The sequence below is a fragment of the Tetrao urogallus genome (assembly GCF_951394365.1).
Source record: "Tetrao urogallus genome assembly, chromosome: 3".
Lineage (NCBI taxonomy): Eukaryota > Metazoa > Chordata > Aves > Galliformes > Phasianidae > Tetrao > Tetrao urogallus.
The window spans coordinates 18,786,699-18,848,423 of NC_136815.1; the positions used below are offsets into that span (position 1 = coordinate 18,786,699).

General features: G+C 40.1%; 1 protein-coding gene across 1 annotated transcript; it reads left to right on the forward strand.

Annotated features, from left to right (window-relative positions):
- Nucleotides 1-14,443: 14,443 nt before the first annotated feature.
- Nucleotides 14,444-60,458, forward strand: LRP12 (LDL receptor related protein 12; the record flags this gene model as incomplete). Its single annotated transcript, XM_079533750.1, has 7 exons — nucleotides 14,444-14,522; nucleotides 43,063-43,119; nucleotides 49,050-49,185; nucleotides 51,068-51,270; nucleotides 56,648-57,749; nucleotides 58,356-58,488; nucleotides 59,595-60,458. 7 exons carry the CDS (start codon nucleotides 14,444-14,446, stop codon nucleotides 60,456-60,458), a joined length of 2,574 nt encoding a protein of 857 aa, XP_079389876.1.
- Between the last annotated feature and the right edge of the window lie 1,267 nt (nucleotides 60,459-61,725).

Genomic DNA, 61,725 nt, shown 5'->3' on the forward strand with positions numbered 1-61,725 from the left:
CAAGCCCTTTAAAAACAACCAATGCCAGTATATGACTTCCATACTGAAATATAAATAAACCTTATTAAGAGATAACTGTTCCTTGGGTGCCTCCTCCCACTTCTTTGCAATCAATTTCCTGTTTTTTAGGGTTGGTTTTCCCACATTATCTGCAGTTGGACTTTGTTCTGAAACCGACAGGCATGAAAGGCAGCTCCTGTGTGGAAGCAGCTATCTCGTGTTTATGCCTTTCACATACTTGCAATAAGAAAGGAACCTCAGTGAACAGTGGCAGCGAATGTTGGGACTAATGCTGGAGGAGAAGTCAGTTTTGTAATGTTCCAGAATAGGCTTGAAAAGATTCTTTTAGTAACATTTGTACCAGGCTCAAAGCTTTATCTTGTTGCTTTCTGACTTGATCGCTCAGCCGGTATTCAGAGCTGCGCCCAATTACTCTGCTGGGAGGGGAAATGGAATTTTACAATAAGGCCTCTCTTTAGGAAAATTCAGTTTATTTACAGAGAAATCCACACAGCGTCCTGCTTGTGCAGACAGCCTGTGACCACATGGCAGCCTACAGTCTACTTCCTCACATTTCCTAAGCCATCGTTCCCAGTGAACTTCCCCTTGGGAGCTCAGCCTGCTCCTTGCCCACAGCCAAATCCTCATCACCCACCGCCCTGCCCGTGTGCCCCTAGCAGCAGCTGCAGCACATCTCTGCCAGCCTCTCATTCCTGGGGATTCAGCCTTGCAGCCTTCAGCTGCAGATTTAATTAATTTAATTGCTCCTTCCCTTGCCCCTTGACAAAGGATGCTGGCCTGTTTCTGGGTGCTCTCTAGGTGTTCTGCAAATGACAGACACAGGCTTCTTCCAACACACTAGCACAAATATCTTTTTCCTAAAACTCTATAGCTTCAACAGAGAATATTTCTTTGTTTTTTTCATGTGTATGCTGTCATACTTTTAGTTCTAGCAGAAAGCATAAGTATGATCCTAACTGTTCCAATTGATGTGTTTGCTGAATTTGTGAACATTTATTTATATTCACATTATACAGTGTATCCCCTCAAAATGAACAGAGTACTCCTTTTCACAGGTGGATTAAGAAAAATATGAACAGCAAGTCTGGGAAGAAATGTGGCTGTCCCAGCTCAGAGGCAGAGCTGTGGCATGGAGCACTGCTGCTCACGTATCAGAACTCCATGGCACAAAAAGCAGGAGCGTGAGCTATCTGATTTTATGCGAAAGTCCTTTAGATTCCAATTTCTAAAAGCACAATCGGATCACTTACTGCCACAAAGTTTACAGTAGGTGTGAGTGTGAAGGTTCCTTACAGAAGGAAAGAGACCTCAGTTGAACAGAACACAGGAAAACATTGAAAGAAGAATTGAAGCAAATGTCTGACTTGGTAATAATACTGATGAACTACATTTAAAAACATTTCTTAATTATTATTTGTAGGCTGGAAGCATATAACCTATTACTGTTTATAGAAGGAAGTTTTCATATTCTGTGACAGAATTTAAATTAAAATCCTTGCTACGGTGTCATTCTGATAATATTTTAATTCTGGGACTGTTGCCATCGTGTATTTATAACACAGAAATTTTTGCAAGTGGAAGAGCTATCCGTAGTAGTCAACAGACTGAGTTATGCCTGTGATACTGCAGTTATCTATTAGTTTAATATGCTAAGTAGGATTTCACTGTGGCTGCTAGTATGGAAAATCTTGACTTTTAAAACACAGTATGTTAACAGATTGGAGGGAACAATCCTGCTTGTTCTTTTACACTGAATATTTTCATGGTTTGACGTTAGATATTCCCCTGCTAAGAAAACTGCTGTTGTTTACATAATGCTGAACTTGGGTTACCCTGCAGGGAGTTCATGACACACAAGCCAAACATTTTAATAATTGTAACAACTAAATATGATGGTATTTAATATTCTTACATTCATAATGAAGCTCTGTTGACTATTCAGTCTGTTAACTCTTTTCTAAAATGTTGTCTGTTACAGTGGAACAAAATGTACCTTCTTCCTTTGTATTAAGATCAATGAAAAACAGAATTCAAGGACAGTCTACATCAGAGCTATTATCAGCACTCTACAAATTTGCAAAATATAAGATGATGGATCTGTTATTTTAGTGCTGTATAGAACCAGCAAGGTAATCTCTAAGTTCAACATTTAAACAGTAAGTACAATAAAAGCATTGAGAGATTTTCATTTGCATGCCTTTAGAGTCTACTGAAATTAAGAAACTGGTATCCACTGAAATTCAGAAAGTAGGCATTTTATTTATTTTATTTATATTTATACATATGTATTATTATTTTCTCTATGTGTATTTACTGTATTTCATTTTATAGCATCTAATTGCTGAAATTCTATCTTCTGCATTACATCAGTGAGCAGCTACAGCAGTACTTCGGGTTTTGCTGTTGTTTTGTTGTTCATTTTTCTATTATGACAGCAGATGAATAGGTAAATTGGTTATCTAACAGCTGTTTTACATTTTCAATTTACCAGTCTTTGATGATGTCTTGTTTTGAAGGCTATTTTCCTGACTAAGACACTGTATATAACCCCTCTGTATTTCTGCAACGTGTAACTCAACTTTTTAATTTGTTGGTAATTACTCTTAAATGACTGTTTGCTGAGCTAGCTAAAGAAACGTAAGAAGTCATTTCACCTGTGGCAAAACTCAGAGTTCCTGCAGTACAATCAGTACCAGCTAAGGAGCTGAATTAAAAAATGTTCAGAGGGATATTCTCACAAGTTAAGCTACTTTGGAGAGGATGAAATATAGGTCAGATAACCTGGCAGTGTAAGACTGACAGTGTAATGCTATGAAAGTGAAATGTGATTGTAAATTCTCTTTTCTTGCAGCCTCTGGTTGCCAGTACAACCCACACCAGGATTTAAGTGCATGCACAGTCACTGTGCTGAGGAGGTGTACGGGTATGGGCTCAGACATTTTCCTTGCCAGCCATACTGGCATAATTGTATAGCTCCCTGCAGTGGCCAATTCCGGATGGTTGCCACATGGCATGTGTGCCTGATTCCAGCTACACTTCATCTCCTGCATTCACATACATTGCAGTGTTTCGGTAAAGAACCAATCAAGTTATCTGGCAGGGTATTCCCATTTCACTTCCAGAACAAAGCATGCCACTTGGCACACATGAACACCTGCCCCAGGAGAGCAGCTGAGCGACCACATGTGGTGGGAGCTGTGTCCCTAATCCCTTACAACATACCTAGAGACCATGGCAGTAGATGCAATATAAAAATATAAAAATATGTGTTGAATAAAATTGCTTCAAATACTGTCTGCTCCCCCAGGAGTTCATGGGTATTTTGTTATTGACTTCAAATTCATCTAGAATTCTGCCCATGCTATTTCAAGGTAATTGGAAAGTTTTCTTGAATGTGTATATCAAAATTGGACTAAAGTCTTTTTCTTCTTTTTCTTTTAAATGAAGGCTTTTGCTGTATTTAACTACATAATTGTACTTGTTACCACTGCAGTATCAAACTGAAGAAGGAAACTCCTGTTGCTGCTGAATACAGAACTGGTCACCTCTCCAAAGCTTTTAAGTCCTATGAGATTTTATAGCTGTATCAAAACTCACCTGATCAAAATCTGCACTAAAATATTCAAGTGTCATATGTCTCTGCATCTGTGTCCACTGACTCCTTATTTTTAGTCCTCACCAGTGTAGGTACACGTGGATTTTCTTATTTATTACCTTAATTAAGTTTATTATAGCTCAAGATATGTTTAGCAAATTGTAATTACTAGTATTTCTTTATATATAACAATAGTTTTCATCAATCCATCTTTTCATTCCCAATTCCTCAGACATGTTTCTGGCACTCCCTTAGAGTACAAAATATAATTACAAGTCATTCAGTAATTTTATTAGTTAATTCTCAGAAGACTATGGGATCCATATCTTCTAGACTTGTTCATCTTTATATATTCTGTTTCTTAATGTATTCCCTTACCTGCCAGATCGCCAGATATAGTGACATAATCTTCATTACTTAATTATAATTATTAGTCAAGGGGTTTCTACTCTACACATACAGCTTCCAAACAACATGTCTTGAACAGATAAGCAACAGGTTTAAAAAATAAACCATTTGACACTAGGAATATTTTGTGCTGGCCACAAAGAGCGGTAAGAGAATAAATAGTCATTTGTTATCTGGAGAATGCTGTGTAATGAACGACAGAATAAAGGCTGTAGGTGAATCTGTTGCTGAATTATATTCACTTTTGAATGCACTGCAATTCAAAGTACTTTTTTTTTTTTCCTTCATAGGTATATGCATGCATCATTTATATGTATATAAAAAATAAAAAATGTTTGTATGTTCCTTTTGTGGGCTGGGGGGTTTTCTTGGAGAGGAAAAAATGAAGGCCAGAGGGGAGGGGGAAAGCTTGAAGTTCCAGTGAAACCTAATTTGCAAACAATTTGCACTAGCAGCTATAAATTTCACTCCAGAGATTTCCAGGTGCTTGGTGCAAGTCTATACATGGAGCATTTCCCAGGAGATGAAGCTTGATGGCTGCATTAAAATGAATCAGAGGCCTTATCTCAATGCAGGGTATTTGCATATCTCCTCTTCATGAATCCTTACTTCACGGATGTGCCTTTTGCTTTTGTGCTGCCCTCAGTTTTTTTGTTTGTTTGTTTGTTTGTTTTTAAGAATGCAGATGAATAGACTTTCTATTAATGAGTTGCAATAAGTTGCAATGAATTTCTTGACAACCATTTCATGACTGTACTTGTCTTTTATGGACACGGTTCTTTAATTGAGTTTACCATACATTTTAAGGTATTCTTGAAATCAGAGTCCTTGGCACCATGCATTCCTGCTGTGAGACATCCACCATCCACATCTTCTCAGCTTACATGGAAAAGATGAATGCTATCTCATTCTTTACCTTGGAAACTAGACTCAATAAGATTTTGGTTGTTTTTTTGTTGTTGTTGTTGTTGTTTTTTTCCAAACACTGAGACTAACTGTGGCACACTCATAATGTTATCTCTCAATATAGCCCCCTGTCAAACAAGATCTTTGTGCCAGCTCCTGGAGAAGTCCTGTCAACAGCACTCCAATCTTGAATTATTCTTGACCTCCCTTTCCTATTTCCTTCTGTCAAAATGTAAATGCTACAGATTGTCAAAGGTCTTACAGGCAGAATGGACCATCCTGTGCAGAGCTGTCTGTACTCAGAGTGAGAATTTCACCTGGGTTTTTTTAATGGGTCACTTGTAGTTGGCAGCAAACCAGAAGCTATGTGATACGTTTCACTTCTACGTGGTGCTGGTTGAAAGAGCAGAAAATAAGTAACTGATGAGCAGAACTCTAGAGTTCACTGGAAAGTTGCCACAATATGTGGAGATTTTAATGGCCTTTCCTTTGTCAGGGACACCTTACTCCTCCGAGCAAGAGGTGCTGGGCTGGTGCCAAGCCCAGGGGAAACCAGCAAAGTCCCTGCAAGCAGCAGCAAAGCTGAAAGTTGTCTTGGTAGGTCTCTCGACATCCCAGATTGCTGGAATGAAGTTTCATGGTTCGGCTCCTATTTTCAGCAGGTTTTATCTCTTCACACAGGAGGAAATTGCTAGACCAAGACAGGGATTTGTTCCTGCTTTATGTTCACGTTCAGCCTGGGAAGCTGAAGTCTTCCAAGGTAGCAACCAAGTGAGTTTTATCTTCTTCTCAGTGTCTACAGCAGCTTCTCTAGAAAGCATTATCTGTTTAGGGGATTTAGAGATTAACAGCATGGCCAGAGTGTATACTGCCTCAGGACACACAGATTAAGTGTGAGGAAATACTGGCTTCCTCTCAGTTTTATCCTTCCAGCTCTAGATCCACAATGAATGGAGAGGGTGGCACTGGGGAATGAAATGAGGGACGGGTGTTCACTGTCAGCTAGCTGGGTTTCTGTGACATGTAGCAGCCATCAGGGACAGGATTGCAGATAATGATGAAGGCTTTATTATTGACAGAGCCTTTGTCTTTATCCTTTTGCCCTGGACATTAGTGAATAAACAAGTAAAATGTGAACACTGAAAAATAACGATGCTTTCCTGAATTTTAAGAGCCTCACATGCTAGTTCAGAAGGCAATGATCCCAGCTGCCAGAATTTCCATGAGTCCTAGGTATCTCCTGCAATGCAATTATGCAGGCTCAGTAGAAAAATATTCTGTACATTTGGAGCTAAAGGACAATATAATAAATGACTGCAGTGAGCTACATTGCTATTGCATCAGATTACATTTGAATCCACTACAAGTGGATTTTCTGGTGTTGGAAATCTGCCCTTCAGGATCTCATTGTCCTCTTGTTTGTTTGCTCACGTCCTCCTTGATACTGTAATACTAGAGGAAATCCAAGGTAGATTAGAAGCAGCTGTTTCGAAACAAACAAACAGAACCTTTTGTCTATTAGTTGTAATCATTTTTTTCCAGGGAGTAAAAGCCAGCTGTCTGTTTCCAAAGAAGCAAAACTTCAGCAAATGGTTGAACTTTTCACAAATGGAAAATTTGGAGCTAAATCCAAGCATGGTTTCAGGAAACTCTGATATTAGTAGAGCTTCGTTTCATTCAGGGAACAATGCTAATTCCTTCAGTTTGTGATACAGCCTCTAGCTCTAAAATCTCTGAATATTGCCACAAACAACATTACAGTACTCACTTGGGGTGTGTCAAAGATTTCTACAAGCCAGTCAATAATATATTGAAAACATCATTTACGATAAATAAGCAGTGTTACATAGTAGGACTAAAGCTTGAAAGGGAAAAATGAAGCACAAAACTGTCTGGCACAGTGGAAAACTACAGTATAAATCAACTCCTGCTCTCACTTAAAGTAGGCATACAGAAAGATGTAAATAGAATGCAAACACTTAGGCCTTATTTTACTCCTGTAGCTCCACTGACCAGATGTAAAATGTACTGTATGTTCTCTGAAGAGCGGGTTACAAAATCTAGATGTCATAATCTTAGCCTTCTCTTCATGTTTTCTTGTGTTTTAAATAGTCCTGAAGTGTAATTTCTGTATCTTCTCTGCAGTTTCATACTGGTCTAAATATACAAATAAAGGTATGTTTATATCATGGATTTAAATTAAAGTTAGTTTGGTCAGGGTAGACTAGTAGGATCTAAAAAATGCCTTTGCAAATGGAAACAAACTAAAAAGCAACCAACCAAACATAAAAAAACACCTGCCTTTAGTTCTACTTTACGTGTTTGTTTTGCACACACTTCATAGCTAAAACGTTCACATTCATCCTGGGGTCTTGTAGATCTTTACAGATCCCTGGCACTCTTAACATATTACCACAAGGTGTTCGACTTAGCTAAAATGGGTGAGTGTGTGATGGCATTGCCAAGTGTTATGAGTCAAGTCATACACAAAGTCTTACTGAGAGTCTCATGATTTTTAAATAACCATGTGATTTGGAGAGGAGGCCCAAGACCCAGAATGACTCCTAGACTGTTTGGAATTGGCACTATTATATTAAGGTGCCCAGATTTGAAATGATGTGTATTATAATGTAAATTATAAATTTCTGAATTAGAATATGGCACATATTTATATACATGTTTATGTGTGCCTGCTATCATTTTGGACCTTTGACATAATAATTCATGCTCAGAAGTTTAAGTGGAAACACGTAATACTCGTTCAAAGGCTTTTGCTCAAACCAGTCAATTACTGTGTCTGTAGTAAGCAACTGAGAGCATCTTGGAAGCCCTCTCCTTATCTTTGGCTAACCTGTGGTTTATTTCAGGGGCTACAGTTAGGTGATGTGACTGACAGCTCTCACTAACCCTCACCTAAGAAGTATCATCTCTTTAGGAATTAAGAATAGGCTTAGTCCTGCCAAATCAATTTCACTTGTGTTACGACCCAAGTTATGATTCTCAACATTGGTTCTTACTGAATGGAAAAGTGGAAAAGAGGAGTAACAACAAAGTAATGTAATCCCTCTCTGAATGCCTTGTTGGGTCCTTGTTGGGGAACTTCCTCCCTCTGAAACTACCAGCTATTTTGCAGAGCAGTCACAACCAGTGCTCTCTAAAACCATGCACTGTCTGCTATTCCCCAAATTGTAACTCATATCTGTGAGAAGGCATTAGGTACGGCTAAGCCAAGCAAAATCTGTTAAGAATATTAAAAGAGCAATCCAGCTACTGTGAAAGAAAAACAACATACTTCAGTTTGGGTTCTGGAGAACTGTAGAAATCACTTTTACCACATATTGGAATCAGAGTAGACTACACTCTGAAGTGCAATAAAGCAACGCAGAGCTCCTCTGCTTGAAGTTCTGCCCTCCAACTTGAAGTCCTTCACCTGGGTGTCAAGGGTGTGCACAACAAAGGGATGATCTGGAACTGTGGCTAAAGATTAACTGGACTCAACAAAAGAAGAAAAAAAATCTCTTTGAGCAAAATATTAACACATCAGATTGGCTGCATTTTCTTCCAGAACTGTCTGCCTGTAGAGCATAGTTACCAATACAAAACTGGAGTTTACTCCGCTTTTTTTTTTTTTTTTCTTGGATTGTATTAAAAGTAGATCACAATTTCAGACTTCATCTCTCTGTCTTAATGAGCAGTGGGGACATGATGCATGTGCAGCTTCTAATTTAACCTAATTAAAAATAAGAATATTACCAGTGTCAGTATGCGGCTTGAAAAAATAATTGCTTCAAAAATTGTGTGTAAGAAAAAATAAATTGAATTTAGAAAATGAAAAATGCAACACAAAAAGATGTACTCTTTCTAATAGCTCCTTTTACAGTAGCTAATTAGCCTCTTAGGTTTTGAAAGCTGTTTATGAAATGTTCTGTCTGTATTGAGGAGATTTTTTTATGTTCTTTTTAATCATTAAGTCTTCTGTCTTGGCTTTTTCTCTCCTTTGGAATATTCAGTTCTTCTTTCTTCCTTCTTCCCTTGGTCCTCAGGTTTGTCTGCTCTAAAATTGAAATAGCACTAATAGTTTGGATCTTCATTCTGTGATTCTATGAATTCTGTGAATCTGATGCAAAGTTGCACACTTTCTGTGACTGGTTAATTACTCCGAATTACTTGATTGTTATATAAACAGTTTTGCCTATAAACTGTTTTACCTAGTGTCCAGACCTCAAGCTCAGGTGCTATCCTTTCACGCGCGCATGTGTGCACACAGCTTTTTGATAATTTTTTCTAGAGTAATATGTATAGATGTTAAAACAACAACAACAAAACATGTTTTTATAAGAGATTTTAGTGACAGAATACTGACAGAAGCTTTTTTCAGGTATTAACAAGCAGATTCTTCCTTATTCCTGAGAAGCTAAATCCAATGAAAGACAAGATTTTCTTCTCAGATGTGGTGTGACTACAGGCTCTGTTATTTTTTTATGTTGTTCCACCAGTTTAGATAATCACAGCTGCTTATTTAGTACATAGTACTACATCCTGTAGCAAAATAATGTTAACACAGTCATTCTTATGCCACTCATGGGTCTGGTATTAAGGATACCAACAGAGGAACGAGGGTATCCCTATGCTTCTTGGTCTTTGCCTGCCACTGAGCTCCAAAGTGCCACAAGAGTTCAGCTGCCATAAGTGATAATAAGGAAAGAAGTTTTACTGCAGGTTATAGGTGCTCACTTAAGCGCTATGTTGTGTGCTGTAATTGCAGGCTGCATTAGGTCACGCTTTCTCACAAGGCCTATTCCAAGCAGAAGCCACTTCCATTGGATTGTCCTTGCAGCAGCAACGTAAATGAACAAGCTTGGGCAGCTTTGCCAGAAATATCTAAAACTAATTACTCAACAGCCATTCATGCAGCATATGACAGAAGTGCTATTATTGTCAGGGAGGGTACGGAGCCTGTGACTACAACTCACCACTCAATCTAGACAGTTAGCTGAACATAACACACTTGTACTAATATTTAAAGCATAATATCTGATATGTGTATGAGAGTCTAAATTCATATGACATACAAGATAAAACAGCGACTGTTACATTAGAGACATTAATTCCTTTTAAGTTAGCTAAGAAAACTGGCAGGTAGTTCTTAAAACTTGTTGGTATACAAATCCCTTTCTGCTGCTGGAAATCCAGCAGCAATGTTCAGACTTTAGGCGAAAGAGCTCACAAGCTGCCTACAGACCCATAGTCCTCAGGTGATAAAGCAGGGAAAAGAGCCCTCACTTATTCCAAGTGCTCTGCAACATTTTGAAAAAAACTGATGTGAATCGTAGGGACAAGGGGGCACAGTGCCGATACTAATATGCCCTACAGAATTAATTTGGGTGCAAGGCCATGATGATGCAGCTATACTGTCAGGGGTTCCAGACATACTTCCTTTGCAGTGAGCTGAGACAGTTAGTGGACTGTTTTCCACTGCCCAGTGTACAAAATGCCCAATGTTTATACAGTCCTTAGCAAAATAGGCTAATATTCTTGATTGGCCTCAAAACAGCACAGTGATTCTAATTATAAATACCAGGGAAGTAAATGATCACAGAAGGCATTTGATGTATTTTTTCCAGCATGCAACAGCAATACCAGTATGTACAAGAGCACAATGCAATCAGATTCTGATGTATGCAATATATTTTTAACACAATGGACTTGATCCAGACATTTCTGGCACCTTCTTCTATTGTCTTTCATCACTTTGCAGTGAAGTCATTCATGTAGGGCACTCCAGACTTGAGGTGGTTATGGTCTAGTGCTGAAATTAATGTTGAATAAAAATCAAGTTAGTTAGTACGGATTAAATAACTGTTAGGCAAACAAATATTTGTTTATGTAAAGAAACAATCACTGAATAGATCAAGTAAGTCATTTTTGTGCCTGTCTTCATACAGTGTGCTGCAAAATAAATGCAGATCTGAGAGAGAGAGAGACCCACTTCTTCTGCTGCCCACTCTTTTCTACTTTAATATTGTAAATAAATGATTTAGAAAAAAATAATATCATAAAGTAATATTTAGAATTCCAGTGATGTGCCTTTTATGATAGTATATTTGAGTTGTTCTTCAAATATCAGATGAAGAAACTTCAGACACAGTAGAGGTCTTAACCAAAATTAAAATCTTGTACTGAAAATATCACCATTTCTTATGAGCTCACCTGAAGAGAGATTATGGGCAAAAAGTAATGAGATGGGTAAAAGGAAAGCTACTCTTACTTCATTTGGCCAAGATCTACTCAACATCTTGGATTGTCCCCCATTTTGTTGTGTATTAAAATGGTTTCAAATGAGCCCAAACAGGACTTGGTGTTATAGACACGCTGTGAGATTGTCTCCTGCCATTTCACAGTCAGAGGACGAGTAGGGAGAAAGGAATGAACTGGGGAGAACTTTTACAATGCTCATAAAACTGATGTTAGATCTGTGGGTGGCATTGCTAACAGCATCGTCTAAATGGACAAACAAAAGGCAGAACTGGTGAGGAAGGGATATGAAGAGAAAAAAAAGAGCAAGGATGGAAAGAAGATAGGCAATAAGTAAAGGTGAAGTGGCTGTGAAAAGCTCATCACTGACAAGAAAACAATGTTGAAAGTAGAGCTACATGGGAAAAAGCAGCACAGATAGAATCAGTGAGTTGCTGGTAATTCTTAGTCAAGCTGCTTTGGTTGCTTCACATGCCAACCTTGAGCTTCAAGCAAAAGAACAATTGACTGTTACGACAGTCTGGGTTTAGTTCAAGGTGAATCACGTGTGCAATTTCAGGATAATTTATCTTCACCTGCCTTAAAATGCCAAAGGAAAAGACACCGTCAACTTTTGAGCTAGCTTAGAAATTAATTCTATTGATAAAATTTTATTAGTAATCTTCAGATTAGAGTAAAAAAAAATCCATGCAGTCATAATTAGAATTCTCTGTATATAGATACAATTTACTAGGCACTTTTCTGACATAGGGAAAATGATACCATTCCCCCTAAACATCAAAGAGATTAAGACAGACAGTTCTTGGCAGAGGCCAACAGAAGGAGCAGCAAAGTAGCAGTAAGATTTTTTTCACAGATAACTGTGCCAGGAAGGAAATCTTTCAGTGTTAAAGTTCATAGATTTGGTGAGCTTGCAAAGGGGGCTACATGGAAAGGTGTTGTTTGACATCATAAGCCTCTTGTCTGGACCTACTAACACATTCTCCTCCCTGGAGTTGAAAAATCCAGGTCACCTTGTAAGCAGGCAAACTGCTGCTGCAGAAGTTTCTCCTTAGCTCATTACATCAGTATCTCACCTTTTGCTTGCCAGGCTTGTTTAGTACTGCAGCAGGAGTCTTTTGAAAAAAATTGCTGTGCATCTTTGAGGACAATGTTAAAATTAAGCAAATTATTCCAGAGGTTTGTGTTTTGCTCTCTGCTGCCATGAATGATCAACGTGGGTATATGATAAAGGGTAACCACTTATTTGTGTCAGTGACTGAAAACAGTTTTGCCAACAGGGATCTTTGGAACAGCATTTAATCTGAAAAGATAATTAATGTCTTCTTTGTTGTGCAACAGAAGTCTATGGAATCATATCGTATCACATCTCTCAGTAACACACAATTGGGTGGCTGAAATTGGGTTTAACTAGGCAGACAAAAATAACTTCGGGAGGAGCAGAGAAAGGTTATGGGTCATGTGATGCTGATTTGTTTGTTCAAAGTTGACCTATCCCTGCAGCAGAGAGTTTAATGAGCTCCAGTAAGGACTTGCACCCAGAGCTGCAATTACTGTGGGAGGGTCCAAGGTCTGCATGTGTGCGTGGGGTCTGGGTCGTGTCTGTTCGTGGGGGCAGCAGTATCTTTCTCAGAGTCTACAGATCAGACTTCCTGAGCATCCTTCCACTGCCTTGTGGTTGACAATCAACAAAAAGAGGCATGGGATACACTGGATGGAAAACAGGACATCTGAGATTTCACTGAAGAAGTTGTTCAAACTTGCAAGTAGAAAAAGAAAAGGAGTTTGATGGCAAAGACATTGTGAAAACTTTACTCATTTGTATAAACCTGTAAATAAAGGTTATGTTTCTTTTAAAGTGCTTTTTTTTTTTTTTTTTTTTTTTTTTTTTTTATGGCTTCTGAGAGGTGAACAAGCACATTGCTCACTTGATGAATTTACCAAAGCCTATTCCACTGAGGGCCATTAAACTTGATGATATCATCTCTAATTCGGGGAGTTCCTGAGCCACAGCTTCCCAGTGTCAGGCTTGTCTGGTTTGCCTTCCTTCTTTGGTGACTATCACTGACACATCATCTTCTTCAAGATGCTCATCCTTAAAGCTGCCTATTTCCTGTCCCCCAGAAAGACACTCCTCCCAGTGTACTTCCTTCCAAAATAAGGTAGAGGTTGAGAAGTAAACATGGGAGAAATCAGAGAAGAGTGAATGAAGAATGGAATAAGGAAAAATAGTATAAAGCACTCTCCACAGCCATCACCTTCTGTGGAACAAGAGCTCTGCTCTGACACCAGACATCTGTTCTCAAGACGTACGGATGGAGCCCTACTTGTGCCAGTGGTTTTTGTTCTTGTCAGGAATGGTAATTTCTTACTTTTCAAATGAATCAGTTCACACCGTACAACTGAGAAGACTTCAGGCAATAAACACTTCTCCAAGTCTGCAACACACACTACAGGGTTCAAGATAAATATAGAAATCGCACTGTGAATTTCACTTTGTTTTCGATACTCAAGTATCTGAGAGCGCCAGGTAACTGTGGAACGAGAAAGTAATGTCATCAGTGGGTGCAGGGCTGGTAACCACACACAGACATTTACAGTGTCGTGAGGCTCGGTTTGGGGGTCGGCAGTGTCGGATGCTGTGCATTTACAGCAGTTACGTTTCAGCTCGCACACCAGTTCCAGGTCTCGCTCATAAACGCACTTTGCAGCTGAGCAGTACCAGCTGCCCGGCGTCCCCGCGCCTCAGCTCGGCTCTGTCACAAGCCCGCCCCGAGGACGCGGCTCCGGCTGGGCGGCGGCGGCGGCGGCGGCGACTCCGACTCCGAGACAGTCGAAAGCCAACCGAAACCCGGCGGCGGCTGTAGGAGGAGGAGAGAGAGGCGGGGCGGGGACAGGACGCCCGGCCCCCCCCTCCGCCGTCTGGGGCCGCCGCTCCGCCCGCCCGGCCCGCGGCTGCCGGGAGCGAGTGCATGCGCTCGGGCCGCCAGTGCGCAGCCGCGGCGGAGCGCAGCCGGGGAGGAGGAAGCGGCGCGGCGCGGGGGAAGGAGGCCGAGGCCGGCGGCGGCTCATGGCTCCGCGGGCGGGCGGGAGGCAGAGGCGCGCGAGCGCGGGCCGCTAGCGCTCCCCAGGCGGCAGCTCCGGCGGGCGCGGGACGGGGCTCTGCCCGGCCCCTCTCGCGGCGGCGGCGGCGGCTCCGGCTGCGTTTGGGGGGCGGCGGCGGGTCGTGCTCTCGTCGCTGTGCCGCGGGCTGGTGGCATGGCCCCGCGGGGGAGCGCAGAACGCTTCCCGGCTTGGAGGTCCGCGCAGCTCGTGCTCCTCGTCGTCTCCTGCTGCGGTACGTACCGGCGTGACGCCACCCCTCCGCCCCCGGCTCCGGGCCGCCCGCCGCGGGCAGGGCGAACAAAGCGGCCTTTCTGCCCGCGGCCCGGTCCCGGCGCTCGGCCCGGAGCGCTTCCCCGCCCCCTCCTCCAACCCCCCCCCCCCCCTTCAGTCCCCCACCGTTGCGCCGTCCGCGGCTTTAATTTTATTTCTCCATTCCGGTGGGGGTGGTAATCTCCTCAGGGAGGTCCTGCGAGCGGACGCTGGGACGTGTCCCGGCCGCCCCCGTTTTTATCTTCCGCAGATGTAAGTGGCCGAGAACTCCGGAGTTGGTGCGCGACCGCACGAACGCGCGCACCCTCGCAGCGCTTAGGGGCGGTGGGCTACGGGAAGCGTGGCACCCTGCGCCAGGCCGCGCCGCACGGCCGGGGATGGATCTCCCGGGAGCTTTTGTTCAGCCTTCTCGCTTGGTGCACGTAGTGCCGTTTTGGCACGATCGCAAACCCCTCTTTAAACAAAGCTGCTAGTGAAAAGCACTTAATAAACGCGCCAGTGAATGTGCTTATGTTGTGTTTGCAGTACGTAAGTAGCACGGTGACATAATAGGTCAAACGCCAGATGCTGCACGGAGGAGCTGCCCGTGGGCCCTCCTGAAGCTCGCTGTGTTATGAAGTTGAGCGCAGGCGGTGCCGCTGGGCCCCGGGTGAGCAGCAGAACGGAGCAGGCACTGTCCTGTGTGCACAGCTCGGGCGGCGGCCCGTCCCTCAGTAGTGCCTCTGCTTTCAGCGTGGGCTGAGCGGGTTCAGTTGGAGTCGTTTTGCTGCTTAGGAATGTGGACCTACGGGCTGAGACGCTTGGTTTTGTCTTTGTGTAAGGCCTTGTCCAGCACGTGTCTGTGCTGTGAGTAGGATTGTGAGCTCCTGAGTATGGATGCACAGCATAGATTTGTAAGAACGTTATTGTTACTGTTTCACTGATGCACGCGTGTCTAGGTGAGCAGAAGTCAGATGGGTTCTTGATGTAGAACTGCACTTACAGTGCCTGTTCCTGGGTGGTGCCTGTTCCTGAGTGGTGATACCAGTATGGTTTGAGTGAGTACACATGGATGAGCCAGGCAAGGTGCTGACCGATCCTGTGAATACACGTGCGGGCAAGAAGGAGAGCGTTAATATCTACGTGGGCTGTTAAAAAGTCACACATCCAAGGCTAAAGTGAAAGTGCAGCTGGAAAAGGTTTGGCTATGGTGGAGCAGGAAACAGTAGGGAAAGTCTCAGCTCTGGGCATGTTCAGCTGACCTTAGGTTTGTGTACTTGAGGAATGTAACTTCTGTGTAGAGCCTTTTAATAAAGTGCAAATTCTTTTGTTGTTTTCGCTACAACCAAAAAAAAAAGTCAGAGTTACTGTGATAAACCTCACCAGCTTGACTTTAGTAGTTAGATTCAGCTTGTGATTCTTTGGGCTGTTGTCAGCATTTCCAGTATAACACTTAAACAATAAGCACAGCCTTCTGTTAAAGGTGATAGTTGTGGGGTTTTGCTTGTTTTACTAAAAAGTTCAACCAAGTACAAATTGTGCTGAGTAACATCTTCACTGAACCTTCAATTCAAGCTTTCCAAAGTTTAACCAAGAGCAAGGGCTGCATAATTTCTTTTGCCTTGCCATTCATAATAACCTTTGCTGGAAAAGGAAGGCAGAGCCTGCCTTCAGCCAGTGTGCTGCCTCTTTTCCTGAAGTTTAGTTTATCCCTGCAACTTCTTGTTACAAATGTTCTGACCCATTTCACCGCTTGAAGGAAAGGAACTTTCGTGTCCCCAAGCTGAGCATCCAAGAGGAATGCAAGAGTTGGCTGCATAGCAAGGCCAATCTCTAGTTGTCTCTTCAGTTTGTCCTGTTCATTTCTTTGGGGAGAGGGAGATGGGAGAGGGAAGTATTCCCTGTTAAAGTGTATCGCCTTCTTGTAGAACTGCTTTTAGCTTTCCCAAACTAAACACCGACATGAATTTGATCAGGAAGCTACTGGCAGTAGAGCTCTGGACAGAGATGTTCATCCTGAGCAGAGCCTTGCAGATATCATAATGTTACTGCATGTTAAGGCGTTGAATGCAGGAGGCAGCATTCAGGGTAAACATGTGCTTGGAAGAACAGTAGTGTATCGCTTTGGTGACTTTCATTGTGCAATTGCGCAGCTATAATGCCTAGAATTTTCCACCAATTAATATATGAAATTCACGGAGGTTGATATGTGGGCCTTGAGCTCTCTGGAGAACGTTTCTCTGTTTCCCTGTAGCTAGTGAAATTTTTTCAAACCTTCCTTCTGAAGATGACTGTAATGATAAAAATTTGAGAAGGAGGAATACTGATGTGTAAAATATTGGAATAGAACTGATTAACAAGAATTGTAGCTTGATAGGATAATTGGGCCATAGTATTTATTTCTTGTTGACTCGGGAATTTTATATCCAATAAATATGATACTGTGCATTTCTCTTTGTAACTCTGGCATGGCTTTTGCTGGGACAAATATGAAGACATTTCTGTGTATCTCAAACGCCATGGCAATTGCTTGCATTCAAAACAAGACTGTATATGGCATGAAGTGGTTTCTTCAAGGGAAAAATATTGTTTGAGAAATTGTTCTCTTGAGGGCAGTGTTTTTCAGAACAGAGTCTGATGATTGATTAGCTGAAATCAAATGAATTTTGTTTCCTTGTTAAAACAGCAGTTTGGATTAGAGAACTGAATTCCTGTGTTGTTTGATTTTTATTTAACCCTTGGCAGAACAGCAGTTTATATTTTATGGGTACCGTTAACACAGTGTTTTCAGGAGCATTTTGAGGACCAGTCAGGGGAAGATTGGTTCGAGAGCAGAGGCTGTGTTATGAAAAGTCTTTCAAGTGACACAGTGCAAAAGCTGGGATGTCTTTGTTTGGACTGTGGGTTGGAGGTGTGGGTGTTCACCTCCGCTTTGCTACAAGTCAGGTTTTTCATTGTCTTAACTGTAGCTGTTATCCCACTGTGTTTACATCAATTTCTGTCCCACTTGACAGAAAACCACAGCAAGCTTTTTGCTGCATTTTGTCGAGTTAGTAGTGATCAACACTGTTGTACAGTCAGTAAATTTCCCACTGCTTCTGGCTTTAGCAGATGTGATGAGAATAAAATAGAAGTGCAGCAGCAGGAACGTATGCCTGAAACAACTCCAAGGTAGGAAGTGGTGGCATGACAGATCAATCTTAATTCTCCATATCTACAGGATGGGTTAGGCTTTACTTGGAGCACTGCTGACTGAGAATCATTAGAAGTCAGAAAATGACTACTCACAAAGTTGTAATTGAAACAATGTTGTGTGTTACTGAGGTTGCAATGCTATTGATGTTATTTTGACCTATGGAGGAAAAAAAAAGAGAGCATGCTATTATTATATAAGCTTTAGAATGCTTTGTTCTGTATTAGTACTATTCCAGGTTTCTGTAGTACAGACATTGCTTGAGATTATCATGAGATCGTGTATATAATGCATTGTTTACTTGGTTTTAAGACCAGGCAGGTTAAATTATAAAAGTTCACTGATCCGGATCCAAATTTAAGTTACGTGTCAGTTTGCTCATACGGCATGAGGAAGAATAAGACATTTCTCAGGTTCATTCACCTTGTTTGAAAGAATAGTTTGAATCATGTAAGCCTGCCAGCCTGTTTATTTAATTTTCTGAAGGAGTTGCACTATGAAGCCGGTACATGCTGTCCTAAAGGAATGACTTGGCTTCATAAATTACTGTACTTTAAATTCTTGAATGTCACTTTTTAGTGATATGTCTGTGATATGCTGGACAAATACATTTTGCTAAGCTGTAAATCATATTATTGGAGAAACTGCTGCGTTTAGCATATTAGAATGGTGTCATAGTCTTTGAAAGGAAAATGTCCTAACTTTAATGGCATAGAAATTTCTATTGTCTGATAAGTTTATTATCAGTCAAGTTGTGCAAGTCATTCATCTGGCTGCTCAGCGCCAGTTAAGTCTGTAGTCTGTATCTGAGAATCACAGAATGGCCCAGGTTGGAATGAACCTCAAGGATCACGAAGCTCCAATCCCCCACACCACAGGCAGGGCCACCAACCTCCACATTTAATAGTAGACCAGGCTGCCCAAGGCCCATCCAACCTGGCCTTGAACACCTCCAGGGATGGGGCATCCACAACCTCTCCAGGCAAAAAAGGTCTTATGGGCAGTATTTAAAGTAACATTAGTTTGAAAGGAGAAGAAGAAAACAACCTAGACAAACTCTTACCAAAAATAATTCCAAATTTAATCTAATTGGTGTGATTGTAAGCATGACCGGAATGAGAACACCTTCAGCTGGAGGAAGAGGCACTTGTAACTGGGATCAGGACAGAAGCCACCTGACTCCATTACTGTCACCAGAGCAAAACACATTATTAGCTTGGCTTCTCCAGCTTCTTTCTGTCATTGCTGGGAGAGGAAGTGCTCTGCTGCATTAGAGCTGGATGGGCCCTGTAGGTGATTCTGTTGGACTCCTTTGTTTCACCCAGTTGCCCTTCACTATCAAGTAGCTGTACTGTATGCACTACCTGCATTATTTTCAACTAAGCAATAAATATATTTTTTTGTTTGACCTGGCTCAGACTTGCAATTATGATCAGTCTTCTGTTTCACAAACAGATCTCACACAGAGCCACAGAATATCAGGGACTGCAGGGGACCTCAAAAGATCATCTAGTTCAGTCTCAAGTTCTTAAAATTTGTATTGTTGATATGTTAGGTACTGCACACATTTGCCTTTTATCGTAGTTTCTCAAGCTGCAGAAAGGATTGTTTCATATTTAACATGGAACTCATTGCCATAGGTATTTTTTTTTTCATGACTATAATCTGTACTGCATGTATAGTATGTTTTTACTTTTCTAGATGTGTCTGCATTTTCCAGCATTGCTGTTCCATTTATATTGTCCCAGACAGTTAATAGTGATGCTGATTGCTGGTACAGCTGAGATGGTCAGTGAGACATTAATGAGAGTGTGATTTGTTAACAAGCTTGAATATATTTTTTTGCTATTTCACAGTTCATACAGTAGTGCTCGTATTCAGCTGAGAATTACTAGCTATAACATTTTACAGCACCAGTTATTACTGAAGTGTCTGCCTGTTGGTAAGATTCATCCTACTTAGTTGACGTGGTTGTAAAAACAAACAAACTTGGGTACCAGTGTATTTAATATCATAGAGATGGTGTAGGTCCAAGTTCGTGTGTTCATCCTGCCAGCAGAAGTGAAGCTCCCAGTGGTTTATACTGCAGGCTGTGTGATAGGGCATTCTGAAAAGCTGTGTAGTTCTGGCTCTTGAGTGTTTTCTGCACTTGAGTTGTTACCATTGTTGTTCCGAGTGTTTTATTACACTGAAGTTGATGGTTGCATTGAAATACACAGTACTGGTTCTTGTGAATACCTGTGCTTAAATACTAAATTAGTGTAGCGTGTGGGTGGAGACAAATACTTCCACAGGCCTTACTCCGGATTTTGGTCCTGACTTGTTTCTCTGCTTTACATTTGGATATACTGTAACTTTTGTTGCATGTTAATCTGTTGATGAAAGACTTTTTAGCAAGGCAAATATATCTAGAACTGATCCATGAGATTTTTTTTTTTTTTCCCTGTTTCAACAGCTTGAATTTTAGGTTATAAGAGAACTGCTGATAACTTTCTCATTGGTGTTGTGAGGATCAACTTTCTGGAAGCAGTCAGAGGGGGGAAAAAAAACAGGGTTATCTAATTTATCCTTATTTGATTCTGGATCAAAAGTGAGTTAGAAAGCAATAATTAAAGCCAAAAATAAATTAAACAATCTAAAGGTTAGCCTTTTTTGGAGGGGGGGAGGGGGAAAATGTCACACAGAAACATTTGGTTTCGTAGCTTGAGCTGTCATAGGATGATCTGACTTTCCACTTAAGTGTCTTGTGACTTACCAGGTACTTCCCCAGATACCTATGATTGTGGGTGGAAATTTGATGTGAGAGAGCTGAACTTTCCCACTCTTACTGTGTGCAACAAACTTTCAGCAAAGCAATGAAAGTGAACCAGCTGCATTTCTGCATGTGGCCGCAGTAAGTGTGAGCTTTGCTTTTAGGCTCTGAGTTGTGTATTTTCACCCTCCTGATGCATGTCTGTAATATTTCCTCCTTGAAGGGGAAGTCCCCAGGACTTTGTGTAGCGGTTCAGAGCAGAATTTTTAATTCAGTTGCAGCCAGCAGATAAGAAAATGATCCTCTAACAAGCAGTGTGAGCATATAAAGTGTGAGCTAATAAAGTTGTTGTTTAAAATTTAGGAAAAAAAAAAAAAAACAACCCTCTGTTAGAAGTTCCTGTAACTTAGTTTTAGTACTCCAGCTCTGTCACAGGTCCATCTGAAAGCACAATTTGTGAGAATAGTTTTCTCGTGAGAAATATTTTCTTCCATCTACTCTGTACTGTCTTACTTGTAATAAGTTTTTTCTACTCTGTGCATCTTTCTAACGATCCTGCTCGTTGAGGAATTGTTCCTTTCAGAAGAACTTCTTAGTAACGGGAGTAAGAAATTGAGAACAGAAAATGGAAATTTTATTGATAGGTTTTGGAGAGAGGAAAACACATGTTCATCTGTTGGCTCCTAGGTTTCAGCTGTGTATGAAGTTTCATTAGAGTTTTTTTAGCATCTTTTTCTACACCTTGTGAAGCATACTGGAATTCAAGAATGAGTTTGTTTATCCTTACAAGGTGTTTTAGTTCCATAAGATTACATTCTGAGTATTTCAGGTGTAAAAGAAAATGAAAGCTTCAAGTAGGAGTACTGTCATACCTGAGACTGAGAATGATGATGAATAGGGTCACATCATGTGCTAAATAAATCCTATATGTAAAAATGTTCCTCTTGTTGCACAGCATTAGGTGAAGGCCTTAGCCGCTATCCCAGTTTTCCTGCAGATGTAGCTAAAGGAACCCCTTTGCAAAGAGAATGATTCTAGAATTCTAATTAACATGCTTTTTTATTTGTTGCATTCTTGTGTTTACTGCACTCTGCTCTTCTGCCCAGGGCCCCATCCAATCTGGCCTTGAACACCTCCAGGGACGGGGCATCCACGACCTCTCTGGGCAGCCTGTTCCAGCACCTCACCACCCTCTTAGTAAAGAACTTCCCCCTGTCATGCAACCTAAATCTTCTCTCCTTCAACTTAAAACCATTTTCCCTTGTCCTGCCATTATCTACCCTTGTAAAGAGTTGACTCCTCCTGTTTACAGGCTCTGTTAGATACTGAAAGGCTGCAATGAGGTAAAGTCTTCAAGGTGTGTTCATGGCTGGATGGGGCTCTGAGCACCCTGACCTGGCTGTAGGTGCCCCTCTTCATTGCAGGGAGGTTGGACTAGAGGACCCTTTAATGTCCCTTTCAACTCAAGTCAAACAAAGACAGAGCCATTCTTTAATACAGAGATGCAAGGTGTTGGGGAGGGCAGCTGTTACTTAAGAGGCTGTGAAAATGGGTTTAAGGGAACTGTTTTTGGTACTGTGTTTTTTATTGTAAGGTGTGCTATAGGAGTGAGTGAACATCTGATCAGTGTAAGACGTTATTTCTAGGAATTAACAGCAGTTGAGAAAAGGGGTTGGAATTCAGGAGAACCTGGGGTATCCCAAGGTCCAGCTCTCGGGTTCTGTGAGTTCACTCAGGCAAGGGGATGTCACAGAAACTTTAACATCTCGATTCTTACCAGTGCTTTAGAAGATATGAGTAAATGAATAGAGATCTTAGAGGGTTGCAGTAACTCAACATATGGCTGTTATCAGCATTTTGAATCATCTCTTTTTGTGACCCTGGCACATATCCCTCTTTCTCTCTGATGCCGGCATCAAGGCGTTTTGTGCTCTTCATCTTCTGCAGTGCTGATGTGCCCCAGCGCTGCCTGCTCCACCAGTCCGGCTGCTGCCAGCCTCCCTGGTGGTGCCCATCCAGCGCTTTGCGGTGCCTGTGGCCCAGGTGCTGCTCAGCTGTTTCCTTCCCATCCCGGATGTGTGGTTATCCGGTGTGCCTGTCATCTGCGTGCGCTGTAGGAAAGCATCGTTGGTGTTGTAATTGTAACATAAATGGCAATCCACCATGCCAAAACCGAGCTCTGATGCTCTTGCTAAGTCCACACTTCTAACTTTCTGCTTTTCTTCTTCTGTTGCGGAAGTCTGGGGTATTACTGCTGCTAGCAGAGCCTTTATGCTGTATATGGATACGGCTTGGAAAAAGGAGTCCGTTCTCCTCTTGCTCTAGAGGAGGAGCATGGTCAGCCTTTCCCACAGACTCCTGGAGGCCTGAGCTGTATGCAGCGTCACTGGGACTGTGAGGAGTTCTTCAGGACCAGGAGGTCCTGTATTTGGGATATGCGGACTTGAAGGAGCAGCAGTTTTGCAAGCTGCTCTTTGTGGTGGCATCCCTGTGAATGAGTCCATCTGAAGCCAGAACTGCTGGAGTGTTAGGTTACGCTCATGCATGGGGAGCTGACACACCCCTGTCTGCACTCCCAGCTAACAAAAAGTCCTCTTAGTGCTGGACACTGACTTTTTAGAATCAGTATCGTGTGATTCAGCTGTATGTCTGTCTTGAAACATCAATTAAAAGAGTGGAGACCAGGAATATATACCTGGAACCAAGTGAATAAGCATGCATTTGGATCCCTCTCACTGAGTTTCTGGAACTCTCCCTAGCTTGTGGTTTTGCAAAGGAGATGGACCTGAATTCTGGATAGCTATTTTAAGCCTTAGGTATGAAAGAATTCACCATAAAATGCAATAGCTTTTAGATATGATTAATGGCCAAAGTAAATCTGAATTTAATTTTTAATCTGAGATGCTACTTGCTGACCATACTGCACACTTGGGAGTCAATAAATTGCTTAAAGCACTTAATTTGAAATAAACACCATGTGTGAGAAAATGAGGATGTGTTATTTAAGTAAAATGACTGCATCAAATGCTTATTTTTTTCCAAGGGAGATGATATATTGAAATGGGAAGGAGAGCTGGAATAGCTTTAAAGTTGAGAATTGTTGCACACAATTTGTAAATTATTGCTATATATGTAAGGATCATGGCATCAGATCCTTACTGAGCAACTCTTTCATGCCTGTACTGAATGCTGTATACTTTGATATATTTATGAAGTGTCTGTAGACTTGTTAATTTATTTAGACATATAATGGGATTTGTTTGCAGTTCATGGAGTTGCATTGTTCTGGGCCTACTTTTCTCCCTATATCTGGAAATCTGCTATTAAGAGAAAGGATGTGTGCTTAAATGAGCTATATGCTTTATTACTACATAAAAGCAGGTAAATAGAAATTAGAACATGTAGGTATTATGTCTGACATTGATCTTCTACTTGTCACCATGCTATGTCGTATTTCTTGCTATTTTAACACTCTGTGCTTTTCTTTAAAAGGGTGTGGGAGCAAGTGTTGAATTTTTTGATCAGGTTGCCTTTTAATAGAGTGAAATGTCTACCCGTATATGTAATTTTTAACTGTTTATTTCACAGCAGAATTAGTGCTTTGAAACCTAATTTTTACACTTTTTCCTTTTCAAGCTATATTCTTTAGAAAGGAAATCCATAGTTATTTAAGCTGGGGAACGATTCTGCAGAACTACAGAGTGAAGTGTTTCCTGTTGTAGCGTGGCTGAGGTCTATTTTTTTAGTAGTACTGTATTCTTCAGAGTTAAAGTTCTCAAGGGACGGGCAGTCCTTGTGCCAAGCAGGCTAAGAACTTCTGTCATTAATGCACCGACTTGGTTTCCTAAGCCAACCCTACCTTCTTTATGTGTAAGGCAGCAGTACTGCTCCTGTTCCTTTGGTTGGTTGTTTCCTTAGCCCTGCCTTAGCAAAGTTAGTCACTGGCTCACCTGTCATTCTGCTGGTGGCAAGTTGACAAAATCAAGGTAAGCCTTTGTTTTTCTGACGTGCGTGTGACTGTGTAAATACTAATAAGCCTTGTGATTGTTTCGAACACAGACAAACAGACACGTGTGTGTGTGTTTATTTATATAAATAGTGTGGAATTTTAATCCAAGCTCAGCCTTGACTTAGCTATGCTGTGTTACAATCAGTGTAAATTTTACTGGTGGCATCAGTAGGATTAAAGTCAAATCAAAGTGAACTACTTTCAAAAAATTAAGTGAAAATTTTACCTGCAGTTTCATGATTATAAGCAGGGAAATTAAATATAGACCTTCTTAGGAATTTTTATTGGCATGCTTATTAATTCAAAATTGTGTTTATAAAAGGCTGCATTTGAAAACTTTGCCCAGGATTACCGTAGGCTATTCATCTTTGTTTTAGGTGGTCCAGTTGGAAAAGCTGTACAGGTTGGTTTGGTTTCTTGTTATTTTTCTCTTTGAGAGGAGGAAGGCCAACAGGAACGTCTTGTACCATCACTTTCAGCTGCAGCAAGCTTAACAGTTGTCTTTCTAGGGACTGAACTAGGTAAAATACTACAGGAGTGGGTACAGATCTCTTGAGAAAGCACATTGTCTTGGTGTCCCAACACTGACGATGGCAGAATCCATGTACGTCAGTACTTAGCATCTGTGGGTGTATGTAGATGATCCAGAAAGAAAAAATCAAGTGAATAGTCAAGTGGGTAACAATCAGCAGTGAAGTATAAACAGTGCAAGAATTTTCAAGTATTCTGTCTTCACAGCATGCACTTCATTGCAAATAAACTGCACTCTTCAGTTTTTCAATCCTTATAAACTTCAGAGTACTTCCTAATTTTAGAAAGCAGTATTTGTACGTGCTATCAATACAAGATGAATAGAAAACTCCTATGATGAAATATTCCAGGCTTCCTTTATACTTACTTCCCAGAACTGTACCTCTTGCAGTGATATCCTATTCCATTTTGTCAGTAGCGAGTACTCAGCAAAACCAGTGTTCTTAAATTGTGACTTATTATTATTCATTGGGCAGAGTAGCCAGTAAGGAATTGTAAGCGGTGTAATCTGCTTTCATCAATGCACAAGTGTAACAATGCTTTTCATGCAAATTGAAAAGGAGCTGCATCTGAAAGAATACAACTGCCTGTCAAATGTGGTAAACGGTATTAACATAAAATACTAGTATCTTTGCACATAGCTATTTTCCAAAGCATTTTTCATCCCATTCTTCACATGTCAGTTTCACTTGTACATTGGATGGATTTGAATGTCCCAACAAATAGCTGCTATTTGAGGTCTGGTTGACTGTTATGTGACACGTGGCACCTCTTTCTAAGAGGGCACTTGTACATCAAGCAGCGACTTGCTGGTGCTAAACTTTCTTAAAAGTAGGCTTAGACTTGAAGGATCCTGTTAACCTGACTCACACTTAAATTTATGGTGCTCTTCTGATAGGACATGCTTGGAAACAAACCTTCAAAGAATACTTTTTCTTTCAAAATACTGTGTGTAATTGCCTAAAAGCTCTTTATTATCTGAGGATTAAGATAGACTAATAACCCCTCACTCTAATAATATTCCCATGAAGTGTTCTTGTTTACAGGGTAGAAGTTGAAGCACAGAAAATTAATAGCTGCACTGTAATTGTTCATGAATAATGTTTGCTACTTTCCATTTTTCTCATTGCTTCTGATTTTGTGTGTAGTGGAGAGAACAGACTTGGATAAGGCAGAGTCAGTGTGGGGAAAAGGCAAGCTTATTAAAGGAATGCGAGGCAACTGGAATGTGGCTTACTGATCTGAACCTGCCTTCAGTGTAGTCAGACTAGTTTGTTTGCCGAAATGCCTGCAGCTCCATTGTGTGCCTGTCTTCCAGTGTGCCCAGCACGCATATCCTGAAGGCAGGCTTTGTATCAGAAAAATTACCACTCCAGAGGAGGGAAGATGAAGGATGAAGAGTGGTCCTGAAGTGTTTAAGTATGAACGGCATCCTTGGGGAAGGGTGCAGTTGCTGAATTTTTGTTGTGGAGCTGAAGGGAGGCTACTTGAGAACAGCTGTTCCTGTTATTACCTTATTTAAAACCTCAGCTCCTATCCCTGTCTGGTTTTACAGATGTAACTACCATCTGATTTCTCTCATTCCCAAAGATCCAGTCCCCTTCTGCTCATATTAAATACAGCCCATTGTGTATTTAAGCTATTCCTTCTTAAGTGAATGCATGCAGATTTCTTTAAAAGGCTTAGTGGGGGATCCGCTACTGCTTAGAGACCTTCGGACCAGTTGAAGGAAACATCTCATTGGAAGCAGAAACATATAATGTTTTTTCTCAATAATTATTATATTCTATGTGGAATCTCATTTAATAGTAGGTAATTTTTCCAGGAAGCATTTGTGTTGGAATGCAAGTAAAAATGTATAAGTTATTATGATATTAAAACTGGATTTTGGGGACTGTTACTCTTTTCCCAAATGCATAAGAAATAAGTCCGAAGTACTGAGGAGTTAATGGAAGTGTACAGATGCATACATTTGCTCTTAGGCTGTGATTCATTGGGAGCTGGTCTCAGGATGATGCTCAGCTGGGTTACACAGGGAGCGAGTGAAGTGATCAACTCGGGTGGCTTTTGGAGTACTGAGTTGTGAGCTGGGCAGGCAGCAGGGTTGGGCAGCAATTACCCAACATGCAGGGCTGACCTTCAGCCGTGCTGAGTCCCTCCCTGGTAGTGCTGGCAGATGATTTCTGGAGGGTGAGCGGGAACACATTTAGATTTCCCACACCTTTTAATTTTTTGTTTTGTTTTGATTTTTAAGATATTATATTTGGAGTGCAAGAAAAAAAGCCTCAAATTGGTAAAACTTTTAGCAGAAAGGAAGTTTGTAAGTCAAATGTGGGGGAAATGAGAAGAACTGGAGAGAGGCTGTGTTGAGGTAAAAATGGAGATAGGGTGAGTAGGTGTAAGGAATAGCATGCTGGAAGACAATTATGAATAGGAATGTCAGGCTAAATAGTGATAAGGATTTTGGAAATACTTGTTAGAGCACATTGTGCTCTCCAAGGCATTCATTCCTCTCATTATGTTGAAGCTTCTCTTCCTGTTGTTGCGTTTATCATAAGAGCTCCATCCTAGAGCGTTTGTGGCTGTATTTTCAGTCCTGTCTCTGCCTTTCCCTTCCAATGGGGGAGAGACCTTTGGTAAGCTCCTGTAATCTGAGGCTCGCTCTGGTTTCTTTCTGAGTATCGCAGAGTCCTCAGGGGTTGGGGAGCACCGTGTGTGAATGAACTCCTGTTCCAGTATCTGCCGAAGGAGCTGGATGTGCATCAGTCTGAGAACACCACAGTTTGCCAACCTGCACAGTGGTGGAGCTGAGGGGATTGCAGAGCATTGGGTATGGCTGCGTTCATGAAATCTGTTTCCCTTAACAGAGGTGGCTTATGTTTTGGCCATTCATCTCCACAGGGCTTCTTCACAGAATCACAGAATGGCCAGGGTTGGAAGGGACCTCAAGGATCATGAATCTCCAGCCCCCCTGCCACAGGCAAGGCCACTGACTTCCACATTTAATACTAGACCAGGCTACCCAGGGCCCCATCCAAACTGGCCTTGAACACCTCCAGGGATAGATGGGGCATCCACAACCTCTCTGGGCAGCCTGTTCCAGCACCTCACCGCTCTCATAGTAAAGAACTTCCCCCTGCCATCCAACCTAAATTTCCCCTCCCTCAACCTAAAACCATTTCCCCTTGTCCTGCTGTTATTTACCCTTTCAAAGAGTTGACTCCCCTCCCGTTTGTAGTCTCCCTCTAGGTGCTGAAAGGCTGCAGTGAGGTCACCCCACAGCCTTCTTTTCTCCAGGCTGAACAAGCCCAGCTCGTCTTTGTAGGGGAGGTGCTGCAGTCCCCTGATCATCTTTGTGGCTCTCCTTTGGATCCTCTCCAACAACTCCCTGTCTTTCTTGTGCTGGGAGCTCCAGACCTGGACACAGTACTCCAGCTGGGGCCTCACAAGAGCAGAGTAGAGGGGGACAATCACCTCCCTGACCCTGGTGGCCACCCCTCTTCTGATGGAGCCCAGGATACCATTTGCTTTCCAAGCTGCAAGGGCACACTGCTGGCTCACGTTAAGCTTTTCAGCTGTCAAGCCCCCAGGTCCTACTCTGCAGGGCTTTTTCATTAAAAAAGTAATGTTAGGTGGATGTGAAAGACCCAGCTCGCTCCTCTATATATAAATGGGCCTGTATTGAGGTCACCTCTATGACTTGAGATCTGTTTGCTTGTTCAAATTGCTGTGAACTTACATTTAAGACATGAAGGTTCAGAGAGCTGCCACACCAAATTTGGATTTATTTGACTCTGAGGTAAATAATGCCAATCTCATCAACTGTACAAATATTTCCAGTTTCTTGTGAAGTGCTCTGATTGAAATTGTGATTGTGCTGTACTGGACTACATGCATGTGGCTCAACAGGAGCATCTGTACATATTTGAATGGCTTGAGAAGGATTTAGTTCAAATTCTGAATTAAGAACAGTAATATAAAACTGAAAGATGTAAGAGTCTTCTTCCAGGCTTAAGGTTAATGTAATAAAACTTGGAATATTGTGACCTATACCATACTCTCTTCTTAATGGCTCTATCGAGAGTAAGTACAGAAAGTGCATTTAGAATCTTACAATCTTCATTGTACACTGGAGCACCTACAACTCATTGTGATCGTTTAATTTCTATAAGAAATAACAGTATTAAAAAAAAAAAAAAAAAAAAAAAAAACCAAAAAAAAACAAGTTTTCGAGTGCTGATTTCTGTATCTTGGGGATGTTTTCTCATAGCAGGGAAACGATATACTGGAGCATTTTGAAACAAACTTGGTCCTCTTGTACAAAGTTCTATGCATCATGACTGCCTTGAAAGCTTGCTGTGCTCTGCTGACTTGCAGCTGCTTGCACTCACTGTCAAGTCAAATGCTTATTTAACTCTACAGAAGGGATTTCTTTGCTTCGTTTTGCTGTTGTGGAGCTATAATACTGTCCCAACAGTTTTTTGTTTGCAGGTAGTGATAGCAGAAGATTGTTTATCTTTTTTAATTACTGTGAATCTCTGTTGCAAGAGGATCCAGCATCCTGCAATCTCAATGCAATCTCAAAAGCATTCTGGTTGTCACGTGCACTTTTTTCATTGCATATAGGGGCGACAGTGTTAACTGTCTCTCTTTATATTGCCACTACTTTCTTACAATTGTTTTCACATGAGCTATCCGCCTGTTTCTATAGCTACCTCCAAAACAACATAATTCAGACTATCCTGAGTGCCTCCCAGAATTACCAAGGGACCAGACCTTTACCTTTGGCGTGCAGGAGTTTGGACTTTGGGTAATCTGGGGCCAAGAGGGAAGCAAGCAAGAAAGATGTTAGTTCTCAGCGGGTGTTTGTTTCACCTGGTTTTGCTATCCTATTGATCTGCAGCAGGTCTTTACTGATAGCTTTCTCACTTACTTACGTGCTGTAGTTTGTTCATTCTTTTGTGCTTGACACTGCCTGGCTAGCTCTTTCTATGGGATGCACAAAGCTGTCATAGTTTTCCTCAAATGTTACTGCCTTTGCTGTGGTTCCTAGAGATCAGGAACCAGGTTTGGCACCTCATGGGCTGAGATTTCCAATTGTTTTCTGTATTGTGCTTTTTAATTGTCTGTTCCTTGGTAAAAATGTAATGTACACAGTTTCCACAAGGTAGTGAACTCTGAGGAGCTATACTTGCTTTTCTTGTTTTTACTATTCCTGACACAGTAAAGCTATAACCGTGATAAATGGTTATTTGTGCTGTTAGGCAAAAGATCAGTAGTATGTCACTGTGTTTTACAGATACTGTGAGCTAAGTGAAGGAGAATATAAACTTTTTTCAAATCCATTTTTTGTAGATGTTGTGGTAGACACTGCATGCTGTCTGAAGTCATAGATGTTAAACTCTGTCGTGTAACATGTGAGGTACAGCACCAGTGTCTTGTAGGACAAGAATCACAAGATTAACAGCAGATAACATAAAAAGAGAAAAATATCTGTTTTCCAGAGAGAGGAAAATAAGTGCTGATTTGAATCTTGGAGATTTATATTTGATTCTGTTTTTTGTTGTTGTTGTTGTTGTTGTTGTTGTTGTTTTTAAGTAGGTGTAGGCTGCAAACTTACGAGATATTCGTGGAACTTCTCAGATTTATTGCTGTAGAATTAGACTTGTGACATAGCTGTAACAGTTTTGTAGTGGACGTGCACATGGGTCTTGCATGTGAAGATAAGTTTTACAGTTTATAATCTTTACTGGATGTTTCCCTTATCAGTTGTTTGCTTTAATCAAACTAACATGTTTTCAACAGAAGTTGAAGGCTGCTACATGCAGAACTCTCACAGGTGTGCCTGCTTGTGAAGGGTGCACATGTGTTCATGTGTTCGTACCAGGAGTTTGCCTTGGCTATTTAAAATACTAAGAAAATCAGTTTTATCTCTTACTGGCCATCTATCTATCTACCTAAGCAGTGTAATGACTGCCTTCTTGAATAGAAGCCATTTGCAGTGCATTTTGAGGAAATGCAGCGTGTTACAACTGACAAGCTCTGCAAGTTCAGCCCTTATCCTTCCTAAGTCCTGAGGATATTTAATAGACAGCATAGTTCAGACAAGTCTAGAAAATGGTGGTAGTCAATTAATATATTTTTCTGTTATAGTGATTAAGATTTTGAAGCTGACAACTGTAAAGAAATAACTACGTGGACAGAATGTCTTCTTAATAGTGAGAATGGTTTCATTTACGTGTTGTTGTTCACTCGGAACTCAGTGACATCTCCATTTCTATCTGCTGTTACTAGAGCAGATCAAATTATTCATAGTATATAATGGAATGAATTTTGCATATGGGTGTTAGCGCAAAATTAACCAAAGGCCTTGTTTTGCAGAAGTTGAAGGAACAGGTGAGGATTGTGTTCCGTTAGGAGTTCTTCCCTCCTTGCTTGTGTTTTTTTCCATGTTGTTAAAAACTGTGTGAGCAGTGATGTGCTGAGCTGTGCTATGCAGGGTTACTTCTGCTCTCTAACTGCTTTGGTGAAGCCTTAATAAGGAACAGAGGCTCTGTCCTGTGAATAGTAAGGTAGCTGGGCAGACTGTGTGCCATTTTTTTTGTAAGCTCAGTTTCAGTCTGAATAGGTGCTAGAGAGCTAAAAGCTCCAGTTGGCAGACTTTGCATAGACAAGTCAGCACAAGTATTTGCAAGGTCTGTGGTTTCTGTGAACTTTTTTTTTTTTTTTTTTTGCAAATTAAAGAAAACAATCATTCTTGGGAACTCTGCAGTGCTTTTTGTTCGTATCAAAAAAAACTAAACGCATGAAGTCTTAAAGGTTGTCAAAGGTTTATTTCTAGCAGTGAGCAGCAGGAAGGGAAGAAAACTGTTTTATTTTTCACGTGAGAGTGTTTTCCTAGATGCAGTAAACATACTGTATCTTATTATTTTTGTACATGCTGTATTGTATGATTTAGTGTATGTGCATGTGGATACGATGGTGCTTCACCATCTTTTCTAGTGAACAGCTTGCACTCAGTTCAGTTACATAATCACAGTGGGTGCAGCTGGAATGTTTTGCAGCTAGTTCTTATTTATTGTTCTTACCTTTGTGAAGGCAGAGTTGAAGGTAAGTGGGTATATACTCTTTAATTCTGGTATTCCCTGGTTGGCTCAGGCTCATATTCCATTAGGAACACGGTTAATCCAGAAATTACAGTTAGGTCTGTCAGTTCTCTGGTTTTGTATATGCCAGATGTATGGAATTTCTTCCTTGATTTGTGCCTGAGTTGTAATATCTTAGCCCATCTGTTGTGTAAGTGCTTAAAAACAATTTTTGCAATTGGTTCTATTGTATGAAGCCAACAGGCTTATTGCTTTCTGGATTTGGAGACCATTATTGTCAGGATGTATCCTAGGCTGCTACTATTACTATTATTATTATTACTTCATTTTTTAGAACCATGACTCATATTTTTGTCTTCTGTTTTGAGCTGCTGGTCACATGAGATGTAGGCCTTATAATAAAGAAATGGCAGTGGAGCTGTGTTTTCCATCTCTTTAAAATCCTCGTGATTCTCCTTGTCCCCTTCCCTCCCCCAGCAGAAAGTACTCCTACACTACTTAAGGCTCTTTTGGAAAAAAAATCAGTCGTAAATCTGAGTCATGCTGTCATCTGGAACTAGAAGTTTAGATGTTCTGAGGGTTCCTGGTAGGGATTCTTGGGGTAATGGCAAATAATGCTTTCATTCTTGCAGGCGCATGTTAGATTTATGATGGCTGCTGTATTAGTTTTTGAATAATGATTTCATTTCTTCTGTTGGTACTTCTTCAAGACAGAATGAAGCCAAGTCTTCAAAAGGCGACGAGATACCTGGCAGTACTATATCTTCAGAATATATGACTCGAAGCTCTGCTTTCACCATCTTATGTCTGAAATCTTCTGCTTGACTGTTGATGCTTTTTGGATTTATTCTTTTTACATTCGTAATATACTGGTTGTACGTGTAGGCAGACAGTTGCCTGCTACCATTTGTTCCTACTGTTACAAGGAATTTGGAAGGGAAATCAATCTAAACCTGCATGGAGCAAAAGCTAAGCCAGGTATTTTACTGCTGCAACAATATAAAGAAACTATAGTAGATAAAAGTGTGAAGCATGTGGAGAGCATGAATCAAATCTGAAATGCTTTTTCCCCCTACTGTATACACACTGTGCAGCCCACACTTCAAAATTTTCTCTAGTCTAGCACTTCTTAAATGAGAAATACTTTTAGTTTCTGAAGTGGGATTTCAGAGGGGAAGAACAGTTACTGCAGTTGAACGTGTGTGAACAGTCTGAACGGCCCTTTGGTAAAATAATCGAGCTTTATTATTTTTAAACATAGCTGTTTAAAATACAGGGGCTCTGGCTTTTCAAGGCTTGTAAGTAATACAGTAGTGGTATGTTTTCAAGTAAAAGGGCACGTTGTTAGATGTTCATTTATGATAGGGTGTAATCAGTTAACAGTAGGTGCTGAAGTCCATGTTAAAGCCTTACCAACGAGATAATTTAGTTAAGAGACCATACTGCCTGCCTGTCTTTTTTTTTTATGCCTAGTTTGTCACCTTCTGCCTTTTCCTCTCCTTTATGCTATTTGAGACTTAGCTCTAATGTTACGCTTTGAACAATTTCATTGTTTTTATGATTGTTTTTTTTCTCCAGCTCTCATCATGGCTAATCCAAAGTGCTGTGCCAGATAACCACCCCGAGGGAGGGCACGTAGGGCTCACAGGCAGCGATGTCAGTCAAGGGACTTACTTCATACCTGGCTGAGCAGAAGTATGGGGTTTGACGTGAATAGAACTACTTATGTGCTTAAAATCAGGAATCTTGTTGAAGCTGAGCCAGCGTCTCAGTTAGATTTCCAATTTCCACTGCTGGCTGCCAAGTATATTGGAGCTGTCTATAAATAGTTTGTGGAATTTTTGAGTGAGGGAAGAAAAAAACCACCCAGGTTCTCTTCTGTCCCCCCCCTCCCCTTCTTCTAACTACAGCTGAGAAGCTTAAACTGTTTTTTGCTGAAACCTTCACACAAATGTCCTCACAAATTAATAACTAAAACACCCTGAGTTAAAAATGTTTTAATGACAGCCTACTCAAATATTTTATAGTGGAATTGACAAGTATTTTTGTACACAGTGTTACATAAAAGGCACAAAATGGTATTTTTTCCACCTGTAGCATTAAATCAGAGTTGCTATAGCTACTGCTTGGGTTCTTCTTAGGACCTATTCCAAAGGAGCCTTGAGTTATCTTGGTAATTGTGCGAAGCTCTTTCCAAAGTGTTTCCTGCTCTGCCTCTTGTACAAGTCCCTCCTGCTGGCACACCCAGAGCATAGGGCTGTGCTGCACCGAAACAGCATTCTGCTGAACTGCTGGTTGTTTGCATAGTTGATTGACAGCAACGGGAAGCTGCTGCTTCCAGAAGGACAGAGAAAGGATGGAAGGTGGCAGAGAAGCCAAGCTATACTTATACAGCAGGAATTACAGTGAGCTCGCTCTGTAGCCTGCAGCATCTTCCAGATGTTCACTCACTGCAGCCTAGTGGAGCTCATGGCGGTACTGAGGTGCTCCAGCATCATCTGGCTGGCAAAGACTGGCGTGAAGAGCAATAGTGGTAAAGGGCTCTGGGCCTCTACACTCATTATGGTTTATATGGATTTTTCTAAGTGCTTTATTTTGTGTCTCATGACAGTATTCAAGTTGGGATTGTGTATGCTGTGTCTAAGAGTCCAAAAAAAAGAGCTTGTGTTCCTCATACTGAATGACTGTGGGGAATCGGAAGGGCATGCCTGGCATTGAGATGGAGCCTCACTGATAGATCTGAAGCTGCCAGAGCTGATCACATTTCTTGTAGTAAATAGTAGGATGAGGGAGTGTGATGACAGGTCCTGCAGCCTTGCAGGAGCAGCTTTGTAAAGCAAAATAAGTTACACTGAAGATTTAATGCTTATGTCATACACGTTTCTGAAGGGCTTTCTTTGGACTGGCTCAAATGTGGCCCGTGGGACTGCGTACACATAAGTAGTAGGAATGTCTTACGAATTAGTGTCTTCTAGAAGAAAGTCAGATAGTGGTTGCTGTAAAAAGTTAAATATATATATATATATGTAGGTATATATAAGTTGCCTGTAATTCCACTGCAGAATAGATTCTCTAGTTCTTGTGTTAGTTTCCTAAATAAACTACATCAGTTGGCCTAAAATAAAAATGGTACATCATAAAGTAACAGCCTTATTATAAACAAATGCCTTGCATTACTGTCCTTACAGTGACATTTTATGTGCTTATTTTGTGCTTTTGTCATAACCACATTTAAATATGCCACTGTTTCAGTATAGTTTAATCTGTTAGTTGTTTTTATTATTTCCTTAATTAAGAAATTAATTGTGCCATTGTGGATTATACACAACTTTCTCATTTCACAAGACAATTTGCTTTCACCATTTGAAATTTAAAATATATATTCACTGTATCTTCTTTGTAGCAGATGTTCTGTTATAGGGATTTGAAATAAATTGTGTCACTCTGCTCAATTTGCTTTTAGTAGATTTCAGCTGATGTCTGCACAGCAATAAGGCTTTGTCTCAGTGCTTCTGTCATGCTGCTTGCGTAATTTCATATTATAACAAATGGTTATTTAATTCTTCTCTTACCTGGAAGGGTAATTAACACCTTACTGCACAGCTTAATGATATTTTACAAAATGACCAGCTGAAATTTCTGTCGTCCAGTAGGAAATACGGCAACACTGCAGGTAACTAATTAATAGCAAACTGCTGATCAATAACTCTTCTGAAAGTTCTTCAACTAAACGGGGGTTATTAATCATTTAACACCTAGAAGTGGGTCGGTATTTCTCATGATGCTTTTTTAGTTGCCTTTTGTCATAAAATGTATAAGCTTACACTAAACTGCCCTTTTTTAGAGAAGCTGTGGTTGGATATCTGACGAAAGTTTTTGGTCAGAGATGCAAAGTACTACACAAAGAGCTGTAATAGGGGCTGTTGGCAGGAAGTGACTGTGGATCGCTAATCTTGCCTTGATTAGTTAATTGAAATAGCTTACTGGTGCCCCAACATATTGATTCCATGTCTAGTGGATGATGTGGCTTCAGAAGGCAGGAAGTGGTGTCACCTGTAAGGGTGGTGACTGGTTTCTGTAGGAATCTGGGAATGCTGTTGCTTTGCTGTGCTGCTGGGTGCAGAGACACTGCGAATGTTGCCTGGCTCCAGTGGACTGTGTGCTCTCAGCTCAGCCACACCTCAATTTGAAGCATTCCCTGTAGCAATAACACTGTTCATTTCATGAACTGTTCTGGGAGGGTAAGTTTCAAATACTTCGGCTATTTGCTCAACTTTAATTTCTTTATGATGTTGAAGTTTCACTCACAGCTCTGATCCTGTCTTCTGAGGAAGGCAAATTCTGAATTTTTATAATAGAGTTCTGCAGTGGTAGGAGGAGATGTTTTGCGTAGGGGGGGAAAAAGAAGAGAAGATGCCAGAAATATTCTCAGAAACTTTTATAGATTATAAAGGGGGAAATAGCAACTTGGAACTCTCTTGTGCCCTCACATCCATTTGAGATTATGGAAAATACTGTCTGTATCGCATGATCAGAATTTGCTGTGTGCTGTGCAGCCGTATTGTGATGTGAATATTGATCACAGAATGATTTGGATTGAAAGGGACTTTAAAGCTCATCCAGTTCCATCACTGTGCCACGAGCAGGGCTGCTGTCCCCCAGCTCAGGCTGCCCAGGGCCCCATCTACTATGGCCTTGAACAGCTACAGGGATGGGGCACCCACAGCTTTATGGGCAGCCTCTGGCAGTGCATTACCACCCTCTGAGTAAAGAATTTCTGCCTAATATCTGGTCTAATCTCCCCTTGTATAGTTTAAAACTGTTGCTCCTTGTCCTATCGATATCAGACCATGTAAATAGTCACTCTCCCTTCTGTTTATGAACTTCTAAGTACTGGAAAGCCACAGTGAGATCTCCCTGGAGCTTTCTTTTTACCAGGCTGAACAATCCCAATTCCCTCAGCCTTTCCTCAAAGGAGAGGTGCTCCAGCCCTCTGATCATCGTCGTGGCCTGCTGTGGACCCACTCCAGCAGTTCCACGTCCTTCTTGAGCTGGGGACCCCAGATCTGGACACAGTGCTGGGTCCTCATAAGAGTAGAGCAGAGGGGGACAAACCCTTCCATCTGCCTGCTGCCACCCTGTTGATGCAGCCCAGGATACTCGTACCTTCTGGGCTTCAAGTGCAAACTTGGGGACTGGAACCCCAAGTCTTTCTTTGGGAGGTCGTGCTCGACCAACCTGGTGGCCTTCTATGATGTTGTCGCATGCTGGGTGGATGGGGGAAGAGCGGTAGATGTAGTCTACCTTGATTTTAGAAAGGCATTTGATACTGTCTCCCACGACATCCTTATAACAAAGCTGAGGAAGTGTGGGATAGATGAGTGGACAGTGAGGTGGGTTGAGAACTGGCTGACTAGCAGAGCGCAGAGGGTCGTCGTTGGTGGTGCAGAGTTTGGCTGGACACCTGTAACCAGTGGTGTTCCCCAGGGGTCTGTGCTGGGTCCGGTCTTGTTCAACATCTTCATCAATGACCTTGATGAGGGGATAGTGGCCACCCTCAGCAAGTTTGCTGATGATACAAAGTTGGGAGGATTGGCTGACACGCCTGAAGGCCGTGCTGCCATTCAGCAAGACCTGGACAGTAAGAAACCATATGAGGTGCAACAGAAGCAAGTGTAGAGTCTTAGACCTAGGGAGGAATAATTGCATGCACCAATACAGGCTGGGAGATGAGCTGCTGGAGAGGAGCTCTGCAGAGAGGGACCTGGATGTCCTGGTAGGTGACAGGTTGGCCATGAGCCAGCAGTGTGCCCTTGTGGCCAAGAGGGCCAATGGCATTCTGGGGTGCATTAAAAAGAGTGTGGCCAGCAGGTCGAGGGAGGTGATCCTCCCCCTCTACTCTGCCCTGGTGAGGCCTCATCTGGAGTACTGCGTCCAGTTCTGGGCTCCCCAGTACAAAAAAGACAGGGATCTCTTGGAAAGAGTCCAGCGCAGGGCCACAAAGATGGTGAAGGGCCTGGAGCATCTCCCCTGTGAAGAAAGGCTGAGTGAACTGGGTCTGTTCAGCCTTGAGAAAAGACGACTGAGAGGGGACCTGATCCAGGTTTATAAATATCTGAAGTATGGGGGCCATAGTGTTGAGGCCAGTCTCTTTTCAGTGGTGAGTGGAGACAGGACAAGGCGAAACGGACACAAGCTGCAGCATAGGAAGTTTCGCACGAATGTGCGCAAGAACTTCTTTACAGTGAGGTGGTGACGGAGCACTGGAACAGGCTGCCCAGGGAGGTGGTGGAGTCTCCTTCTCTGGAGATGTTCAAGACCTGCCTGGATGCCGGCCTGTGCGACCTGCTGTAGGGAACCTGCTTTGGCAGGGGGGTTGGACTCGATGATCTCTAGAGGTCCCTTCCAACCCCTACAATTCTGTGATTCTCTGCAGGGCTGCTTTCAGTGAATTCTCCCAGTCTGGGATTTCCCTGATGCAGGTAAATCCCTGCATCAGAAGTGTTAATTCTAAATGTAGAGCAGTTTAACAAATACAAGTGCAAAGTGTTCAAAAGATGAGAAGTTGTAGGTGAGTGGAAAGACTCAGGCGAATCTTGTACAATTTCCTTCTCACATACATTGCATGTGAGGTGGATGTCAAGTAATTCAATGTAGTATTTTTGATTGCATGCTGAACACATGTTTTATCTGGAGGAGGGAAGTAGTACTCGCTTCTCAGTTGGTCTCCCCCATGCTGTGCTGTGAGAAATTACGTCTTCCCTTTAAATTCAGCACAGGTATGCCCTCAGCTGTGTGACAGCCAGGCAGGCAGGCTTTGCCCTTCTCCCAGAGATTTTGCAAAGCTGCAGTTCAGCCTCACTGCTGTCTGGTGCAGCTCACTATGCAGAACAGTCCTTGGGTATCTGCAGGAGGTGGGGGTGGGATGGCTGCTGCCTGTCACTAGCACAAAATGTGCTGGCACGTAAGGTCATTTACAAGAAGTTTGCTGTAATTCTGTGGAGACATGCATGTTTCCAGTTCCCGTAACTCTAGAAGGATATTGCTATCTTTGGACTACTGTACTATTGGGCCTTTGTTAAAGGACTTTTTAGTGGTGAGATATGTAGGGTACCAACAGTTTATTTATGGAAGTGTGTTGTAAGGTTTGTGTTCTGTTGTTATTGTTCATATTTGGTTAGTTAGAACTACAAATTGGTGCATATTAGTACAGCTGACAAGTCTGTAAATAAGTCGAGCTTGTTCTTTCTGATGCAGAATAGGATGGGAATCTTGGAAGTAGGATGAAGAAAGGAAGTTTGACCACGAAGTGTGTTGTCTGATTTAAAGCAAGCTGAGTACGTACCATAAGGAACACATTTGGAAGTACATGATGTGGAGAAGTGGATTTGATGAAGTCTCCCTGATAAATGTAGTTCAAGAGAAATATCAGGCCCAGCCTACTTAAATGGAATCTGTTCAGCACTGCATGATGCCTTAATACAAGGTAGTTTAGGAAGAGATCTCTCCCCTCAGTCATTTGGTTACTGCAGCTCCTCAGCTTACACAATTCCAGTTATAGGTGGCTGTAATTGGGCTGTAAAAGCTAATGTCAGAGGCTTAATCCTGACACAGGAGAATTTAGCGTCAGTGCAGATAGATGGTGTGATTCTTCTGTTGCTAAATCAATGAGTTATTTGTCCACAGAAACGTTTGGTGTGTTGTTTCCTACTGTGAATGTTTTTCCCCCCATTTTTCATTTCAACAGTGAAGTTAATTTTTTTGTAAAACACTGTTTGACTTTAATTCAGTCCCAAGATAAATATTCCTCTTACAAACGAGGAATTAAATAAACAAAATTAAATTTCACTATCACAGTGGACAAGTCCACATGTAGCAGATTTTTAGGGTGCACTTTTACAGTACTCATCAGTTAACCATGCATTCATTTTAGTACTTTTAGTCAAACTGAAATTGAAACAAGGTTTTAATTAGAGTGATTATTTGATATCCCAAGTGAGCATGCCATCGAGCAGGAGGCTCGCAGGGGGCAGACTGAAAGGAAAGCTGCAGCTCTATGGCTGGGCTCTGTGTTAGTCCAAGCATTGCATGGCAGTGTGGCTGTCAAGTATATAGGACCCTATAGCTATGTTTTTCAATCATAGCACGCTTTTCAGGCATTAAATCTTTGGTTTGTTGTTTTTCTTCAAATTTTTTGCAATTTGTTGGTGTTGGATGTAGGCGTACTGCTATGATGTTTTTCTTGTTTCCTGCCCCATCTTCCAGCATCTATTTGTTTTCCTGTTTGTGCTGAAATTCAAATGATATTAATGAGTCAGATATCTTCCAGGACTGGTTCTTATCTTCTGTGTAGTTTGATTTCCTCTCCAGATTCCATGCAGAAGAAAAGGGTCATGTTTGTTTTTTTTTCTTTTGATGCTTGCTGAACAGTAATGGAAACCAAACATTGGATATGAGCACAGTGAGGCAGTGGGTGATGCATTTCTGCAGTGGCAGCAGTGACTGTGGGTCACCTCTGTTAGTGCAGTTTTTTTGTGAGCACAGAGTGCAGATTCTTGTTCATTGCTGGTGAAAATGCCCAGTTAATGGTGGTGACTGTGGTTAAAAAAAAAAAAAAAAGTGATTTGTAGCTGAGAACTTTCTCTCTCAAATAGTATTATTGTGCTCTTTGTATCTGTTGTAGTTTCCATGGAAATAAATATGAGACACTACTTCTGCAGTGACCTGTGGAAACTAGGATTTTCTGGAGGAGTCCATCCCAATTAGTAGTAGGTCCATACTTAGACTGTAGCCATACTTGGAACATGTAAGGAACTTTTAAAGTTATTTGAGACAGAAAAGTATCTCAAATGAAGACGTTTCCAGATTGCAGATATACCCTATAAACAGTCAAACTGCTGTAATAATGAGTTGGCTAGCTTTTCATTACAGTCAAGTGATCTTTTAGGTCTGCTGTCAGCAGTGGTAACAACAAACGTGCACCACATTAGAGAACTCTTAGATGTATTTTCTGTGCTTTCATTAAACTTGTTAACGGTGGTTTAAGAAGTGTCATATCCTATTTTACAAAGATTATATTTTGGTTTAAAAATGAGCAAACAAACTAAAAACCCTGTAGGGAATGCTTGTTTTTTATCTTGAGCCCCATTCATTTGAATTTTCTTACTTAAACATGGTTGCTACCCTTATCTTAAGCTACAGGAGTAAATTTGTCTTGCCTTTATTGTCTTAAGCTTCAGTGACATTAAATAGCTCTTGTCCATTTGTCTTATGTATGTAATAAGGAGATGATACCATCCTGTTTATACTAATGATTTTTTAAAAGAATCAGCAGGGAAAAATAAAAGTCAGGTTTTGAAAACGAGAGTTGATTTCTCCCAGGCAGAGTAGCTCAGTATGTGAGCTGTGCTGTGCTTCCCTCTGGCCCCAAGTGCACGCTATGTCTGCAGCCAGGCACAGCCAGCCTTTGCATTACTTGTGCTGGAGGTGCCTGTTGAAGTTTCAAAGTTCACTTTCAAAAGGAGCAAACTGCTGAAAACGTCAAGGAACATGGAAGCTCATTGGTGACATAAGAAATTTTTTAATATGCTCATATTCTGCTGTATTAAGTAGACAAAAAGGAATTTCAAAGATAGTAACGCTAATAGCTTTTTTTAAAATTACAGATACACTTGATTTTTGCAAGCAGTTTAATGGATAATAGTTGCTCTCTTGATACAGCAGTACTTGAAGTCATTTTTGTGGTTTTCTGCCTTTTGAACTTACAGGGGAATCACAGTGGGAAATTTTTTTTTAAACAACTTGGTATGTAAATATCTGTAATGAAATTAGCATGTAAAACATGGGGAAAATAAAAACTTCCCTTTAAGAGCCCAAATTTAGATTGGGAAATAAAAGAAAAAAAGTAGATGTAATATTATCCTATGAATTCCGATAATAAGTCTTCTAGTTGTTTTCATTCTTTGGGAAGTGAAAAATTGCCTTTTTGTATTTAGTGTCAACCTTGGGAGGAACTTGTGAAGCATTTTATTTGTAAGCACTGCAACTGAGAGGTGTTGAGAAGCTTGCGTCGATCTGTGTTCAGGTCAAATGAGTCAGCAGTCTTGTAAGCTTGATATAAGAGGAATTTGTTTTTTGTATGTGCTTTGGGATCTTGTTACCCCAAGGTCTTGCAGGTACGTTGCACTGGTGTACAACAATGATTTTGCCTGTTTAAAAACAGGTGGGATGTAGCACACTACAGCAGAACAAGACTTGGAGGAAGTGTGACTGAGGGGTTTAAAATTTGTCTCATTGATACATTTCAAATTTTAGATTGACCACCTGTGTTCAGAGCAGCTTATTTATGAAAGTAGCTCCCTCCTCCTGAAATGCCTGGGAGGTTTGGCTTTAAAAGCATAGAGGTTAGAGAAAAGATGCAGTGAACATTGGGGTAGCTGGTTCTTGGATTTATCTGGAACATCTTTCTGGGAAAGAGTGTAGGCCACATTCAGTGTGAAATGGATGCTTGTTTTGCTAGGGCTGTCTATATTTCCATAACATTTACTTCTATCTAGGAGGAGATGGGGAAGGTGCATTGAAATAAACCTTTCTTGAAAACAACATAACAGTTGATGGAAAAATAATTCCAAATCTTCCCATCTAAAATATCTGAAGTTTCTCAGAGTTTTGCTACTATCCTCACTTTCTTAACTTTCTATTGTATGTGATTGTTCTTAATGCATTAATGGTGGTTGTTTTTATTTTTGTTATATAATAACTTTTTCCTCCAGTTTTTCTCTAACTTCTATCATAAAACGAACTTGGGCCCTGTAACTCTTAATATTAATTAAAATACTTTGGTTTTGTTCTTTCTCTTCTGTAAAAAGGTATCTGAAGAATTTTTACAAATTTTATCTTGGAAATTAGCTTATTCATTATGTTTAATTTTAGGAAATGGTGCTCTTGCAGAACATTCTGAAAATGTGCATATTTCAGGAGTGTCAACGGGTAAGTCATTTTTTGTAATGTTTAAATTTCATGCATGACTTAAATAGTAAATATTGAAAGCCACCTGGTATCTTATGAAGAGATATTTGGCTATAAAAATTATTACTGCCTTTTGCAGCATGTAATAAGGAATGAAGCAACTGGAACATGGAAAAATTCTCATAAGATAAAATTGATACCTGCATGCTCATGAACAGATTATGCCTTTCTTAGTGGACTGCTTAATTATTTTTCCATACAAACATTGAACTAAGAGAGAAGTTGGTTTAAGTTGAATTGATATTTTCTTTCCACAGTAAAGTTTTTTTGTGAAATGAAATTTATTGAAATGTAATTTTGAAGACTGCTACTATCAAATAATATAAATCCAGGAGTTATGTGTTTCACCTGATTAGATTGAAGCTGTAACTGAAACTACTGTACACTTGACTGCACAGTTTATTTAATACAAGAAAAGAAAGAATTTTAGGACTCATGAAACTGAGAAACTGATGAGATGTTGGGAGAATATGGGGCAAAACAGCAGCAAATGTTGCTCAAAGATTGCTTCGTTCTCTTCCAGTCGCTCAGTCCTGGGCCTTCTCTGGGCAGCAGCTACAGCTGCCCCTGTTTGGTATGGGTGGTGTGACCGCATGTCCAGTAAGGCAGTAGGTGATACAGTGTATGTGCTGTGTTCTTCAGTGTCAGCAGAGCTGCTGGTCGCACTTTACACTTCTGTGATACAGACACTCAAAATATGGGTAGAAGAATAGAAGCCTGATTATGTTCATAGGGAAGCTGCTGTTAAACCATGGAAATCAAAGTGATTTTGACACTTTTCTCTTAAAGTCAAAATGCTAATTCCTTCTTGACCACAGCCTGCACACCGTGCTGCAGGTATTCCTGCAGTGTGGTTTCAAGCCTTACATTGGTGTTTGCGTACACAGTTCAATTTTTAGATAAATGTGCTGTCAGCAAATGGTCTCTGTTACACCATATAACCTTCTTTTCACCTTCCATTGTTTGCCACACAAAGACTGTCAAAAGGCTAATTACAGAAGATCTTTGCTATCCTTTCTGGTGCTGCGTCATCTGGAATGTTGTTTTTTCAACAATAATAATGCACCAAGTATTGTATGTAGTTTATGGCACACTTAAGTAACAGCACAGGCACTTGCTGCTGTTGGAGCAATTGCTGCTGTACTGTATGAGATATCCTGAAAGCTGCATAGGTTTTCACAATGCTTCACCCTTTTATTTACTGCAGCAGGCATGTCACAAGTCACAGTACAAGCAGAAAAGCATCTGCTGGGCAAGAAGTGAATGGATTTTTGACTGCTTTCAGTCCTTTGGCCAGCAGGCACAAACTGGCTGTGCCAAGAAAGGGACAACACAATCTCAATGTGAGATAACAGCTGGTAGAGGGGCCTTTACCTCCTCAGAAAAAAGATCCAGTGAGGGTTTTCATTTGAAGTAAAACATATTTTTTAAGAAATAGTTCTGATGGTGCTGTATTCTAAAAAATATATTTTTTCCTCCAGCTAGAAAACTATATTATATGTTAAGACAGATACATTAAGATAGATACATTAAGAGTAACTTGAAAAAATGTAAGATAACATAGAGGGCTCTGTTAATGCAAACATGAAGAAATCACATTAATAGACACAGTGGCATTTCCCTGATGGTCGTGTGCATACACGTGTGATGTACATCTTACAACTTCAGTGCCTAGGCCAGGAATGAGAGAGGATGGACTCGCATGATTTTTTGGGTTCCTTTGAAACAATTTGGGTTTCCCAAAGGTGTTTGAACTTGGAGAGTATATATTTCATCAGGCATACCTGGTCAGCTTTACATGTATCAAATCAATTTTAAGCAAAGGGTTTCTGTAAAATAGAACCGAAGACAGCTGGCCTTTAATCGTTTTTAAATCCAACTTCAACTTGATTTTGAAACCAAGCAGGAGATTTTTGTGGACAGTTGCTCCTGGGAAGGAATTTAAAATGAAATTATTGTCTTGATGGTAGATTTCCTGTCGTGCTGCTGTTCTAAAACTACATGACCTACCTCACTAAATTATGTTTTAATAGCAGGGCCTACTGTGATCTTCAGAATTTATGCTTCTGCTGTATATTATATCTGCCAAGTTGCAGGTACACCTCTAATATATGGACATGCTTCTTCTACCAACAGCAATAACTGAATGTTGTCTCTCGTGTATAAACTATTACTACTGAACAAGTGTTAATGCCTTTAAAATCTGAAAAGTTGAGAAATATTTTCAGGTCTGTCTTTCAAGTGTGTAGCACCATAATTGTCATAACTGCAAAATCTTATTCCTTTTACCTCCATTTGAAAGATTTTCTGTATTGGAGAAAAAACTTCTTTGCAACAATAAATAAAAAATATATATAGTGATTACTACTTCTCTGTTTGGTCTCTGCATTGCACAGCAAAGGGCATTCTAAATTAAAGGTTTTTCAGCCTTACCTCGAGGCAAGGATTCCTATGCCTTCTTCCCCTGTAGTTCTCCAAATAAGACTTTCAATGGCTCCTGAGAGTTACAAATTCAATAATTATCCTCCCTATTCGTGGTTTAGACTTTATCATAACATTATTCCCTTTTTACTCTAAGCTGTTTTAAACACCTTCAGATCATTTATCCGGCTGCATTCATGTCCTTACCATGTCCAATATAATGCATGCCTTATCATCTTGTGGTTCACATTGAAAGCTAATTCTTTTATCTTTTCAACTAATCTCCTGGCATTACTGTGAAGATAAATCCCTAATCTCCCTCTCCCTGCTTTTCTGAAGTGACTTTTTTTCTTTGACATGTTGTTCACTGTTCCTACAGGTACTTTACCTCTCTAGATCTTACTACAGAATTTTTGAATAACTTTCTTAATTATTTTCTTGTTAGAACTTGATATTGGAATTTTGCATCCTGAAATTTTCATCAACTCTCTCTCACTTACCAGCCACCATACATAACTTACAGTCACGTTCCGTAATGTGGGGCAGTGAACAAATTTCAGGAAGAGGGAGTGAGGAAACCTTTCGTGAAGTGGATTGTTTTTAAAATCTACAAGAAAATATACATGGAGCAGAAAACCACATGCACAGCTTATCTTCTCAGCAGCATTGTTTGCACTTTAGCATGTGAAACATTCAGTCCTAATAAAGTTACTGCAATCTGCTGAACAAAGTATCGAACAGAATTGCAGATTGTCAATAAAATAAAGGCTCACAAAGGAAAGAATGTAAAACGGGATGTGCGTGAGCAGAACTGCAGCACAAATACAGTGGTGTAGGGGGAACGAAGAGGAATGCAGGCAGAGACGACACCCACACAAAAGTCGTGTGCAGGAGAGAGTTGGTCTCACCTCTGAAGTCTGGTAGCCACCTGCATGAGGAAAGCTGAAGGCATCTTGGACTTGTGCTGCTTTTCATCTTCACTACAAGGCAACCTTCACAGTTTACTTTGGGTTTCTGTCTTTGTTACATCTTCATTTCTTTTTTCCTGATTCTGATTAACATTCTGTTGTTTTTGTAAATATTTTAAGTGCTTTTTATGTATATGAATCCAAAGCTACTCTGTTTTCCTGTAGTTTTCAAGTACCTAAGGTCACTGGCAATTGAAATTACAAGTGCAAAATCTCTGCAGTTTAGTGGGAAAATGTTTAACTTCATGTGCTGTCAGCTGAATTACGTTTTGATTCCATGGATACCTGGGTGTTCCTCGTGTTCTTCAGGTTTACAAATAGATGAATAAAATATGATAAATCGTGTATTTGTCAAAAGCTTTAGAAGAAATATCCTAGTTAAGCAAAGGAACAGAAATTATTATAAAGGCTTGATATTATGTTAATAAAGTAAGTGCCTTTTACAACTGTTTTATTTCAGAAGGTTGCACTTGATTTTTAAAGTCGTTCTGAGAAATTACTCTCCCAAAATGACAGCACTCCTGAATTGTAGCTTCCACACAGTCTTAACTTTTATAAAATTTTTGAGCAAATGAGAGGTTTCTTTTGTTTCATTAGTTGTAAGAAAGAGATCTCAGTACATAAATGTGTATCAAGTATGCAGGTACACACATGCAGGGATCATGTAGCTAACCTTCAGTCATATTTTGTCCCCAGCTTTTTAGTGTCAGCTTTGGTGGAAACAAAGAGACTGAAATTGTAAGTGAAGGTATAGAAAACATAGGGAGAAAGTGAGACAGCTGGTACTGCAGCCCTTCCTTTCTTCCTCCTCCTTCCCCCCCCCCCCAGCTTTCCCAAATGAAAAACAAAAAGGGAGGAGTCATGGACAAGAGAATCTTGACTACTAGTGCAATGCAAATTTTCAGAGTGTTCTGAAAATACCAAGCTGATTATACAGGTGTTTTCCTTATGGAATTTCTTCTGAAGTTGCTCAACAAGTAAAAGTTGTCTGCTGGTACTACTGCAGGGACTGGTTTGAGAAATTGCAGCTGTCAAAGAGCCAACACTGGAAGTTTGCAAAGTTAATTGTGTGTTAATTTACAGTTGCTAGCTGCATTTGGAGCTTTCTGTTCAACAGATACAGGCTATACATGTGCATATATATATATATTTAAAGCCTGCTTTAGAGGTGAGCAGAGTGAACGTTTCCTAAATTGACTATTTTGACATGTTAGGATGAGGTTGCCTCTTGCAGTTTGTTGTCAGGCAAATTTAAAAGCTTCCTCAGAGGTTCTCAGACAAAATCAAGTATGTCAGTTTGTAAATATCCAGAATCAATGTTCAAATAGCATACATCACCTGAAGGTAATTATTTTAAGCTGATTACTATTTCAGTAGCAGCCAAGTAGCATTTGGAATTGCATACCAGCATCTGTAAGCTTAATACAAAATGTTTTATACACACTTAACTTTTTTGTGTGTGTTTTACTCTCATACCTATCAAAAATGATTATTTATTTCAACTTGTAATTGTGGTATTTTTCTTGCCTGTCCTTTCATTTCTTGTCTAAAGATATGCAAGGTGCATATCCGGACTGCTCATGCAAGACTAATGTTCCAAAATATCGTGGTGTACGAGCACCACCTATAGGGTCTCCTGGAAATTAAAATGAAAAAGCTTCCACTGCATAGTGAGCTGTTCAAATACAGTTCTATTTGTCTGCATTTTGAGATTTTTTTTTTCTTTTCAGCATACTTGGATGGCAGGCAGCTGAATTAAAGCCACTGTAGAAAACTGCTCCTATAGTTATTAAATAAGTAAGAATACAAATAGTTTGGTTATTCTGATTGCATATAATTTGTCTTATAAGCTTCCCAGTCTGTTATGAGAAAGGTAGGTTTGGAAGTCCTTCTTAAAAGTAATCTTTTGTAAAACTAACTTTCAGTATTTATAGATGAAGTATGCTGCAATAAGTGTTCTTTGCCTTCCAAGCTCTGAGAACCATTTGCGTGAAGATCATTTCCATGCTAGGGTTGGAAGGGGCTATTAAAACAATGGGCAGACACTGCCTTTCTGCGCAGGACAGGAATTTTCAACTACTCGATTATTGTGCTTTAATTACTTTTAGTCTTCTAATGTGCCAGTGTAAGGCGTAAATGTATAGTTAAATTGAATGGAATCTCTGTGGCAGGTACAAGATAAATTTGGGAAACAGTATTTTACTGAATAAAGATGTCAAATTCAGTTTATATTAGTTTGTGGTAAAATGTGGTATGCAAACTGATGTTAGAATAAACTTCTGCAATTAAAACAGTGGAAATCATCTTCCAGCTGGTATATTATGCCCAGTGTCCACTATGAGCTACTGTAGACGTTTGGGTTTCATTAGTATCTCATCTGATTGTGTGATTTTTATTTTTTTTTTGTGATATGTACTGATGATCAATTATATTATTAAAAACCATTTGAAAAAAAATCAATCTAATTATTTTCTGTATGTTTTCAATGTATGTATTTTTTAGCTTGTGGAGATATTCCAGAACAAATTCGATCTCCAAGTGGGACAATCACAAGTCCGGGGTGGCCCTCTGAGTATCCTGCTCGAATCAACTGTAGTTGGTACATCCACGCAAACCCAGGGGAGATCATTACCATAAGGTAACAGTGGTTCTGTTATTAACCACATGGACTGGTGTACTGAGTAGACATTTTAACTGCCAATTGTATGCACTAATTTCCTTTATCCTTCTTGTAAAAGTGGGACTTGTGATTTGTCTTTTTTTTACCTTTCATTTTACCTGATTTACACTTACACAGCCATGTAGCATCTGTAACTTTCTGTGTTTCTCTGCACATGAAAAAAATATGTTTTCCTTTCAAACTACGACAATACACAAGTTCTGCTGAAAGCAATAAGAACTATTAGCTAATGGAAACAGCATCCATTTCCATTTAGTAGTGCAGAAGCAAGAACTAACCTTCCGAAGAATAGTAAAGCTGAAACAAATACATGCGTTTCAAAAAATACTTTTCTAAATTTATGTAAGTTAATGAGGGTGTCACTCTGGCTTTTTATTTTTTTTTTTTGTTTTTGTCTTAACTTTTTAATAAGAGATTTTAATAAGATTAGGAGGTTATAAACAAAATGCTAACATATATTATGTGACATATTGTAATGGTGTCAGTATTAAATGGTATGTTGTAAAGCTGAAGTGGATCATTTCCATGCCCATTCCGTCCATCCCAAGTATACTTTCAGAATGGTAGAGACTAGAATAACTTTCTATGTGCTCATTTATTTGATCTCTTTTTAATTTCTCTGAAATATGAGAGTCTTGCATTCAAAAAGTATATGGGAAATTCTGTAATGCTTCATTACTGTGAAGTCTGATGCTGTGCCTAAAAGTGACAGGGAATAAATAGTAAAGCAATGAAGGTAGTTGCGGTTTTTTGGAAATGCTGACTTCCCTCATAGTTTTAGGTACATTGTAACGTTTGGAAAGAAGAAGAAAGTTGTTCATTCCCATTACTGCCATGAGGGAAATGGGAGCTTCTTTTGTCAGTAAGATACAAACTAGTACTGCTTCATAGGCAATCCATACTCCCAATTATGAAACTGCATTAACTGCAGACTTCAGTTTCTAGTACAGACCAGCTGACCTAGGAAACAGCTCTTTGTTATGAAGTATCTACTTTAACATCAGTTATTCCTTCAGTTACTCCTTTTATAGTACTCCTTTTTAATTCAGAGCCTTTCTACTAAAAACTAAACTTGTGTAAACACAATGCAAAGTACATAGAACTGTTCATTTATTAGAATGCTTTCTAAAATTTTTCACATCATTTATTTTTAATAAAACTTTTTTTCCCACACTGTTTTCTTCCGCTCATCTTCCTAGCATACATTTCACGTTACATTTGTGGCTTACTGCTCTGTTGTCTGTGCTGACCTGCTTTGCCTGGACTATCTGCCCTTCGCACTTCATTACCATGGCAGCATGTCTTTATATAGCAGTAGTCAAAGCTCGGGTAATATCTTCCATGACATACCCACTGGGTAACTAAGTAGTGCGACTAAGGGCAACTCTTATCTTAAAGTACCTTTGAACAATTTAGCTGGACTTGCAGTGTCAAGTCATGTCATTGGAAAAGTGTAGCACTAGCTAAAGTTCTGCTGAAATTGGGTTTATATAAAATCATTTAGTAATACATGAATGTCATCAAATGAGACTCAAAAATACGATTTCAGGAAGATAATTATTTAAAATTTTGTGTTAAAATGAAAGATTTATTTATTCATTATGTTAGCGAAACAGCTTTATCAATAGTGGATGGAATGCAGTAATTGACAGAATGGATTCTTGCAGTCCTCCATAGCCTTCAAGGTTGAATCATATTCTTACCGGAGTCAAAAGCCATTCTTTTTATTTCAGATCAGAAAAGTGCTTTCATCTTATTTTCATTTTTATATCTAGTAATTCATTATTTTGGTTGTGTAATATCCAGTTCAGAAATGATTTTGACCTCTCTTTTCCTTCAGCTTTCAAGATTTTGATGTTCAGGGATCGCGCCGATGCAGCTCAGATTGGTTAACAATTGGAAGCTACAAGAATATTGAAGGCTATAGAGCATGTGGCTCCTCCATTCCTTCACCATACATCTCTTCACAGGATCATGTTTGGATCAGATTTCATTCAGATGACAGCATCTCCAGAAAAGGCTTCAGATTAGCCTATTTTGCTGGTATGTTTCAAATGATACCTTATAGAATTTCACAGTTTATTTTTTTCTTTTCTGATTTAAGGACTGTTTCATTATAGTAGGAAATAGTATATGCATTTTGTATAGTGAGTTCAGAGCTTATTGAAATAATGAATATTGAATATTCAAAGCAAGAATTACAACATTCACAATAGTAAGCAGAATGAATGATTTTGGAGAAATAAATCGATTAATACTAGACAACTGGAAGAGGTCTTGGTTGTTGTTTTTAACATAGCTTACACTTTTTTTCATTAGAATAAAAGTAGTTTGTTAAATCTTTGACTAGAATTCTAAGTAGCATGTCAAGAGAGAGAAGAAATTTTGTTGTTATTTGGGTTTTTTTTAAATAATTTCTGATGGAAGTATATCATATTTTCCCCATGTTTTGAAAGTATACTCTATTTAGAAAATAATAAAATCCTATTCAAATGATAATTACTTTAACCAAGTACAGCTGTGGTTTTGCATGCATGATTTTTTCTTAGATAATTCAAGCTCAGATAGTCTACTTACCCATGGAAGTAGTTTGAGAGTGTTCTGAGAGGGATTTTTGCTGTGATAACTGTTGCCCATAGAGAGAGTGAGAAGCCAGTCATTGGTTAAGACTAGTTCAAACCTTTCTTGTGGCCTTAGGTGGAAGTAGGATTTTACTTAATAGCATGATCATGGTGTTCCATATCCTCCTGATCAAAGAAATTGGATTAGATTCATCTTTGTTTTTTTAATGTTTTTATGTTCTCTTGCTCATGCATGTTTATACTCCATTTTCTGACCTGCTTCAAATCTCTGCATACGTACATTCAATTCCTCTCCTGTGTAGAACAGTTCATACTCTTATATCTATCCATTGCTGTTCAAGTTCAAGAGTATTCCACCAAGCTTCAACAAAGGCGCTCGTGTTTGTTCCATTTTTGTATTCTGCAGCCTTTCTAATGGCTTTCTTTGCCCTGTCAGAGCTCCTTCACAAATTTTTAAGTTTCCAGGAGGCCCTATCCTTCTCTGTCACCCAGAACCTGTGATAAAGTATCCTCTATGCTTCAGGTTTTTGTAGTTTTGGGAGTAGTGCAGGCATGTCTTTGCTGACTTAGCTTTCAGAGCAATATTCCATCTGAGTTTTGCTTACAATCTGACAAAAAAACATGACAGAAAAAATTACTGCCTAATGAGTAATCCTTCAGTAACTGCTCACTGCCCACATCCTTTCATCCCCCTGTTTGAATTTGTTGTGGGATTGCCATGACCCAGGTGCAAGACCTTGCATTTGGATTTGTTTAACCTCATGAGATTCACCTGGGCCCACTGCTCAAGCTGTCTAGGTCTTTCTGCACAGCATATCCCATCCCTCAGAAGTGTCGACTGCACCCCACAATTTGGTGTTGTCAGCAAACTTGCTGAGGGTGCACTTGACTCCATGTCTGTGTCACTGATAAACATATTAAAGAGTATTGGTCCCAGCAGTGACCCCTGGAGGACACCCCTTGTCACTGATATCCATCCAGACATCGAGTCATTGACTATCATTCTCTGGACTGGATCCTTCATCCAGTTCTTCATCCATTAAACAGTCACCCGTCAAATCATACCTTTCCATTTTGGAGAGAATGATGTTGTGGAGTACTATGTCAGAAGCCTTTCTGAAGTCCAGTTAGATGACATCAGGGCTCTTTCTTTGTCCGTTAATCCTCCTGCATTGCCTACAGCTCACCATGCTACTTCTCCAGTAGATATCTGGGTGGTTGAAGTCCCCCAGCAGGACAAGCGATTCTGATCGTGATACCTCCTGTAGCTGCAGGTAGAAGGCCTCATGGACAGGCTTTGACTGATCTGGTGGTGTGTTGTAGACACTGATCACAAGGCTCCATTTGCTGCCTCAGACTCTAACTGTCCACCAGTAGACCTTCAACTTGCTCATAACAATTTTGCAAGGCCCACTATTCATGTTCTATTCCCTTCCTGAGGTAGATAGCAACACCTCCACCCTTCCTTCCTCACTTATCCTTTCTGAACTGCTTGTAGCCATCGATAACCACACTCTGGTCATAGGAATCATCTCACAAGGTTTTAGATATGGCAACTGTATCATGTTTTCTAGTAGCACGGTAGCTTCTAGCTCCTCCTGTTTTGCTTCCCAAGCTGCTTGCATTTGTGTAGAGGCATTTCACTGGGCAGCTGGTCTTGCCACTTCCTTGAAAGATATAATTCCTTAATTCATTTTAAGCATTTCTGTTGATTTTCCCCATTGCCTTCTCCCGTTGCCCCAGCAATTACTGCCTCATCGTCATAGGATTTTGTATATGCTGCAGTGGTGGTAGCACCTCTCAAGGCAGTGGGTCCTTCCAGGCCCCTTCTAGTACCCTGTCCCTGTAATGTAGCTAAGCCATCCCACACCTCACCATGGGAAGGCTTGCTGTCTCTCTTGCCCCCTTCAGACCTAGTTTTAAGCCCTTCTAGCTTTTCCCCAAGGATCCTTCTCCCCTTTGAGAAAGGCAAGCCCCATCCCATGCCCACAAACTCAGTGCCTTGTAGCCCATTTGGTTGTAAAAAAAACATCAAAGTTCTGGCAACAGCACCAGCCATGAAACCAGATATTTAAAGATAAGATTCTTTGATTTGTTTCTGTATCCTTACCCAATACATGAGGCAGAGAAGAAAAGATGATCTGTGCATTCAATTCATTTAGCTGTTGTCCCAAGTCCTTCTTGATTGCCCTTGATCCACATGTGAAGCTGCTTCATCTCTCCCTGTATGGAAAAGCACTAAGGGGCTGTGGTCTGTCAGCCATACCAGGCTACATAATTTCCTGGTGAGATCCTTCACCTGAGCCCCAGAAAGACAGCAACCTTCTCTAAGAGGGTCTGCTTGACATGTTGGACTTTCTGTTCCCTGTAAGGAGGAATCACCTACAACTAATACCCATTTCTTCTTCAACAATGTAGTCTTGATGTTGGGGGAATGCTTTTCCTGGTTTGGTTTTGTTAATTTATGTTGTCTGTGTGGGCTGTTATCACCCACAGATGAGCCTTCCACCTCTAAGGCCTTCTTGTTGTAGAGAGGCACCTGGGGGCAGTGGAGCAGGCAAAGAGGATTTTCCTTTGCAGTTTTGACGACAGATTTGCCTCCATCCACTCTTTTCCTTTGCATTCTTGCTTCTAGCCTTGCAATTTTGTTCCTTAACCTGATGGGATACAGACTGCCTTGGGTTTTGTATGAAGTAGTAATACTACTTTTGTATTAATACTTGATATTTAATTCATATGAATGCTTTTCTGATGGAATGACTTTAGGATCATTGATTAAAAATGCTAAATCAGAGTCAAGTAGGCAGTTCTTTTCTGGGCAGTTCGAAAGCCTATAAAAAGAAGAGCTTTGGTTGAATTTGTCTCCTGTTTCATTACTACAGTATTCCCATGAATATTTACATTTCCATATTTTATCTTTCTACTCAATGTTTTTCCAGGTTCTTCAAGACAGAAGCAGTGAGTTAGTGCTGATCGGTGCTAAGTTCACCAGTTCTTAAGCATATGATACTGTATCTCCCTCCACCCATGCCCCATGGTCACAGGACTGTCAGGATGAATCTAGGAATTCACATGTGCAAGTTTCAAATTCACAACCCAAGTTCATCCTAAGTATTTCTCATGTTAATACTGTGTATGTTGTGTGTGCTTGAGTCAGGGCAAGATGGATATATCACAGAATTGCAGGGGTTGGAAAAAACCTCGAGAGATCACAATGAGTCCAACTCCTCATCATTTATGGTAGATCTGTTATTGTGTTTTAATGAGTTAAGCATTTTAAAAAACTTCATCACTGGCCGCGCATACTTTTGTTTTTGCTCTTCTCTCATCAGTGAATTTGTTCACTTGAACATTACTGAGTAGTGGTCATGACACTTGTCATCTTACTGATTCCATTTTTTCCCATATTCTTTATTTAAAAAACCCTTAGCACTTGTGAGATCTTTTGGATGCTGATGTTTCATGTTGGTTTTTTTTTTTTAATTGACTATTTCAGGGTAGCAGATTTGTTTTTAATGTTTTCCAAGATACTGAAATAGAGAACAGAGATATGACATGACTTCAGTTATCAGAGCATATTAGTTGCAGCAAGGAAAATCAGAACTAGATATATGAGGATTCTTATCATTTTGTATGGTTCAGCATTAAAACTTTGAAAATGCTTGATTGCACCCTGAGTCACCCAATCAAACTTCAGTGAACCTTGTTACAGACAGGTGATATCCAGAAATCCCTTCCAGTATGAACCGTTTTGTGGTAAAGCAATGTGGAACCTGCTTCTCCTGGGGAAGTCTGCTTTCCATTAAGTTTGTAATGCTCCCTTTCCTGATTCTTTGTTAAAAAACCCTAAACATACTGTTGTTTAGATTTAGAATGTATTTGTCCAAATCACTTCTAGACTTACTGCTTTGTAGAGCCATCTGCATGGCAGATGTTTTTTAGATGTTTTTGTGGTAGATTGACAATGGCAGTTTGTGTTACAGCCAGTTTTACAGACTGTACAGTAATTTTTAGAAACTGAAGTGATTTTAAGTGATATAGGGATATTTCACTCAGGTAAGTTGCTACAAAGCTAAAATAAATTGAGGCATGCTTCAGTGTTCAAATATGGATGGAGCCTTCATAAATGAATCCCGAAGAAAAAAATCTTGTTTCTAAGTCCGATAGTAGCCAGTATACCATATTTTCATAAATCAAGGTGTCTCTTGCCTTTTTTTTGTTTGAATTTTTTTTTTTTTAAGCATGTTTGTTGTACCATTACTTGCATCCTTAACTTTTAAAGCATAGTTTTGTGCTTAGGCACATTGCTGGAGGAGAGGCAAGAAAGGGAAGAGAGTAACAGGAGAGATAGGGTGGTGATTATAGGTGATCCTTCAACTGTTACGATCTATGGCACGAGATGTTTTTGTGCAAGGTACAAAGTAGGAGCCTGTGAAAACAGGAGAGAGGACTATCTGCTTTTACAGGGAAGGTTACAAGAAGGTAATTGATACTGCAGGACAAAATGTTTGTGTATTTGGAGCGAAGGAGGAGAGAAACAATCTTTTAACTTTTTTTTTTTCTCCTGTTGTAGAAGCCAAGTTTCTCAGTCGGTATAAAAGAGCATTGTTTTCCTGTACAGGTTAAAGCTATTTGAATGTGAAAGTAGCTAAGAATGAAGCTCCTGCTGATTGAACTCAGACTTAAAAGATGTTTTATCCTAAAGCATATTGAAAGTTGTAATGATTTACAGAGATTTAAAGTAGTTGTTTTGCTATTCCAAAATACCTGATGTAACCATAGAGTAATAGGAAGTACTAGAGAGAATACTTTTATAACTTATTCTTTCTTTGCCCCAGGAAAATCTGATGAACCAAATTGTGATTGTGACCAGTTTCATTGCGCTAACGGGAAGTGTATTCCAGAATCTTGGAAGTGTAATAATATGGATGAATGCGGAGACAACTCTGATGAAGAAATCTGTGCCAAAGCTAATCCTCCAACAGTTTCTTCCTTTCAACCTTGTGCTAGCAATCAGTTCCAGTGTCTTTCTCGCTTCACCAAGCTTTACACTTGCCTTCCAGAATCTTTAAAATGTGATGGTAACATCGATTGTCTTGACCTTGGAGATGAAATAGACTGTGAAGTGCCAACGTGTGGGCAGTGGTTGAAATATTTTTATGGTACTTTCAGTTCTCCCAATTATCCTGACTTCTATCCACCTGGAAGCAACTGCACCTGGCTGATAGACACTGGTGATCATCGCAAAGTAATTTTGCGATTCACTGATTTTAAACTCGACGGTACGGGTTTTGGAGACTATGTCAAAATATATGATGGGTTAGAGGAGAATCCACGGAGGCTGTTGCGTGTGCTAACAGCATTTGACTCTCATGCTCCCCTCACCGTTGTTTCATCTTCAGGACAAATAAGAGTGCATTTTTGTGCTGACAAAGTGAATGCTGCAAGAGGTTTCAATGCCACCTATCAAGTAGATGGCTTTTGTTTGCCCTGGGAAATTCCTTGTGGTGGAAATTGGGGTTGCTACACAGAGCAACAACGCTGCGATGGCTACTGGCACTGTCCAAATGGAAGGGATGAAACCAACTGCACCATGTGCCAAAGAGACGAGTTCCCATGTTCTCGAAATGGTGTTTGCTACCCTCGTTCAGATCGCTGCAACTACCAGAATCATTGCCCTAACGGTTCAGATGAAAAAAATTGTTTTTTCTGTCAGCCAGGAAATTTTCATTGTAAAAATAATCGCTGTGTTTTTGAGAGCTGGGTTTGTGATTCTCAAGACGACTGTGGTGATGGCAGTGATGAAGAAAATTGCCCAGTCATTGTGCCTACTAGAGTAATAACTGCAGCTGTAATCGGGAGCCTTATTTGCGGACTGCTGCTTGTCATTGCACTGGGGTGTACCTGTAAATTGTATTCACTCAGGATGTTTGAGAGAAGGTGAGTAGAACAGCTGGATTCAAGTACTTAGATTTTTAAATTATTTTCCATCTTTTTATTGTTATACTTGAAATATTTTATTTTTAATATTTTATTTTTTGAAAGAGGACAGAAATGTTCTTATGATTACTTAACTATTTGGAGTTAAGTTTTCAGGTGATACCCAAAAGGAAGTATGGAGAAGCTGCATTTCTGGAATCAAATTAATGTTTCAGTTTGTGTTTAAGAGCATGTTTCTTCTTTTGTAGATTCTGTCATGCCAGAATTATGCACTCCTCATTTTTTTTTTTTTTTTTATAAAGCAATGTAAGCATCTCTAATGGTGCCTTCTATATTTAACCAAAGCTTTTGAGGAATTTATTGTTGCAGGGTTTTTTTTTGTTGTTCTTCTATGAGCTGGACAGACCTATAGGAATGACTGCAAGAAGTTGCTGTATTTTGAACAAAATAGACATTTTGTCAATTAATGCTCAATTAAACTAATAAAAAAAATAAAATTTCATCTCCTGAAGGTTATTATTTTGGATTATAACAGGCAGATGTAGTTTTACTATTAAATATTCATCATAATCTTATGTATTAAGAAATTTCTTTTCTCTTTGAAAGATCATTTGAAACTCATTTGTCAAGGGTTGAAGCTGAACTGTTAAGAAGAGAAGCTCCTCCGTCTTATGGACAGTTAATTGCCCAGGGTTTAATTCCACCAGTTGAAGACTTTCCAGTCTGTTCACCAAACCAGGTAAGATTTCAAAAAACAGGCAGACTCGTTAAAATTTAACAACACAAAAATCATGCTATTTTAGCTTCCATGTGCTTTGTTTTGTTTCATATTTCCTTTTTTTCCTTTCACACTGATATGTTCTATTAAAGATTAGCTATTGGACCAAATCATATGGCAGCACCACATGGTTTACTTTGCAGGCATTTCTAAATTTCTGTTGAAACAACTCCTTTAATATATATATTTTTAAAAACTGGCTTTTGGTTAAAATAGACTGTTGTAAATGCTCCTATAATGCTCTATTTGAGTTGGTTTTGTGTTACGTGTTGCATTTAATACAGTAAAGTTTACTGTTGGCTCATGTTGGTGAGCATGTAAGAATCATTACTACACCATAAGTGGAGGATTTTTTTCTATTTTGAATGGAACTGATTTCATTACATTTTGCCATAGATGTCAAGGATCTCTGTTGGAGGTGATATTTAACTTAATCTCTATGTTAAGCAGTCCTGTGTTAGACAGTAACAAATAGTCACCTCTGTTAAATCCTAGGGAGTTTTTGGGAAATTTCTTCTTTAAATCCCAAACTTTTTGAGGCACGTTACAATGAACTCTGATCTGAAAGCTACAGTGATTACCTTACCTTCTTGTAAGATTGTGTGTAACAGACAGAAGTTCTGCACAGAATCTGAGGTTCTACTTTTCTGTCATCAGCCTTCCATAAGAAAGTTACAGTGTATCTTCTTTCACTTCTCTTTTATTCTAGAGGTCCTTGATTTGGGCAAAAATGAACCTTATTACTTCTACTACTACTACTTCTATCTACTTCTACTTTTTTTATTCCCTTTTTTCTTCTGAACGTGTATCTCCTTTTCATTTCCCTGGTCCTACTGTTTTTTCCTAAAGAGAGTCCAGGCATCTTTCAAACCTGCTTTGTTTCAAATAGCCTTTTGCTACACACACCAGATCTTTAATAGTAAAGACTCAATAATTTCTAATACTGAAGACTTTACCTTTAACCTTGCTGATACTATGTAGCTTGGCACAATAGCTGTCTTCATTCTTTTGTTAGATCAGTGCCAGAATACTGCCAACACTTCATTGTTGTTTGTCTTTTCATTTAGGCTTCAGTTCTGGAAAACCTGAGACTGGCAGTGCGATCTCAACTTGGATTTACTTCCATCAGACTTCCTATTGCTGGCAGATCAAGTAACATTTGGAATCGAATTTTTAATTTTGCAAGGTCACGGCATTCAGGATCACTGGCATTGGTCTCAGCAGATGGAGATGATGTTGCCAGCCAAAGTACTAGTAGAGAAGCTGAAAGGAGTAATACTCACAGAAGCCTATTTTCAGTTGAATCTGATGATACAGATACAGAAAATGAGAGAAGAGACACAGCAGGAGCAGTTGGCGGCATTGCTGCTACCTTGCCTCAGAAAGTCCCACCTGCAACAGCAATAGAAGCCACAGTGGGAGCGTGTGGGAGTTCCTCTGCTCAGAGCGGCAGTGGTGGCAGCACAGAGAGCGGGAGAGAAGTGACGAGCGTGGAGCCCCCAGGCACGAGTCCTGCACGCCACCAGCTCACGAGTGCGCTAAGTCGTATGACTCAAGGCTTGCGCTGGGTACGCTTTACGTTAGGCAGATCGAGCTCAGTGAATCAGAACCAAAGTCCTTTGAGACAGCTTGATAATGGGGTAAGTGGAAGAGAAGAGGATGATGATGTTGAAATGTTAATTCCAGTCTCTGATGTAGCATCAGACTTTGACGTGAATGACTGTTCAAGACCTCTGCTTGATCTCAGCTCAGATCAAGAACCAGGGCTTAGACAGCCTTACAGTGCAACACATCATGGCGTAAGGTCATGCAATCGAGATGGCCCCTGTGAGAGCTGTGGCATCGTACACACTGCCCAGATACCTGACACTTGCTTAGAAGCAACAGTGAAAAATGAAACTAGTGACGATGAGGCATTATTACTCTGCTAGGTACGGGTTGTTTAGGAAAGATTGTGTACAAGTTGGAGCAATATCTGTCATTGTTTTGTACTTCACAGTTAAAACTAGTTTTTAGTTTTAAAAAGTCCAGGACAACATTATGTTAAAACTATTTTAGATTGTGTGGTTGATTAAACATTTCTTATACTGGATGACTTTATGGAACTATTAGAGAGAACGTTTTAATGGCTCTGAATACACAATGTGTGTATCCAGTATAACCTGAGATTACTCTTTAAACTGAAGTTATCCCGGTTAGTTTCAAATTTAGTCTATTCCTGGTACTGTAGTTCAGAACAGAAACATGGCTGCTCAAGACTTATTTGGCTGCCTGTTTAACCCCTTATTAACAGGTGAATTTGTACAGAATTGTTTTCCTTTAGGAATTGACTCTGTTGTATTATTGCCAACATATTTGTAACTTAATATACTAAATGCTGGTAAGGATTGTTAATGCAAAATATGTACTTTACTTTGAGTTTATACAACATTTTGTCTAAATATTCTTGGATTTCATTTTAATGTGAACTTATTTAAAGGGAGGAGAAGATTTCTCCAGGAGCATTCTTTTTATTTCAGAAGAACAAAATGCAGTGATTAATGAATTTTAGATAGATACAATAGATAAACTAGCAAAAGCTTTTATAGCACTGACTTTCCCAAGTGGCAATCTAATATGATACAGCCAAATAGTGCGTGAAGCCCCCAGTCATTAGTCTTTCCAATTTGAAGTAAAAAAGGGCCGAAGATATTACTGTGTGTTAGTTTTTTAAAATATCCAATATGTACAAATACACTACAGAGTAAGTTCCAACTGGTAGTAGATCTTTCCCTAATACAAGGGTATAAAGCTTGTTTGGACTCAAGGGATTTGCACTAAAATCATATTAAGGTCTCTAAATGAGCTTAGTGCACAGGCACTATCACTTTAAGTACTATTATTGTCTAATATTGCAATGGCTATATATTTCCATGGCTCTTTTCTTGGGGTGTTGCATTTTTATTGCAATTGAATTTGCTTTACTAATTCCCTATTTATTCATTGTATTTAAAAACTGGTTTACTTGGTTGCAGACTGGTTGTTTAAAAAAAAAAAAAAAAAAAAAAATCCCTTTCTGTGTATTTTTTTTTAATGATACTTCATGTTGGAGCAAAACAGATTAGTGGAAAAAAGCTCACAACTTCCAATTTTGTGATAAGCAGGTTAATATGTGGTTACTGGCTTGACAACAAGAATCTACACCTTTTAAAAACAAAA